We start from the raw sequence: 72,089 nt of genomic DNA on the forward strand, positions 1-72,089 counted from the left end.
TCTGTCTGTCTGTCTGTCTGTCTGTCTGTCTGTCTGTTTGTCTGCCTGTCACGTCACGTCACGTCACGTCACGTCACACTTTCCCCTAATCATATCTCCGCCACCTTTGCCCCGATCCATACCAAACTTTGCACACACACTCCTTGGCTGCCAAACCACAACCTTCATTTCTCGCATGGCCCTCTTCTAGCGCCACCATGAGGCAAATTCTTGCAAAACACATTTTGGACACTGCTCCTACAGATTTTGCCCTAAAATCACGCAAAGCGGTACATGCAGTTTCTCTACAGTCATGTCATCAACATGCATCTGTCCCATCTAGCGCCACCATCAGGCCGATTTTTACAAAACAAATTTTTGGACACTGCTGCTACAGATTTTGCCCTAAAATCATGCAAAGTGGTACACAGTATTTCTAAAGTCAGTTATCAACATGGATCTGTCCCATTTCCCATATTCCCTCCTGATTGCCTACCATTGCCTTCTAAAGTTTGTCTAGGCGACCTGACAGTTACTTATCTCCCGATTAGGGAGTCTTACTGGTATTACAATAGATTAACAAATTATACAATATCCTCTCGACAGACAACTAAAATAAGGAATAAACACATTTATTCCAGTGATAAAACTGGAGAAGATCACGAGTGGTTTCAGAGGACAAAAAACAATGTAAAAGATGTAGTTCCCTACCCAAACCCAAAACTAAGCTAAAAGAATATCTGGCCTCAAAATACAACTGTGCTCAGTAGACCATATCTTTGAACACCTCCGTTCAGTAGTAGCATTCTCTGTCCCTGTCCCCACCCCCTTCCTCTGTAAATAAATATACCCTTTGATACTAGTGAGATTTTACCAAAATGTATTGTATTGCATGTATTGCAGGCAAGGGCCATGCATCTTCACCATGCAATCTTGTGATGGACATTTTCATCTACATTTTATTTTTTCCCATGGATGTAAAAAACACAAGTGGTCAATAATTTGACCAGAAACACATACTGTAGGCTAGGGATGTCCCGATACCACTTTTTTGCTGACCGAGTACAAGTACAAGTACTTCATTTTGAGTACTCGCCGATACCGAGTACCGATACGAGTACAATTAATAATAAAAAATGTCTTTAAATTACGCTTTTCTTTTTTTTCCCCTTTTTTTCATTTATTGTTTATTTTTTTCATCAGATGTTCCTCACTTTCTGGCTGTATATAACACATTAAATTGAATTGCTTTCCCAGAACATGGCACAACTGCCACACATTTCAATTTCTTTTCAAGTTTAGCCCATGGAAATTCCTCTAATGAAAAAAGGCAAAAAAAACACACCATGTCACTCTCTTTCAATTATATTCAATAACATTTCTGCTTACTTGGTAAATAGCATATTTCTTTAAAAGCAGAATCAATAATAGGCCTATTTAATTTAGGCAAATTTATCTGGAGGAGAAAAGAGAGTCAAGAAATGTGTTAGTGGCTGCCAAAGATGTTTTGTATACCTGTTTGCTTGTTTCGCTCGCAAGAAAGGCAACACTTGTTCCTCCATCCACACACAGTGCAGGTCCCGTCCATGCTAATGCTAGGCTAGCTCCGGTGGAATAGGTCTTTTAAACTCTATAAAGGGAACTAGAAATGCTATTAGTGTGGTACGATGCGTCCAAAAAAGAGCTCCCGTAGGATTTTCGTGCCAAAATTGATTTTTTTGCAGAACTTGGTTCTATAGAGTCCAAACTATGAGAAAATGATGGGTGTATAATTTTCCGGACCCCCACCCCCTTTCTGGGGGTCATCTAGTTTGGGACCTCCCAGAACAGTACGCCAGTCAGTTAATGTCAAATTGTCTTAATATTAGAGTTGTTTTGTAGGTTTTAAAACATTCTGAGTTCATTTATTACACTTTTGAGGCAGCCAGAATAACCTTTCTGACTTTTGTTTGGGGTCTTTCCTCACCTGGGACCCCCGGAATGACCCCTGTGCCTATCTCAGTAATCATTATGCTCCTGCTCCAGAACAATGTCTTATTAGGACATAATTGAAGCATAAAAGTCTTTGTAGCTGGGCTCTGAAAACTAAAATGAGTAGTAGCAAATACCAGGGGTCTTCCACAGGGGGTTCGGGACCCCTAGGGGGTCCTCAGAGTTACTACAAAGTGTAATTCTAAGGATTCTTTTGCTAAAATGTATTCTTCTGCTGCTTTGGCCTTTATAGGGACCAAACTGTCAGAAAATGATGCATATCACACTTTTCCGACACCTGCCCCCTTTCTGGGGGGTCCTCTATTTTAGGGCCTCCCAGAACAGTACACCAGCCAGTTAATGTCCAGTTTTCATAATATTAGAGTTGTTTTGTAGGATTTAAAACATTCTAAGTTCATATATTGCACCTTTGAAGCAGCCAGAATAACCTTTCTGACTTTTGTTTATGGTCTCTCCTCACCTGGGACCCCCGGAATGACCCCTGTGCCTATCTCAGTACTCATTACAGTCCTTGCGCTGTTTCTGCTCCAGAACAGTGTCAAATTAGATCATAATTAAAGCATAAAAGCTTTTGTAGCTGGGTTCTGACAACAAAAAATTAGTAGCTAATACCAGGGGTCTTCCACAGGGGGTCCGGGACCCCCAGATGTCATCAGAGTTACTACAGGGGGGCAGCCAAATGGTTATTTCAGCAACCATTTCTGCAATGTGCTAACTATTTTTGAATATTATTTGGTTTATGAAGTGTACTTGATGGTTTATGGACAGATGGCCAATTCTTGGCTATCTGGCCAGTGATGTATATCGGACCAGTTATCTATATATGGAGACCCCTGGTACCCATGGAGATCCATGTACTGATGGTACATCCCTTTTATGCCCATACATGGAGATCCCTGTCTGAAGTTCTCTGAACCAGCCCTACATAATATGGGCTGTCTTCCTCCATATATGGGCATTCCCATATAAAGTCCTGTTAGATATGGGCTTACTATTGATGACATCAGGGATCTCCATATATGGGCATAAAAGGGATTATGTTAGAGTGGTTCCCATGACATCACAACATACAATCCCTTTTATGCCCATACATGGAGATCCCTATCTGAACCAGCCACACAGATATGGGCCATGTCTTGGCCATCTGGCCAGTGATGTGTATCGATGACATCAGGGATCTTCATGGGCATAAACAGGAATTCTGGGGAATGCCCCTATATATGTATTTTTACATTTAAATAGGTCACATGTGATATAACCTGTGATGTCACAGTGATGTGTCAGGGGAACCACAGTGTCAGGTGTGACCTTCAGACAGACAGATAGACAGACAGAGATACGCGGACAAGATGTGCCGGTTTTCGTAGTAAACTTGGGACCTATGGTCGCAATAACGGTTATGATTCACAGGTGTTACTGCAGGGATTACAAGAAAGTATTGCAACTGTCCATTACACAGTCATGTTGAATGTCCTGCCTAATAGAGTTGACAGTTTCCACCATATACTTTGCAGAGAGGAGTGCATGGCAGGTTATTGCTTGAGCACATTTGATGAGCTCAAGTATTGCCTTTGGAGTAGGGAGGGCAAGACACCTAACTGGAACATACCTTGGCAAGGGTTCCATTCCTCCTGAGACTGGGAGGTTGGGGTTCGATCCCCAGCTGGGTCATACTAAAGATTCTGAAAATGGGACCTCAGCATCAAAGGCTGGATTGGGCTATGTCCCTGTGACAAACTATTATCATGTCCAGGGGTACTTGTACATCAAGCTTCCTCACTCTACAGAAACAGGACATAGGCTCCTGCGCTATGAGCCTCAGGGCTGGGCAAGGCACTTACAACCATCAACATTGGAGTCATTGGAGCACTTTGGTCCAACAACCCTTCATCTGCGATAACTCATATGGGATGGGATTTCAGTCAAAGAACTTGGAGCTGCACTGCTACCACATATCCTCAATGCCAACTACATCACAATGCAGTATAAATGATACCTGACAAATTGCCCTGAGCTTCCACCAATTGAAGAAAATGGATGGAATTCAGAGAGTGGAGGGTATGTTCCAGTCAAATGTCTTGGCTGACTGGGAGGTTGGGGTGACCAGAGATTTGGCTGGCCCCCTGTAGTAACTCTGAGGATCCCTGGGGGTATCAGACCCCCTGTGGAAGACCCCTGGTATTAGCTACTAATTTTTGTTGTCAGAGCCCAGCTACAAAAGCTTTTATGCTTTAATTATGATCTAATTTGACACCGTTCTGGAGCAGAAACAGAGCAAGGACTGTAATGAGTACTGAGATAGGCACAGGGGTCATTCTGGGGTCCCAGGTGAGGAGAGAAAGGTTATTATGGCTGCTTCAAAAGTGCAATATATGAACTTAGAATGTTTTAAAACCTACAAAACAACTCTAATATTATGAAAATTGGACATTAACTGGCTGTTGTACTGTTCTGGGAGGTCCTAAAATAGATGACCCCCCAGAAAGGGGGCAGGGGTCGGAAAAATGTGATACGCATCATTTCCTGACAGTTTGGTCCCTATAAAAGCCAAAGCAGCAGAACAATACATTTTAGCAAAAAAAATCCTTAGAATTACACTTTATAGTAACTCTGAGGACCCCCTAGGGGTCCCGAACCCCCTGTGGAAGACCCCTGGTATTTGCTACTACTCATTTTAGTTTTCAGAGCCCAGCTACAAAGACTTTTATGCTTCAATTATGTCCTAATATGACATTGTTCTGGAGCAGGACCAGAACGATTACTGAGATAGGCACAGGGGTCATTCCGGGGGTCCCAGGTGAGGAAAGACCCCAACCAAAAGTCAGAAAGGTTATTCTGGCTGCTTCAAAAGTGTAATAAATGAACTCAGAATGTTTTAAAACTTACAAAACAACTCTAATATTAAGAAAATTGGACATTAACTGGCTGGCGTACTGTTCTGGGAGGTCCTAAAATAGATGACCCCCAGAAAGGGGGTGGGGGTCCGGAAAATTATACACCCATCATGTTATCATAGTTTGGACTCTATAGAACCAAGTTCTGCAAAAAAATCAATTTTGGCACAAAAATCCTACGGAAGTACACATCGTACCACACTATATCCTTAGATGGACAACAAGTGTTGTCCATATCTACGACTCCTATGGACTTTATTTGGAAATATCGTTTGTTGTTGTTTTATGGAACGACGTTCAGCAACGTGAGACGTGAGTTACACACACACACGCACACACGCACGCGCGCGCGCACACACACACACACACACACACACACACACACACACACACACACACACACACATTTTATTAGTGCATTGTTTACACTCTGCTTTGGTGTTATATGTCCAAATTGCAGACACTAGTGGCGTTTCCATAAACGTATTCGAATTAGGGAAGCGAATTATCAGAAATGCGCTTTAAGACAAAGCGAATTTAGCCTGTTTCCATTTAACTGGTGAAATGCGATTCTTGGGAGATCCTGCCTGGGTCCGTCTGACCGACCTGCTGTAAACATTTCCCGCAGGCTTGCACACAGTGCACAGAGCTGGGATGGGGCTGAATTCAGACCGAGAGACGTGAGTGCACTGCTGTGACTCGCTGCACACGCATCCCAATTCTCGACCCAGAGCCAGTCGCGGCGCACCGCCGCAAAGTGCGGCCGGCGGGAGCACAGAGCAAGCGACCCCGGGCTGGGGCTCCCCGAGGGGCGTCCCCGAGCTGAGTCGAGGCGGCCGGCCCACCCTAGTCAAAAAATCCTATAGGATCTTCGAAATTTCCAATATAATCCTATAGGATTTTGAAAATCCTATAGGATCTTATTGGTTTTTCACAAATTTCCAATACAGTCCTATAGGATTCTATCGGTACTTTAGAAAATCCAATAGGATTTTGCAAATTTCCAATAGGATCCTATTGGGTTATATCTAACTTTGGAAAGTCCAATAGGATCCTATTGGAACTTTGCAAAATCCTATTGGATTTTGCAAAGTTCCAATAGGATCCTATTGGGTTATATCTAACTCTGTAAAGTCCAATAGGATCCTATTGGAACTTTGCAAAATCCAATTGGATTTTGTAAAGTTCCAATAGGATCCTATTGGGTTATATCTAACTTTGGAAATCCAATAGGATTTTTCAAAGTTCCAATAGGATTTTATTGGAACTGTAGGATTTCTGATAGAAAAATCCTTTAGAAAATCCCATTAAGAATCCTATAAGAATCCTTTACAGTTTTGGAACAGATCCTATTGGATATTTTCTTATAGGATAATAATCCTATAAGAAAAAATCCAATAGGATTTGTGTAGGGGAAACCTATTGGATCCTATAAAATGTCAAATAGGACCAAAAACCAATCCTTACTAACAGGAGCTGTGGCGCAGAGGATCAGGGCAGGATTCAAGCACGGGAGGTCGTAAGTTCGAATCTCACTCAAGATGTCAATGATAATGTCAAATCTAATACTGTCTTAACACTGATAGCCTGATAAATCAGTCAGCACAACACCACCCCCTGTTGGTAGGTGGCAGCCAGGCAAGGCACCTATCCTATAAGAAAATATCCAATAGGATCTGTTCCAAAACTGTAAAGGATTCTTATAGGATTCTTAATGGGATTTTCTAAAGGATTATTATCCTATAAGAAAATATCCAATAGGATCTGTTCCAAAACTGTAAAGGATTCTTATAGGATTCTTAATGGGATTTTCTAAAGGATTTTATAATACTATAAGAAGATATCCTATAGGATTTTCTAAAGGATTTTTCTATCGGAATCCTAAAGGATTTTCTATAGGATTTTTCTATCGGAATCCTAAAGGATTTTTTGACTAGGGCACCGCCCGGTTGAGTCCTCCGGGCAGAATGCATCCTGCAGCGTCGCAGATGCGAGCTGCTCTGAGCTTGTACGGACACTTTCGGCACGCGCAACACGGTGTGATGACGAAGGGTCACTCCGTGTGAAAATAAAAGTCTGGGTTTCCGAGGCTACTCCGTGTGTAACAACCGGTTTGTTTTGTAGGCTAACGCTATACAATGGACGTTAATTAAGCGGTGGGGGAAAGTGTTATAGGAGGACGATATGGACCAGAACGTCATATTTTATTCGCATTTATTGTCTGACCCGTTTCCATTCACTTAAGCGCATTTAGTTTATTCGATTAAGCCTCAAAATCCTCCTCCTCCAAGCGGATAATCTTGTTTGCGGATAATGAAAGTTTATTCGCATTTTGAAGTGTTTCCATAAAAACATTTTGCGATTAAGCCGTTAATGCGCAAAAAGTAGCTTTATGGAAACGCCACTATTGCTTGCATATCTGCTATTTTTCAATAGCAAAAGTATAAGATAATTAAGGCCCTGGCTTCCACCTTGAGCCCTAGTAACTCAGTCCCACTTTTCGCCCCCTTGTGATGCCCCTGCTCGGTATCGGCCGCTGCCGTGAGAAGTATCTGGCGAGTACGAGTACAGCAAAATAGGGTTGTATCGGGGCGAGTACCGATACCGCGAGTACCGATACCGCATCCCTACTGTAGGCCTTGCCCTAAATGCACAATGGACTACTAATATGCCGTAGCGTCTATTCCACTGCGATAGTAATTATAGTATTTAATTATAGATCTTTTTTTGTTTTTTTATAACAGCATGCCAAAATTTGGATGACAGAGCTTTCTGAAGAAAGCCTGCATGGAGACTGGGAAGTCATCCACTCTATGCTATGCCATGTGGCATTACATACAGCTTGGTGTGTTTGCGATTGTGTTTCTTATTTTAATATAATCCCTATGACTAATATAGATTGATGTTTTGTTAAAGGACAGTGTTACTTGAGGATCGAGTTCTACAAGCTAAACTCTGTTTGTTTGGCAAGATACATTCAATAATTGGTTTCCAGGTGAACAGGTATTCTATGTTGATGAGAAAGTCTAAAGTATGCCACTGGAACACTGAAACGATAGGTGCAAGAGTGCTTAATGAAGGGCATGACAGGACTTTAATTGAATGCAGTGTCACAATATTGACATTGTACTCGCAAAGACATTATGTGTGAGATCATCATAGTCACACTACTAGGTTTAAACCAACCATTTGAAAACACAATGAAATATCTATAACATTTAACAGCTGCGTGTGTAGTGTACATACACACTGACACCTAGAGGCCGACCTGTGAACATTCAGATGATACCATCAGGTCTGTTTAATAAGTGATCAATTATGGTCGAGGTAGCCTAGAAACACCTAGTTTGTTTTGGCCTTTGTAAAGGGTTCACTTGCCTGTTAAATTCAACTCCTGTGATATTCACACTCAATGCCTTAATCTTTGAAAGAATCATTAGGCCTATATTGTAATTGTTTGTATATTACTTACACCAGTGGTTCCCAAACTCCTTAGCCTGTCACCCAAAAGAGAAATCAGATATTCGCCTGGGACCCAAACTAGTGAAAACAATCTACAAGCTCACATGTTATGATGTTCCAGCTCCCATTTTGTTTGGTATCATTGGTGTCATCGCTTACAATTTCACTTGTGTGTGTGATACAATTGGTATCCTGACCTGGAAATACATTTTATTTTTACCCTCATACAGCTCACTAAAATGTATTGTTTTTTTTTTTTTTTGTGTTTGAACAGTGACAAGGAAGACTTAAATTCCAATATATTCAGAAGTCTACTACTTTTTTTTTCAGTAACAGAAGTGTGTGTTCTCTCTCCTGAATGGATAACATCGATACCCTGACGTGAACATTAGTTTTTATTATTGTATTGCTATTACTATAAGATAGACCCGACCCGAGGTTTTCGGGCCGGGTAGGGCCTAAAATGTATGCTAACTAGTAGGGCCGGGTAGGGCCTCGGGCCTGCCCAGTTAGGGCCCAGTTAGGGCCGGCCCTAATTTTCAGGCCCGTTGAGAACTCTAGTATGATGGTCATTGAAATTAAAGAGTTTGAGAACCATTGTGCTACACTAAATGGAATAAAGTAAGGGAGAGGCCCAATGTTTTCCCAATAGCTGCTGTGCATAGATGCCATTATGAGCCATTATAGCAGGAAACACTAGCAATGAGTATCAGACTATTTAACCAAATAAACCCTCTTACCCTAGGTTGTTGTAGGGTAAGATAACCTGTACAGGTAAATGGGTGGTCTTCCCCTTTAAGGTAAGAAACTCAAAATGTAAAGGTTCGGGGGAAAATGAATGGAATCCTATGGAGAACATTCTGCTTTTGGTACCAGAACAGCACAACTAGCAGCCAAACATAGGAACTTTTAGTTCAGAGTTTGCTTCATGTTAAATCCGGACAACTGGACTCCTGAACAGGGCACTGTGGGGGGCGGGGCTGGAGGCCCTCTGAATCCATTTCACAGACACAGGCAGTGGCGTCAGTTAGCAAAAGCTAGGGTATGGCAAAGATGGGAGTCCTTATGTGAAAAAGGGTTTCTTGGGCGGGATATGGCAGCCTGGAACGGTTGTTCAAGTGCAGCTAAACTTGACATGTTAGTAAACGTACCACAATTAACAATAATGCATTGCACCTGTGCAGCTGACCTGTGGAACCTGGGAATATACCATTTTGTCAAGATGGGGAGAATACAAGTGTGGAGAATATAATTATAATACCTTGTTAAAGTGACCATTTTGTTAAATTTTGCATTTGTAGTTATTTTAGAGTTTAACAACATAACACTGATGTTTTTTTTTTCTTGTTTTTTTTTTTGCATAAGGATTATATTTATTAATTGTCCGTCATCATGAGGGTGTCATGTCGCAGAGCTAGGTGAGGTGCAGGCCATCTCTTTCCCTCTCTCTCTCTCAGCTTAGTTGGATTTCCAGTAGGCTAATTCATTCCTGTGGCTTGCTGGATATTTAATACTCATTATTTGGGAGTTTTGGTTTATTTTGTCACATGTAGGCAGTGAATCAAGTGTCGGGTTTGCGCACCTTGTGATGCGCTGCCAGTGCTTTTTTTCTCTTTTCTCTCTCTCTCTCTCACTTCACTTGCGTTTGATTACCTCTTCTCTGTCAAACATTGAATCATTAAAACATTGAAACATTTTAAATAGGCCTATAGCCTACGTTGAAAGTACAGAAGGCCTACTGTAATGTAAGTTATATAAATAAAATGTTCTGCAAGATTAACAAAAAGCAGCTGGTAATACAAAAAATACAGACACCATTACTCAAGCTATCCTAAACGTTCTGCCAGATAAACAAAAAGCAACTGGTAATACAAAAAATACAGACACCATTACTCACGCTATCCTAAACGTTCTGCCAGATAAACAAAAAGCAACTGGTAATACAAAACATACAGACACCATTACTCACGCTATCCTTGATTTAGACTTTTCATGTATACAAGACAAAATTATGATAATTATGGGAACAAAGACAATTACTGTCTGTCAATGTTTCTGTCGTCCAAAGGAATCCTCATTCCAATCTCAAATCACAAATGATGATGAATGCAGGACGACTGTAAACCCCGGTCACGGAAAAATAAATAAATAAATAGCCCAGTCAATGTATAGCCAATAGGCTACAGTAGCTTATAATATGTTTTAAGAGGCTTCTTCTTCTTCTGCTTCACTTCAACAATTATTCTTCTTCTTCGGTGGTTCTTCTCTTTTAACGACTATAAACCAAAATAGGAGGGGCTGCTTAAAAAGCAACTCGCGGGGAAAAAGCAGCAGGAGCACTCGAAAACTTAGACAGAAGGCGGAGCTAGGCTCGCAGCACTTTCGTTGGACGAGGTGCCGTCGGCGTGGCAAAGGATGTGAATTGAGCGCACCATGATCACGTGGCTTTCAGGGCAATTTCGGCAGCTCATATTGGGTTTTGCGTTTCACACAAAAACAAAAATAACATGTGAACAAAGAACACACATTTATTTGGTCATTGTAATCCCTGTTGCAGGCTATAGCCTACTGCCTCCAAATGTTGCATGGGAATAGATTTGCTTCTTTTTCTTTCTTGTTCAGACTTCGTTTTTTGGCCTTCAATCTTGTAGGAATCAGATGTAGGTTGATGATCAGACTGAGGGAGATGCAGAGAGATGTATCTGCTGCTTGGTTCAACAGGTCTTAAAGCTTTGAAAACAATCCACAATGCATTCTGTTCAGTACTTTTGTTCTTACGGTAAAAAACGAAATCTGTTTAGTTGTACATTTCTGTTTACCAATTAGCGAAAGCACTAACACATTGTTGTTGCGGCCAGTATAGGGACACATGTGGCCAGCAGAGGGACACATGTACTCTCAAGTAACAGGGGGATATTGTACAGTGTTTGGTATAACAATGGCTTTCATAAGTAGCTACACAGTAAAATCATCAGTGTTATTTCAACCATTTGGTTACGTATTGCACTCAGTTTAACACTGAGGGACGTACTGTGTACACTACAGTATGCTACTGTAAGAATGTGTCATTTGATATAACTATAATTCTGCCAGTTTCTTTTGCTAATAAAATGAAAGTGAGTGGCGTGTGAATGCCATTGTACTTACCACTCTCTAGTTAACACTTCTCTTTCCTCGGTAAATCACTGGAGGAAAACACATTTAAGTGACATTAGAGACAAAATTGTATTGAAAGATTTCAGTTGGTTATGAATAATTATGTTACTTTTCTATTCATAGCCTAGGCTGCATAATATGACTCCTAGTCATTATGGAACTGTTCCATCTCTTAATGTAAAGCAACACAAAAAAATACATATTGGACTTCCTATCAGGAAGCACACAGACAGTGTTGTCTGTCTCACTGCACTGGCTGCCAATATGATGTGATGCTATTTTTATATAATATTCAAAGTGCCAATAATATACAGTACTCACCCATTCCTACATTGCTCCCCGAGCAAGTTACTGAAAAAAGACACAAGAATGCAAAGTCAACCAAAAGCAATCATGATGTTAATTATGTATTTCAATATTCATTGGAAATACATTATACTGTAGCCATATCTCCACTTAATTTATTTTGTACTGTCTATGATTATAATAAATGTTATGTAAGCATTACTTTATATTACTTTTTTCATAATGTTTAGATCGAGTAACCAAACTCAATCAACACTCAACACTCAATCAATTCAGAACAACATTCCAGTGCAGTGTCCCTTACACTGGAAATTGAGAAGTGACCTGCTGCAGTACCTGAATACATCCTCTGGGGGCAGAAGTGGACCTTGTCGCCTGCTGGCATGACTGGAGCTACTGTTACATGGTAGACGTCTCCACACTGCACACTGCTGATGTCACAGCTGTTTTCCCCAGCAGGGGGGGTGCAGGTGTAGTTGGCACTGCCTGACATATCTACTGTGTAGTTGTAGTTGCCGCCAGGAGAAGAATGCCAGTACACCCGCAGTGCGCTGTTGGCCAGTCTGTATAGCTTTATGCCCGATGGACAGCAGGCACCTGTAAGGGACAACAATGTCTCTTAAGTCATACATCTAATAGTGATCTTATTAAAGCTGCAATTCACGGTTTATGTAGGGATTTCAATCTGGGTGTCCCGCGCAGAAAGCCTGTTTTTGGGCAGGTGTGATATTACACTTTGAGCTTCATGCAATACCTCTTGGCAACCAGTAGTGGCCCTCGACCTTAGGATTTGTATTTCTCAGTAGAAGAGCAGTCTAGTCATTTTGTATTACCATACACTACCATACAGATTGTAAAAAGAAAAACGATTTTAAGTTATGGATTGCTTATTTAAAACACACTCAGGAAGATTTCACTGTGGACCTTTGTGCACTGTACTATAGACAAAATAGTCGTAGGCTTTAAGGGACCTCTTTGATTTTGTCACAAGTTATTCCTTGTAAGCAAACTAATTAAATTGTTTGAGGGAAGTTCTATCTCCGTTAGCAGAGACGTCAGCCTGAACTATCTATTTATTGGGACCGGGCAATTAAAAGGTCTAATGTCTGATTAACCACTTAACCCTGTATTATACAGTACTTCATTGTACAATGGTAGTCTGCAAAACAGTGAAAATAAACGATTTTCAGTGACAGAAATGTCAACTCACTGGATGAGAAGCCCTTATAGGTGCACACAGACGTGTGGCCCGTGCGGCTGTAGGCCTCCATGCCCACGGTGTAGTTGGTGCCACAGGTGATGCATCCCATGAGACAGTGGTAGTCCAGGGTGTGACAGCGGGCATGGCCCCGCAACGACGTCAGAGAGGTGAGGAACGACGCTGCCCCTCTGGCGTAAGACCACGTGACGTTGCTCATCGCCATGGTCACCTGTTCCACGGTCAGGTTTACTGGGCAACATGGCGCTGGTAAGGGAAGAGAGTGGAACAGTCAGTCAGTACAGAGTGCAGTGTTTTTGTTGAAGCGGTGAAAGCCGCTTCCAAGGAGTGGCTTTGTGTGTCCCGTACATGTCCATATATGGTCATTCCAGTCCAGAATGAACAGGCTTTGTCTGTCCCGTACATGTCCCGTGCATGCAGAATTGAGGATTGGTCAAGCTTCACATGACAATTTGGCCCTCCAGCAGTAGCCTGATTTCAAGACTCTACGCTGGAGCTTAAGAGTCTGAGCCTGTCTGCATACTATTTGATTGAAAAGGGGAGGGGATTTCAAATTTGAAATTCCCAATCACAAGCGATCTGGTGGGAGGGGTTGTGTTTGACTTTTGCACACAAAACAATCCCTCCTCCCCCTCCCCTCAATGACATGCACCCAACAGGTCACTGTCTTTGATGTTTCACTGATTAGAGAGAATCACTAACGAGCTATTCGACACTTGTATGGCTCAATCAATGACTGCCCTTTTGAAGTTCAAAGGGAGCAATTAAGAACTCTGGTGAGCCACGCAGCCACCCCTCCCTCCACTGTTTCTGTTGATTTTCACCCCACCCCCCCTCTCTCTTGCTTTGAATTCATTGGTCGGTTTCGCTCGGTTTGAGAGGTTTTCGTTAGCAAGAGCCACGTCATATGACACATCCAGACCAAGAGATGCAGTTCACTCAGAGAGTGGGCGGGTCTATTGGCTGGAGCCAGGCTACTCCAGCAGGGACGTGCTGGCCATTGGGAAAAGCGGGACAACTCCCGAACGGCCGGTTCATTCCCGGATGGTCCAGGCCGGCCATTAGGAAAAAAATACAAATAAAATGTCGGCCTCCGTTCCATTTTGGGGGCTGGGCGGCCAACAAAGTAAATCGTCACTGTCGGGCAGAAACCTTGTATCTCCAAGTTTCAAATTTGTAATTCTTTTCCGCAAAGTAAAGCCCTGCTTCATCATACAAGGCCGTTGCACAAAAGTAGTGAAAAACAGCAGATCTACAAGCACACAACGCCTCACGGTGCGAGGCGTTGTGTGCTTGTAGATCGGCTGTTTTCACTAGTTTAAATACTTTTTTAAATGATAAATACAAAACAAATGGTTTTGGACATCCCACCCGACAACGAAAAAATATAACTCATTTAATTGGCCCACTGGCTTGTCACTTGTCATGATCTGAAATGGCAAATCTTTGAGTAGCAGCAGCGCTATAGAGAGAGATCTCTCTCTATAGCGCGCAATGAGGGCCTCTCCAACTCTTTTTCCCGGGCTCAGGGCCGTAGCGCGCCTAATCGGCGCTCTAGGCGAGCTCTCTCGAATGCGCCCCCCCATTCCCGCGCGCGCAAAGCGCGCGCGCGATTTTTGCGGGTTTTGCCGTGAATTTAGTCGGTTTTGGGCTGGTTTGGGTCCACTCCCTCCATTTCGGCGCCCCCTTGGCGCCCCCTCTAGGCTGGCGCTCTAGGCGACCGCCTTGTCCGCCTATAGCTAAAAACGGCCCTGCCCGGGCTGAACCAGGGGCCCAGCACGTCCCTGCCCTCCAGATAAAATCATTCATTCATTCAGAATTCATAAAAATATAGAACATAGAAAGTATAGATCTAGAACACAGAATGTATAGATCTAGAACACAGATTTCATAGCTCTAGAACACATAGAATAAAGATTCACCGCTTCACTTCGAACCGAGGTTTGATTTTTCTGTATACAGTATGATGCTTAGACACCCATCTCCATATTATAACCTTTTTTTTAACAGCCTTTTGATCATGGACATGAAACTCAGGAATTGATTAAATACAAAGGCATGATTTTACTGAAATATCCTGTGGCAACTGATATGAACACTGCAAAAGCATTCAGAGTCTGGGGTTTGATTTGCATTCAAACTTTTCATCTCTATCTTGAGCTGAACAGATTTGGATGTCTGGTCATTCATTTTTATGACTGGTGGGGATATGTTTTATTCCTGCTTCCAGTCAGACTGCATTTCTTTTAGGGAAATGTAGATTGTCTGATATGCTTGATAGTACTATCATTTAAATGTATGTTACCCACATTATCACTGATGTTAATATTCTGGGACGATGTCAAAATGTTTCAAACTGCCTACATACAATGTTAATTTCTTCAACATACGATGATTCCTGGGGAGCCCTTTTAGTGACAAATGAGATGATCATCATGCTATAGGAAGTCTCTCAGACTCTATAGTCATCTTCGACCGGTTACCTGTTTCCAGATCAATGCTGAAGCTGGGTAAACTGCTTGTAGATCGGCTGTTTTCACTAGTTTAAATACTTTTTTAAATGATAAATACAAAACAAACGGTTTTGGACATCCCACCCGACAACGAAAAAATATAACTCATTTAATTGGCCCACTGGCTTGTCACTTGTCATGATCTGAAATGGCAAATCTTTGAGTAGCAGCAGCGCTATAGAGAGAGATCTCTCTCTATAGCGCGCAATGAGGGCCTCTCCAACTCTTTTTCCCGGGCTCAGGGCCGTAGCGCGCCTAATCGGCGCTCTAGGCGAGCTCTCTCGAATGCGCCCCCCCACTCCCGCGCGCGCAAAGCGCAAAACTGTCGCCGGCACCGTTGCTTGCCATGGCGGTGATCTGAAATTGGGTGCCACATGGCAGGCTGGCGAAGCTGCAGCTGTCTGAGGCGGTTGTGCAGGTGATGGGGGTGGTGGTACCCTGCTGTGCTGCCACGGTGTAGTTGGCAGCACGGTTGTTCGCTGTCCAGCTTACGCTGACGTAGTCTCCTGTCTGGTTCACCTCCAGATCCTGTGGCATGCAGGGAGCTGGGTGGGGAGAGAGGCCAGGATGAGTTACAGCCTGATTTACACCTTGTCCTATTGCCGCGTCGCTCGTTGGAAATCAGCAAGCAGCGCGGTCAAACAATGAAGTGTACATTTGGCATTTGCCTTCATAGTCGACTTTTCAGTGTACATTTGGCATTTGCCTGCAGTGCCTACATAGTCGACTTCTCAGGGTTAATTTCATTCTGAGAGTGTACACAGGTAACCAAATGGACCCGTCTGTGTACACTCTCAGATGTAGCACTGAAGATTTTGTACTCTGTCTTCACACGAAAATGCATCTTAACCCTATATGATGTATGTTTGTGCAGTGTGTGTATGTATGTTATACATTGCTTTTTGGCAATGTGGATTTCTAGGAATTTGCATGCTTTGTTTCAATACATGTGTTTTTGTTATGCATGCGACATACGTAGGTTAGAGTTCTCAAATTCTGCCCGAAACTGACCATACCCGAACCCGACTGACATTTAGGGTAGGGTAGGGCCTAAAATGTATGCTAATTAGTCGGGCCTCGGGCTCAAAGAAAAAATAAAATATTTGTTTTTATTATTTTATTACTATTACTATATGATATATGAGACCCGACCATACCCGACCCGAAAATGTATGCTAACTAGTAGGGCCGGGTAGGGCCTCGGGCCTGCCCAGTTAGGGCCCAGTTAGGGCCAGGCCTTAATTTTCAGGCCCGTTGAGAACTGTAACGTAGGTACGTGTGTACGTGCGTGAATGCGTGCGTGCACATACCCGTGTCCCTGGTACGAGGCTGGCAGGTGCGGTTGCAGCCTCGGATTTCATTGCAGGGTATCACCCGCACATTGTAGGTGCTGTCACACGTCAGGTCAGAGAGGGCACACACGGGTGCTGTGTCGTTGCACACGACGGTCTCGTCACTGTCCACGGCCCTCGTCTCGTACAGCTGTGCCCCGCGCACAGGGCTCCACATGATCTCCAGGGTCTCTGTGCTCACCAGGCTGACGAGCACGTCCTCTGGGCAACAAGGCACTGTGGTACAGAGGAGATTGAACACATGATGAAGTGACGTGAGCTCATTTTATACAGCAGGGTTCCCCAATAGGTGGCCCACGGGCCATTTGCGGCCCGCAGGGTGCTACTGTCTGGCCCGCACCAACCCCAGTAATAATGGTGGTATAAGAGCAGCAACAACACTAGTATATCGTGGTTGTCGGGTGGAAATCTCGTATCTCCAAATTTGTTCGCAAATCATACAAGGCTGTCGCACAAAAGTAGTGAAAACAGCAGGCTGTTTTCACTCGTTTAAATCATTTTTAAAATGATAAATGCAAAACGAACGGTTTTGGACAAACAAGATTTTCTCCCGACAACGACGATATCTGAACTGTCGCTGGAGTAGCGGGAACGCCGGCGTCGCCCCCTGCAATGTTGTGGCCCTCGGCTCGGTACCGTATTCGGCCCTTGGGGACAACTAATTGGGGAACCCTGCCCTACACTCTGCCTGTCTGGTCTTTCGAGTCCAGTAACCTTGGACCCTTGGTTATGGTTGCACAGTACCTGTGGAAAGTGCTCTGCTCTGATCTGGACATTTCCTCACACACACATCCATGCATACATTTACAGACAGGCAAAAGTGTTCAGGAAATGGTCACAATAACATGTAATTATTACTTTTCATTGGTAATATTTATAAAACCCAAATACATACTTAAGCACTTCTACTTTCTACTTTCAATATTTCTGAAAATGAAAATGAAATATGGAGACACAATATTGTTAGACAAAGTAACAATATCTGCTCTAGATCAAAAGCGAATTGCTCAAAAAATAAATAAATAAATAAATAAATAAATATATATATATATATATATATATATATATATATATATGTTAACTCCCAAACTTTTTCCACTATGTTCACTCTTGTTCTCTCCAGAATAGGGTTGAATTGGCAGTGGTTAAACAGTTACTTACAGGTGGTGTAGTTGAGGGTCACTCCCTCGGGACTGCGGCCAGCATCGTTGTAGGCAAACACATTCAACAGGTAGGTGTAGCCACACATACAGGCGAAGTCGCAGCTGGTGCTGTTGGTGGTGCAGTTCACTTCATCTCCGTCATCTCTCTTGATGAAGGCCTTGCACTTGTCAGCATAGGGTGAGCTATTCCATGACAGCATACAGTTTCCTGCCTCTGTCTCCTCGACTGCCAAATTCTCTGGTGGGCAAGGGACTGGGAATACAGAGTAAAGTTTAGTGTTTAGTCAGGGCTGCCAAGTCAGGGCTGCCAAGTCTTGAGCGTGAGAGTCACGCAATTTAGCCTCTTCTCACGCCACACGCCACACATGTCATTTCTCACGCATTTTTACAGCCATCCCACAGACCTCTCCCAAAAGTTGCGGGGGTTTTCTCACTGGTCACCAGCACTTTCGCCTATAACATATTCGCCTACACGCATTTGGTCCTTTCGCCTGGCATTTTCGCCTTGGAGGAGAGTCTTTTCACCTACCTGTCTGAGCCATTTCGCCTACCCTCAATTCTGCTGTCAGACTGTCCATGTTTGCAAATTATCTCTTTGTCATTTAAATATTATAGTGACTGTGACAGTGGTGTCAAGTGAATCTAACAGTTTACTTGACATTTATTATTTACATCACATTTTATTCCTAAAAAATGGCAAAATAGTTTTTTATGCCTGTTGACAGGCAAGGTTGATTCTATAGGCTATTTAGGTGTAGCATATCTTATATAGACCTATATAAGCTAATAGCCTACATATATATTTTGTATAGCCTAATGTTAAAACAATATAGGCCTACAATACTGTTCATTTTACAATACTGTTCAATACTGCACCAAAGAATGTATAGTATCGGGACATGGATTAATTAATTATTTGGGCGCACCTGATTCCAATAGCTCTGTATTTATGTGATTACTATGGAGTGCATAGGATAGCCGTGTGTAGGTTTGACATGTAACACCACTGTCACAGTCACTATAATATTTAAATGACAAAAAGATAATATGAAAACATGGACAGTCTGACAGCAGAATTGAGGGTAGGCGAAATGGCTCAGACAGGTAGGTGAAAAGACTCTCCTCCACGGCAAAAGTGCCCCGCGAAAAGACCTGGCGAAAATGTTATAGGCGATTATGCCTGACACCTTCTCACTCGGTAAAAGTCGCACAGAGAATTCTAAGCGCAGTGAATGCAGCTGCTCTGCTGCTCCACTCTCTCTCCCCTCTACACACACACACATGCAGGCGACGGAGCGAGAGAGAGAGTATGGAAGGCCAAACGTGCAGAAACACCGACTCGGCGTCGCGCGGACAGGGCGTCCCGTCAACACGGCGTAAACAGCGTGCACACGACGTAAATAGCGTGCACACGACGTAAATAGCGTGCACACGCTACTACAAACAGCCCAAAATAAACTAATTAGGGTCCTGCTTAGACTTCCCTATCAGACTCACCTCACCGCTACTCACCAGTTAAGAGTGGGGTGGCTCAGAGTAGTTGACAGAGTACAGCAACTTGCAATGGGCCTGGTGTACAAGATACACTACACCACTATGATACCCAAGTACCTGTCAAAATACTTTATAAACATTAAGGATGTCCATAATTACAACACCAGAGGCAGCGCCACAGATCACTTTCAACCCAGAGTCAAAACCAACAAAGGGTCAAACTCTTTTTTCTGCTATACCACCAAAATGTGGAAAGCCTTACCGAAGGCCACAAAGGAGTGTGGATCACTAGCATCCTTTAAAATTGCCCTGAAAAACCACTTACAGGCAGCAGCCGTTCGCAACTGGTAAAAAAGAATCTAGCCCAACCCTACCCTCCCCTGCCCCTTTGTATATACTGTTTGTTTTGACTTACTGTCTTCTATTTTGTTTTTCTTTACATATCTACTGCATAGTACTGTGTTCTATTTGTCTGTCATTCAATGTTATATGAGATACTTCAATGGTTTCCAGTGGAAATAAGCTTAGTCTTTTCATGGATCTCCTTTTAGTAGACCTTGTACCAGTGAACTGTACCGTCATGAAACTGTACCTTTTCCTATGCAAACTTCTAATAAAGTCTTCAATCAATCAATCAAACGCCTTCAAGACGGATACAGGCCAAAATTGACCAATGATTAAACCAGGACAAAAGGACCACTTGGTGGCAGTGTTTCCCCATTTTGTTCAATGCTCTCAGTCGATACATATAGGCTAAATGAGCTACTATTTAATGTTTTCACCCTTGGAAAGTGGAATTGAGGTAAACAGTGCCAAGAGTCTGTGTTAGTTGAACTTGACCAAGGACCCCCAAACTGACACTTTTTAGCCTGTGGACCCCCATTTAATTTCAAGGACCCTGTCATTATAAGACCATGATGGACCCCCTTGGCATGTATATTTATACAGCCCCTCTGTGGGTGAAGTATAAGAAAGAGAGCTTACGGAAGCTGCAAGTAGCCTACAAGATAAAAACTGTTCTTGTCCTATCTTGTTTATGTAATGTATTGTTTTATACCCTGTGGGCCTTGAGCCTGTAATAAAGTTTATATATATATCTCTGGGACCCATTTTATCTGGGATAAAAATCTGGGACCCACATTTATATAGTAGCCTAAAAGTAATATTAATTTAACTGTTTTACACACCCATAAGGGTCCATTTGGTTCCATCTAGCAGGGGACCCCCTTGGAGATTGGTGATAGGTATATTTAGGTATATTTAAATGGCTTTCAGGCCTTTTTACCTGCTTGCATGCTACTGTAATTGTGGTCTGTAAGTGTAGATAGCATATACTATATATTATATTACACAAGAAAAAACGTTTTCATTGCCTATGGCTATGTATTCTCTTTTCCTTTTTTTTTTCTTTTTTTTTCACGTGACCTGCTGGCTATGAGTACATTGATTCCTGGTGTGACATGTGTGGTTTAGTTCAATTGGTTAGTGCTTTGCCTGCTAATCTGACGACCCGGGTTCGAATCCCGTCCGCTTCCTCCCCCTTTTTTTTTTTTTTTTTTTTCTTTTTAATGTCAATCAAAACCATTATTTATGAAGCAACAAATCGCACTTTAGTGTTAGTTTACAGTTGGTCATAATTATAGGTTAGGCTTAAGGCTTAATAACTTTTATTCTCAATTTATTATTGTTAAATGGTGCACAGTCTGATCTACTATGAGTGAGCTTGTAGATCGGCTATTTTTTGGCAAATAGATTTGGTAGAGAGTGAAAAAAGTATCAAGTAGGTATATTATTGCGACCGTCAAGTCATATACTAGTAATATATTATATTACACAAGAAAAAACGTTTTCATTGCCTATGGCTATGTATTCTCTTTTCCTTTTTTTTTCTTTTTTTTTCACGTGACCTGCTGGCTATGAGTACATTCATTCCACATGTGACACATGTGGTTTAGCTCAATTGGTTAGTGCTTTGCCTGTTAATCTGACGACCTGGGTTCGAATCCTGTCCGCTTCTAACTCCCTTTTTTTTTTTTTTTTTTTTTAATGTCAATCAAAACCATTATTTATGAAGCAACAAATCGCACTTTAGTGTTAGTTTACAGTTGGTCATAATTATAGGTTAGGCTTAAGGCTTAATAACTTTTATTCTCAATTTATTATTGTTAAATGGTGCACTGATCTACTATGAGTGAGCTTGTAGATCGGCTATTTTTTGGCAAATAGATTTGGTAGAGAGTGAAAAAAGTATCAAGTAGGTATATTATTGCGACCGTCAAGTCGCAGCTACTATCAAAACCTCCACCGGCTGTCTGTCCGTCCGTCAGTCAGTCCGTCCGTCCGTCAGTCTGTCTGTCACGTCACGTCACACTTTTGCCCTACTCATATCTCCGCCATCGTTGCCCCTATCCATGTGACATTTCCAAACCCAGAAGAGACCAGAGACGCACACGCGCACACACGCACGCACACGCGCACACAGGCATGCACGCACACACACACATACACACGTCCCCCCCCCACTAGTCCTTTAGAGAGGTGGATTCGATCATTTTAAGATATTTGTACTTGAGTATTTCCAATAGTTTTACTTCTACTACATATACCTCAACCCCTGCATTTACCTCAAGGTGCGCAGGCCTCCACCGCTCAGTTCACACAGGTGTGATTTTTTGCTATTGTTGGTAGTGTAATATTTGTAATATAGTTCAGTAGTGTAATAGCGCAATATGTGTCAATAGTGTAATAATGTAACAGGTTTAATGGTGTAATAGGTGTGATAGTGTAATAAGTCTAATATAGTGTAATAGCGCATTATGTGTAATATTGAAATAAATGTGATAGTGTAGCAGTGTAATAGTGCAATAAGTGTAATAGTGGAATAGTATAATAGTGTAATAGTGTAATAGTGTAAAAGTGTACTAAGTTTAATTGCGACCGTAGGTCGCACTTACTACAGAAAGCTGCTCAAGGTGTCCGTCTGTCCGTCCGTCCGTCCGTCCGTCCGTCCGTCCGTCACACACGTCACACGTCACACTTTTGCCCTGCTCATATCTCAGCAACCGTTGCCCCGATCCATGCCAGATTTTGCACACACACTCCTCACCTGCCAAACTACAACCTCCAAGGACCCCCGGAGCTCCAGGGACCCCCAGCTCCCTCGGGGACCCCCAAGTGTAAAAAATGAGCACATGTGCAAAAATTACCAAATGACCACCCCAACGGGGCTGCTCACGGGGCATTCCCGGGGACCACCCACTCCTGGTGCTCCAGAACGGATGCAAAAGTGGTGGCGCCCCCAGTGGAGGACCCCCTGCCACTGCAGCTCACATAAAATGCCGTAACTCGGGCTAGGAGCGACCGGGAGAGCCGGGGCCGGTACCTATTCGTCCGCCTTGGCGGCGCGGAGACCCCACCCCTCATTTCTCACATGGCCCTCTAGCGCCACCATTAGGCCGATTCAGATTTTGCCCTAAAATCACGAAAATCACTACACAGTATGTCTACACTCATTTCATCAACATGGATCAGGAAGATTTTGGAAAAACACATTTTTGCTCTATTTGTGGAGATAAGTGACCTACGGTCGCTTATCTCCCGATTAGGGAGTCTTACTGGTAGTGTAATAGCGCAATAATATGGTTTAATAGTGTAATAGGTGTGATAGTGTAATAGTGTAATAAGTATAATAGTGTAATAGCACATTACATGTAATAGTGTAATAGTGTAATAGATTTAATAGTATAACAGCACAGGCCAAGAGAGCCCAATACAGCCCAATAGAGTCCTGCACACTTAAGTCCAGCCCAGTCCTGCAGTTTACAGTTTAGGCATTTAGCAGACGCTTTTAATCCAAAGCGACTTACAATAAGCAGATAAAACATCACAATAATAAACAAGATAATATGTCAGTACATCAACAGCAATATAACAGATGCAAATGAATATCTATACAGCATCCCTGTGTTGGATGATCTAAGTGAACGGGTGGGGGTGTGTGGGGGTGTGTACCGGGAGCCAGTGGAGGCTGCGGAGAAGGGGAGAAACATGTGAGAACTTAGGCTGGTTGAAGACCAGTCATGCCGTTGAAGACCAGTCTCATGCCGCGGCATTTTGGAGGCCAGTCCAGCCAAGTGGGAGTATAGACCAGGTACTGAAATGAGGGTAAACACACAACTCCAGCATGAAATGAGTGTAACAAAATATATAGTATTAAGTGTATCTATCTATCTATCTATCTATCTATCTGTCTGTCTGTCTGTCTGTCTGTCTGTCTGTCTGTCTGTCTGTCTGTCTGTCTGTCTGTCTGTCTGTCTGTCTGTCTGTCTGTCTGTCTGTCTAGATATAGAGAGATATCTATTATTATCTAGATCTAGATCTAGATATCTATGTATGTATGTATGTATGTATGTATGTATGTGTGTGTGTGTGTGTGTGTGTGTGTGTGTGTGTGTGTGTGTGTGTGTGTGTGTGTGTGTGTGTGTGTGTGTGTGTGTGTGTGTGTGTGTGTGTGTGTGTGTGTGTGTGTGTGTGTCTGTCTGTCTGTCTGTCTGTCTGTCTGTCTGTCTAGATATAGAGAGATATCTATCTAGATCTAGATCTAGATATCTATGTGTGTGTGTGTGTGTGTGTGTGTGTGTGTGTGTGTGTGTGTGTGTGTGTGTGTGTGTGTGTGTGTGTGTGTGTGTGTCTGTCTGTCTGTCTGTCTGTCTGTCTGTCTGTCTGTCTGTCTGTCTGTCTGTCTGTCTGTCTGTCTGTCTGTCTGTCTGTCTGTCTGTCTGTCTGTCTGTCTGTCTGTCTGTCTATCTAGATATAGAGAGATATCTATATCTATCTATATCTATATCTAGATCTAGATCATCTAGATATCTATCTATGTATGTATGCATGTATGTATGTGTGTGTGTCTGTCTGTCTGTCTGTCTGTCTGTCTGTCTGTCTGTCTGTCTGTCTGTCTGTCTGTCTGTCTGTCTGTCTGTCTGTCTGTCTGTCTGTCTGTCTGTCTGTCTGTCTGTCTGTCTGTCTGTCTGTCTGTCTGTGTGTGCGTGCATGCATGCGTGTGTGGAGGTTATATTATATTATATTAAAGAGGTATTACACTTCTACAGTAGACTATGTCATGTTCTTCTTTCATAGCTTTGACTCAATTACACCCAAAAGCCTATTCCAAGGCACAAAGCTGGACCTCATCATTGCACATAGATTGCACACAAAGAACATTTTGTATATTCTTGATTCTTGATCAGGCGTGGAATTTCATCATTTTAGGGGCAAGGCCACTTGGCCTTTGGGGTTGTCCATTTTTTGAGGGCACAAAGGCCAAATGACAGGGCAGAAAGGCCATCAAATAAAACAAGATGTTATTCCATTTAAATAAGTAATTGAATTTAAGGGTTAAACGTAATATATAGAATATCTGCTATGAAATAAATAGATGGGTATTTATACAGTCTGATGCTCAGCCCTGCACAAATCAAAGATACTGGATTGGTTTAAAAATGGGGACTGAACACGACACTGGTGTCTACATGATGGCAAGACAGAGACAGAGGAGAAAGTGGTACAATCAGCTGGGGCATTAAGGCTACTGTGGCCTCAGGTCATGCCATTGGTTTGAGGGGCACAAGGCCAAACTGAGGGGCAACGGCGGCCATGGCCTTCATACCCTCCATGAAATTCCTGACCTGTTCTTGATAGTTACATTTTACAATTTAAGCTCTTGCAGACACTTTTAATCCTAAAACAGATCTCAACCTAGAGTAGTTTGTATTGTACTTTAACTACATTAACCCTAGCATCACCTATTCTGAGCATGCTGTCTCAATAGGAAAACATTCTGTGAAAATGGAAAGCTCACAAGCTTGTAGATCTGCAATTTTTTTGGCATACAGACTAGGTGTAGACTAGAGGTGCAAAACCCAACAAAAACTTTATTATAACAGTTCAGATAGCTACGTTTGTTTGTTTGTTTGTTTGTTTGTTTGTTTGTTTGTTTGTTTGTTTGATTGATTGATTGATTGATTGATTGATTGATTGATTGATTTTTCTTTATTAATGTGTCATGCTTCTAAGGAAGCCCAGCCCACATGGACTTACTTTTACATTTCATTTAGGCTAACAAAAACCAGTTCACCGACATCACACAAACAATGATCAAACAAATAACCAACTTTAACACTCAAGCTACTATTTGAAAAGCTGAGACTGTCTTCTACTCCAGGCTCTAGTCTAGAAACAAAATGTGCTGTCTTAAAGACTTCATAATTAAACAACTATTCCAACTTCTGTCCATCATCTTCCCAGAACAGCTCAGGTTTTTGTTTTTGCATTACATCAAACAAAGGGACCCTCAAATCATCATATAAGCCTAGGGTACAAAATGAAATTCATTTTCAACATCTTTCAGGTCACATACATTGCATATCCTATTATCTTATGGTACAGCTGAGAACCGCCCCACCTCAGTAGCAAGAGGTAGGATACCAGCTCTCATCTGAGCACACAGTTGCCATGATTATGAATAATTATAAACACCCATTGTGTTTTCTGGTGACTCAAAATGCCATCCTAATATGTGAGCAGGCCGTGTTTTTCGAAAACTTACAATGGGTGTGTATGGGGAGTGGCACTGGAGGAGGAGGGCCTCATAAGATTTACATCAAATATCTAAATATTGAATTAAGCGACTTAAAATCTGTTCAGGGTCTTCATAAAAGCCCGATTAGATTTGTTTTAAAGTGGAATACCCCTTTAAGCACCATGAAACTATAGAAAAGAATATATGGCAAAATAATATTCATATCCATATACCGTATGCAGTCCATGAAGTCTGTAGAGGTTTGACCAGCTATGGAGATCTAAGTGATGGCAGTCGTCTCCATGTATGGATGGGTTTGAGAGTCGTGATCTTGATATGGAGGTGATGATATAGTCAACAGTCTTGTTTGTTGTTGTTCGCACGCACGCACGCACACACACACGCACGCACGCACGCACGCACGCACGCACGCACGCACGCACACACACACACACACACACACACACACACACACACACACACACAGCAACGTATGTCAAAAATAGCAGATTTACAAGCTCACAGCTACTTCATGCTGCACTGCAATCTTGTCCATCTTCTATTTTTGATTTCTTTTTTGTTGAAAATAAAGGTCTTTGAAACATTTTGAATAAATTAGATTTGTTTATTGTACTTTATAACACAGTTATTGTCTGGTCTCTCATATGATAACACGTGAATGTTCACATAATGCCATAAATATGGCATATACAGTACCATGTACATGTATGCATATGGTAATGTACTGAACATTACCATATGTCCTTTTAACAATATATATATAATTCTTTTGAAATGAGACTTTTCTTCCAGTAGAACCTCTGAGTTTTTAACTCCTCAGTGCTTGTTATCAGAGCGTTTTTTTCTTTTTCTTTTCTGCAGTGTTTAACTGGGTTGGCAGCTTTGCAGCAGAAGATGGTAACAGGCTGAATAATAAGGTAATTAAAAAGGCTGTATCCCCCCAAAACTTCTTCTAAAAACATATTTTTCAGGATTCAATTTAAAAAATAGCAAAAAAAAAGAAAAAAAAAAGAGGGGAAAATTCTAATATGGAGATAAGAGGTTTCTGCTCGAGAGCAACCATATATTCTGGCCTTGTGTACAGAATGCTGCTTGTGCAAATGTAGCCTATATATATATATATATATATATATATATATATATATATATATATATATATATATATATATATATTCTACAATTAAAAATAAAGGAATACAATTCTTATAATCTTGTTTATACTTCTTTCCTTCCTCACTACAGCCCAGGATTTGTACCAAACAGTCCAGTGTATGTGCCATCTAGTCCATCTGTGGCCTCAGTGGACTCAGTAAGTATACTGGATGTTCTCATAATCTTTATCTCTGAAAAATAAACATAATGTGGAGTAATATACTCATGATGTAGTGATTTATTATTATAATAATTATTATTATTACCCTTATTATTTTCCTTTGTTAATTTCAGAATGCACATCTCTGACATCCTGCGCACCCTGCTGGATAATTGCATGAGGTCACAGGTCCGGGAAACCTGATCAATGTCACTCGTGACCAAATCTTTGGGTGTGCAACAACACGTGCATTTAAAAGACGTGTCTTTGAACCACTGAAGAGGTTGAGTGTGGTCTTCCTGGACAATGGAGGTGTCGGTGAGGGGGCCATCGATGAAGGAGGACCTACCAGGGAGTTGATGAAGGCTGGATAGGCCGAAACATGTGTTTTTGCCCGCTGTTAATAAAATTATTGGGAGCTGAGAGACTGTGTGGATTCATTCTCCTCTTCTTCAGTTTTTAAAGATAGGGTCATATTTTAGGGTCATAATGTGTCTTTTCCTGTGTTGCCATGAGTGTTTTGAATGAGTGTGATATATATATATATATATATGTATATATATATATATATATAGGACCCCTTAGTTGAGAGAGAGATGAAGCAGGGACCCCCTCGTCGTTTGACAGCACAATCATCAGTGTATTTTGGATTCATGTCCATTTGTTTTCAAATATTCAACCACTTGAACCGTCAGTACTTAATAAACCTGGCCTTTCACTCTGTACTTATTAGTCTGCTCTTTTTCCCCTCTACAAACCTTTGCTGAAAATAGCAGATCTCACAACACCTTGCAGCGTGAAGCGTTGTGAGCTTGTAGATCTGCTATTTTTGGCTAATATATGGAAGTGGTTATTCTGGTTAATATAAAAATTAATTAGGTGTCCGCAAGTTCCGCAACCCACAACCACTGCTTGGGAAACATTGGTTTTATATTATTATTAATAAATAAGTAAGTAACATTGTTTAATGAAGTATGTAAAGCGCTTTCTCACATAATGGAAAATATAAACAGGGGGGTTGGTTTATTATTTTCCCATTTGCAAAACGTGCAAAACATTTGATTGGCTACATCACATATTAATTGCCCTGCCACAGTGGTGCATTGAAAGCCATTTAAATGTACATAGGCCTACATCACCAATGTTTACAATACCTTATTCTTCAGGGAAATTCTACCCCAAGGGGGTCCCCCTGTTAGATGGGTTAGGAACCAAATGGACCCTTATGGGTGTGTAAAACAGAGTTGAATTAACGTTACTTTTTAGGCTTACTATGTGGGTCCCAGATATGTAAATGCCAAGGGGGTCCATGGTCTTATAATGATGGATGTACAACTGTGTGTCCTTGAAATTAAATGGGGGTCCACAGGCTAATAAGTGTCAGTTTGGGGGTCCTTGGTCAAGTGCAACTAACACAGACTCTTGGCACTGTTTACCTCAATTCCACTTTCCAAGGGTGAAAACATTAAATAGTAGCTCATTTAGCCTATATGTATCGACTGAGAGCATTGAACAAAATGGGGAAACACTGCCACCAAGTGGTCCTTTTGTCCTGGTTTAATCATTGGTCAATTTTGGCCTGTATCCGTCTTGACGGCGTGTGCACGCTATTTACGTCGTGTGCACGCTATTTACGTCGTGTGCACGCTGTTTACGCCGTGTTGACGGGACGCCCTGTCCGCGCGACGCCGAGTCGGTGTTTCTGCACGACTGCACGTTTGGCCTTCCATAAGAGAGAGCCCTACAGACGGCGGGTGCTGTGATGCTTTCTCACTTGCGGAGCCGGGGATCGTGCCGCCCCCGCGGTGGAGCAACACGCAGACTCGCTCCGGCTCCGCGAGTAAACGCCGGGCGATATTTCACAAAGATTTTCTTGCCTCCCGCGAGCGCATGCACGAAAGAGCCCACGCGCAATAATTTCATGGGTTACTATATCCACTTGTCTTGAACCCTAATATCCCCATATTCTTAGGAGGGCTTTAGAAGAGATAGGGCGGTTTGCACCAACACTACTACTCTACTAGAGGGAAGAATTCCAGTAGCCCAGTGGTTCTCAACTTGTGGGTCGGGACCCCCAGGGGGATCCCCAAATTATTTTGTGGGTGTTGCCATGATTAATAACTTAATGTGCAACATTGTTTTCTCACTCAACAGTAAACAAACCAACATAAAGTTTAAGTGTATAGAGCGTAGGCCTATCTGCACATTTCTAAAGTGACAATTTAAGGACTTTTTAATAGCTCTAAAATGACAAATTAAACATTGGCCAAATTGTCAAGTATTAGAGGCAGACATTGTGAAAATAGCAGATCTACATGCTCACATGTATCTGCTATTTTCACAGTAGAACCGTGTTATACAAAATGTTGCCTGAACTATTATAGAGTGGAGGGGTCCCCGGTCCCCAGTTAAAACATGATTATTTTGGGTGCAGTCTGAAAGGGTTGAGAACCACTGAAGTACCCTACTAATGAGACTTTTAAATGTTTGATAAATACGCCTACGCAGTGCTGTCAAACAAGTCTATGGAGCTATTTATGACATCTATTAAGATTTGATTTGCAACAGAATTTTTATACAATATGTAGTGGGGGTCCTGCTTCATCTCCCTTTAGCTAAGGGGTCCTTGAAAACATCTTCTTGCCTGCAGTGCCTGCCTGGCAAACAGCCAGTAGCCACAAATCACTATATAAAAATAGAAATGATTGCCCAGGATATATCAGCTGCTATAGTAACAACAACAACAATAATTATTATAATAATTATAATTAATAAGAAATATGTTTAAAATGGGACGTTGGTTTGTCTGGAGCCCTGCAGCAGTGTTCACTGTTCAGCCTGTAGGTTAGCTGCACTTGATCAACCATTCCAGCCCAAGGACCGCAGGTAAAAAAAATACAAAAATAAACCATAGAAACCTGGGGAAAAACATGGAAAACCCCGAAAAAACTCGATTTTTTTCGCCCACGCGCGTGGGCATGAGGGTACCCCCGAGCCCCCCCCCCCCCCCCCCAAGTCTCACTCCTAACTTTTTCTCAAACTTGGCAGCCCTGGTTTAGTGTCCTATAATTAGGGGCGGGCGATATGGTGATAATTATCGCTGAGACGATACAATGTCTCCACGATATGCCTTTTCAGAGGTATTGTATTATATCGTGATACAATTGAGGGAGCCTTGTAAAAAAATCCTGTTTAATAATTGTTAATACAGATATTCATTGCAGAATTCAATTCAGTAGTTCTCAAACTTTAAAATGTCAAGGTCTCCACTTAAATCTGATGAAACCAAATGGACCAGTTTTTGTCAAATAACTTGAAAAATAACACACAAAAAAAAAAACAACATGAAAAAGAATTGTGATAAAATCGTGTATCGTGATACAGCTTGGGAAAATATTGTGATATTGTATTTTTCCATAACGCCCACCCCTACCTATAATCCAAATGAACAGCAGTATATAAATCATCCTGAATCAAAGTAATTCAGGGATATGCTGATCCTCTGATGCAGGATATCGAGTTAATGTCAAGTGTCTTTTATGAAAAGTAAAATAATTTATTTCCTCATCTGTTTGAAATGGATCGGTTTTGAGGAAACTGGCATATTTGTTTTAGAGGGAGAAGGTGACACAGGTGACAATTGAAGCTCTTAAATGCAAATGGGCTGCCTTTTTTCTGCCAATAAAGATCATATGTCGATCATTGGAAAATAGCTCCTTAATCAATCTCTCAAAAATGTATTGTGATAAAGGGTACTAATAAATGCTAAGAATTGCTATAACGCATTGTCACCTAACATAAATCAGGAAGTCAGACCTCATTTTCCCCAAATAAAACTATTAAGTATCATACACGTGTTTAAACAAACAAAAAAGTGATATTTGTGAGTAATCATGTGAGTAATCAGTGAAATATCAATGTTTGTTATATGATATATTTGGTAAAAGTCTAACATCATCTCGGAGTGGATGGATAGCTGGGTCCAGCGTCGTTAGACGCAGTGACTTGGATGGAGTAGTTCTCTCCACAGACCACTGGTGTTAGGGTACAGGCACTGGATGTGGAGTTACACTGCAGGGCTCCAGCAGTGACATGGTATTCCACAGCTATGGATGGATGGATGTTCTGATCCTTGCTCCAGGACACATTCAGTCCTGCAGCATCACCGTCCCAGACCACAGACGCAACGACGGAATCTGGAGTGGGAGGTCCTGTGGCAATCCAAAGAAATATCATTAGTTTGGTCTGACAAATGAAACATTTGATCACATGCACTGTACGTGTTAAACAATGGTTCTCAAGAACGAAGCACCACCATGATTGTGTAAAAATGGACCCGGAAGGGTCCATTTGGTTCCATTTGTTGTACACTGTCAAGGATACTGTGTTAACACTGATGACGGCCTAGCCGAAACGCGTCTGTTTATTTGCTTGCTGCTGCTGCTAACTGCATTAAAAAAGACTCTTAAACCTGACATTGTGAGTGCGGATTATAACTTTTCACTTGATTATACTTTGAATCTGCACCCGGAACCCACTCAGACCGCTCACTATAATCGAGTAGAGCTGACCTGTCCCTGCATGGAGAAGGATACAGACCTGTAAGGGTCCTTTTGGAACCTGCTCAAGAAAACCTGAGGGTCCCTGGACCCTACTATTGAGAACCACTGCTTTAAAGAATCATGGACAGCTTAATACCTTTCCTTCTCCATAATCTCATGAACACAATACAAACAGTTTTCCCATCAATGTACTTGGTCCCTCTCCCATCTTACGTGTAGTCTGGTTGGCCGATGCAGCCTCTCCCTTCCTGCCCTCCGTGTCCCAGGCGTAGACAAAGACGATATAGAGCGAGCCCGCATCCAGGCCGGCAATGGTCTCCGTTAGGTTTGAGGTGTTCACTATCACGGTGTTGTTTATGCCGAACTTATGGACACCAACGGAGTAGTTCACTGCATGCTTCACATTGCTCCATGATGCTGTGATGGAGTCGTTGCTGGGAGATGAGGTGGTCAGCACAGGAGCAGGCAACACTGTGGGGTGGAGAATAGAGCAAGGAATGTTGTCAAATCAAATGATGTTTCTTGCATCCTGGACTGAATCCATTCTTAAAGGAGTAGTTCAACCCCAAAATGACTTTTTTTCTATTGATTAGTCACGCCATGGAGACTAGAGTTAGTTTTTTGTCGCATTCTTAAGATAAAAATGTGATAACAATAAATGTAGCCCCATTCGTTACTTGGAATTGTAGGTATTACATTTAATGTGACTCGGTTCTGCAGATAAACATTGTGAAAATAGCAGATCTACATGCTCACAACGCCTCGCAACCCCTGTCCATAAAATGTTTTTGAAACTACATGAGGCATAACAGTACCTGTCTTTCCTTCCACAGAGGTGGACGGCTGGCTGCGGCCATCAGCGTTCTTAGACATGATGCTGAGTGAGTATGCGGTGTACGGTTCAAGGGATCCCAGCTGTGCAGGCGAGGAGGTGTTGGAGGAGGTCACATGGTCTTCGCGGAAGAAGCCAGCGTTGTTCTCAATACGTATGATGAACCCAGTGGCCCCGGGGACCCTGGTGAACTCCACCATCAAGGTTGTGCTGTCTTTTGCCTTCACTACGTCAATAGGATCCATCACCTTGGGAGCTAAAGACAGTTAATGCACACAATTAGTTCTGATAAAAAAAAACATGTGAGAAGAAGAAAAACATTTAGTAAATGCCCATAATAGAAAACGTAATCAAACACAACCAGGCACCTTGCATTGCACCAGAGGTACAGTACTGTATGCAGAAAATAAGGGCAACGATATTTCATAATATACCTCTGGCTGAATTTGGACAAATCTCTGCGTGAACAGTAAAATGTTCCTGTCTATACAGTTGCCTGAAAGCTGAAGATAACTTAAATCCATTTTAAAGGCCTATACTGTACACAAAAGTGCCTTCCTTCTACATTTACAGCAATGGATATGAGCTGGGTATTCGAGGCATGTGAAGAGGTGAGAACTGTGCACATACAGTACATTAAATGTCTCTAAGTTTAGAGCACCTCTAAAACTGTAGTAGAAATACACAGACGATCCAAACCTACGTAAGCCCCAATGTTATGCTATTCTCTGCTATTCCTGTTTTCTACCCAAAACTCTCTAACTCTAAATTGTAAATCTACAGTAGTTAGTTGTCTATGTTTCTAATAACACTCTTTGTTATTAGACAAAGCCACCACTGTAACTCACCTGTGGAAGCATTAAAAGTGCTGACCTCCAAAGTCCTTCTGATTGGTGGACCTTGACTGCTGCGACGCCTGCGACCGCTGCCCGTAATGTCCCCCAGAGCTTCGATGCTAATGGTATACTGGCTGTTGGCGGTGAGGTTGTTCAGGGAGCCCATCACAACATTGGGAGCAAACGTTGCATTGGAAATAATGGTGAGTGGCGAGTTTGTTGGTGCAGCGGTGACGTTGTATTCGGTGACGTTGAATGCTCCCGAGTACTTTTTCCATGTCACACTCATGCTTTCTGATGCCGATTCCCATACTCCTGTTTCGAAAACTGAAAAATGACATAATTCATTTATGAGGAGATCAAAAGCAAATTTTGGCAAAATAAACAATTTGTCTGTTTTCATTCAGTTGCTTCGTTTGATGCCAACGCCTGCATAATTTTTGTTTCATAACTATGTTTGTAATTAGCCTATTATGTCAAGCAATATGATGTATGAGACCGATGATTCCGATCACAAATGTAGGATCATGTAGGCACAATCTTGATCAAGATCAAGATTGTGCCTTTGTGTCAGGGCCGGATCTAGCCTTTAGCACTAGGTGGGGCAGGAAGAAAGGATAGGGAGGGTCACCTCCAGCCCACGCCGTGGGCGGAAAAAGAATGGGCAGACAAACCCCCTAAAACACCCGAAATGCATAGAAAACTAAGCATTTTGGCACACTTGTACCTATAACACATTAAACACCTATCTCTCTCTCTCTCTCTCTCTCTTCTCTCTCTCTCTCTCTCTCTCTCTCTCTCTCTCTCTCTCTCTCTAATATCTTATCAGTTTATCTATCCAATGTATCCATCTACCTAGTTGTAGCATAACATTTCAAATAGTTTAATATTTTTGAGATTTTAGATGTTTGCATGCCATCATGTATGGTGGGGCAGACAGGGCATTTAGGGGGGCATTGCCCCCCCTTGTCTATGCCTAGATCCAGCCCTGCTGTGTGCACAGGTGTCAGGTATATTGTCTTCCATTGTAGTGTAGTTGATACACAAAAATGTGTTCATTACTGTGTTCATAACTATTAAACAATTATAATATTGAGAACGCAAAAACAATCTATGATACCATATCTGTCTCTATTATTTGACAATGATACAGTGGAATTTATGCAAAAAGGAACATACCTATAGCTGCTGTCTGAAAATGTAAACATAAAGAAAGATCACGTGTCAGTGAAATGTACATTTCCTTGTAGGCTACATAACGATATCAAAATGTGATATTAGTATTTTTTATATAAATTAAGACAAAAAGAAAGTTATTACTTTACCTGTGAGCCTATGCCCAATAGGGCAAAAATCATAAAGCACTTCATAACACCCATTCTCCACGTCTTGTCTCTCCTGTTTGAATTGTGCTGGTTCTTACATGTAATATTATGTTACTTCTTTTCTTCAGCAGCTCTGTTGTCTGTGCTGGCTAAAATACCTGCACCTGCCCCCTCCCTCTGGCAAACAACCAATCACCTACAGACAGAGCTGATTATTAGATTAGAGTTTATTTGTCATTGTAACAATACAGTACAGGTACAGGCACAGTTTCATTGTCAACGATCAACTCATTTCCAAAGTACAGTACACATACAAGCACCTTCGGGTGGGTGACGTGACGTAGCGTTTTCGCTGTCCTCGGTGTCAAACATGTATAAATAAAAAATATATTTGTCAAAAACCTTCTGAATATTGTGCAGGACATTAAGCTTTATGTGAACTTACTCAAGATTAAAACATTTCATTCCTCATTTCTTCAGAATCTTCAACCAAACATGGTAAATGTCATCTGGTGTGACTGTCCCGACCTTGTTTCTCAAAGTGGGAACTTGAATAAAACTAAGAAAAAGAATTGCTAAAATTCATTTAAAAATGAATTTAGGCAAAAAAAAATGTCTATTTGTGAGCCTATATCTTTTCAAAGTCCAAGCATAATGTTTTCAGTCATTTCTGATCAAAAAGATTTTGTCCCCCAAACCAAAATCATCTGGAGTGACACTAGTTTGGAAAAATTAAACAGGCAATAATTTGGACACCTACTGGGCTAGAGAGGTCCTTCTTCTGTAAGGCTATTCAGCACTCCCAGCACAACTGCAAGACAGGTGTCTGAGGTGAGTTATGATGTTAACATTTTCATGAAATGCCATCTTGTTGAAACTTTGACAAGTGTGGCACTTCTGGATGTCATCTGGTGTGACACCTTTTTCATTAATAAAGCAAAAGTTATTTGAAACTTTGGTCATAATTACATGTAAATCTAGGTTGTTTTGTTATAGCTAGCATGTTGTTAGCATGCTAATGTGTACCTGGTAGCCTCAAGGTAGTCCTAAATGCAGAAAACGTCATCTGGTGTGACACTTCGTCATCTGGTGTGACATATCTGCTTGTCACGCCAGATGACTTGATTGTCACACCAGATGATATATACTGTATTTTCCTACAGACATAACAATAAATAACAAGTCCCATGTTTCTTTTGTCCATTTAAAACATTTTAACATGTTTAAAACAACGCTTTAAACATGTTTACATAATTTAATTTAGCTTCATTCGGTGATACAGCAAATTCATCAGACAGAGCAGAAACCCCTTCACAGAAACCTAAACCTTATATTGTGGTAACACTTTATAATAACTATCCGTTATAAGCAGTTAATATAAGACACTTGACAACAGAAAATGGGTGGTACAGAAAATGTGATTTTATTATTTCCAAAATACACAAACATACTGTATAGTGATGAATGAATGGATATGGAGGAAGGGCATAAACAAAACCATAGCTGTTCTTATCCTTACTTGGATACAGCAAAACAAAAAAAAAGAAGGAAAAAAAGTAGGACTACTAGTTATAGATTTAGCACAATTCAAATAAATTGATTAATTTGGACAAATTGCACATTGCACATAGCTTGCTTGCAAACAGTCTAGGTCCTGCTAGCTCAACCACCACACTTTAGCATAGCAAATATAGACAACAAAATACATTTTTTTAAAGAACATATAAATTAATTCTGGCCAACTAAATTGATACAAGATTAATTAATTAAGAGCAGGAAGTTGTCTGTGGCATAGCAGAACCGCAACAGGGCAAACGGTTTGCTACCCTCACCAAATGTGACTGGCTGATGTACAATACAGTCTAAATGTCTATACCCTCACCAAATGTGACTGGCTGATGTACAATGCAGTCTAAATGTCTATTCTAATCTAATCTAATACTTTTGTACTTTCACTCACTGGACTGGACAATGAGGTTAAGTAGGACCCGAGACAAACATAGCGAAAATAGCTGATCTACAAGCTCTCAACGCATTGTGCTGCGAGAGCTTGTAGATCAGCTATTTTCGGAGTTGCACAACCCAGCACTCTTTAGCTAGTGGAGATGTGGTGTAACGACATGATTCGTAAATAAATTTGTTCAACTCAAAATGCTGTGTTCAAGTTCAGGAGGCTTCGGAAAAAAGTAATACACCTGAATGCTGAGTTGTTTCCAATAATTGGTGTTAATAAAATGTTGCCTTGGCTCCCAGTGTGGCTATGCACCTTATTGTCTCTTTAAGATCCTTCTGCCGTGGGCCGGCAGAAGACTTAGGTGTGCGTAGCATTCCTGTGCACATCCTCATCATCCATCTACTACTACAATTCTTTGTTATCCTATGTTAAGGCCCAACAATACTATCCTGTTCAGAAATATTAAGGCCATGTTATTTAATGTTAAAGCAATTTTACTGTTGCTGTTTTTCCTGGGTAATTGTTTAATCAATCAGTAAAGTTCAGTACTCACTAATAGGTAGGTTAAAACACAGTTTGCTTTGACACATGAAGATATGGTCATCTGGTGTGACACTAAGTCATCTGGTGTGACATTCCAAATAGTGAGAAATCATACCTTTATTAATGATGAAACCGAAAAAATGTGTATGGTTTACATAGAAAATAGTATCAGGAAGAGTCACAAATATTTGTGTAATTTTAAAGAAAGTTTTTGTCAGAATAAAATTAAAATATGTTGAAAGATCGACAACATGGGCCTCACACAGAGTGTTGATTATGAAAAAAATATACAGATTCAATTAATTTTCACAAAACTATAGTGGATCACAGGTTAGTTATGATAAAGGACTTTGATAAAGTGAGTAACTTAAGAAAGGTGTACTCCATTTTCATTTTATGAACAATTATTGTCATGTCACACCAGATGACGGTTTTAGGCACAAGTACAACAAACTGCTCAATAAAGTCTGATTCCAATAAAATATCTAAAAACAAAATGTGTTTCCATAAAGTTGAGAGTGAGTAGAACAAAAGTAAATAATTTTTATGCCTGCTATTTAAAGTTTTTTTAAAAACATGTTTTTTGGGGCGTCACGTCACTGACCCCTTCACAGTACAACGAAATGAATTGTCCCCAAAGCTGGAGCTTTGGGGACAAAAAACAAAAAAATATTATTGAACTCTACTCTCCATGGCATGACTAATCAATAGAAAACAAGTCATTCTGGGGGTGAAATACTCCTTTAAGGTCCAAAGGGATGGATGCATGATGATCAGTTAATCGTTTATCATTTAGTGACAGTGAGATTCATCACAGAGGAACATTCTCTGTGTTCATTTATCCATGTGTAACTGAGTTAAATGAACACTTGGGTTTTTACACTGCAGTCACAGGTAGGGCTTGAAATGCTTATGTTGTTCCATTTACTGTCACTGTATATAAAAATAACTTTGTTCAAATACTGGGCTTTCTTGTTTCTCTGAAATGAATTGAGAAAGACAACCAGGAGCTGTTGTAAACAGCATGCATTGTCAGGAGGAGGTCAGCTTTTTGTGTTTTGCATACTGAGGTCAGATAAAGTTACAACTAATACAGAAAAGGCCTAATATACTGTATATATAGGTCACATGTATATATGTCAGTTATATCATAAGTGGATCAAACCAATGTTGACCTTAGAGCAGGTTACTTGGGACCTATATTCTTTTGTGCTAATTTTAGACAATAAGGAAGATCAGATAACAAGGGAGGTGGAAGGCTAGGTGGCAATCTTTTTTCTTTTTTTTTTTCTCAGTGAACGCGTAACACATTTCTGCTTGAAACAAGCCCTCAGACAGTTATTTTCTTTTTTTAGGGGGCACGGTGGCGCAGTGGTTAGCGCTTCGCCTCACAGCTAGAAGGTCCTGTGTTCGATTCCCGCTGGCGGACGCTGTGGGTGCTGGGGGCGTGTTTCTCCCTCCACGTCATCAGCGCCCACACCCTAGGTGGGGTCGGCGATAGGGCCTTTCTGTGTGGAGTTTGCATGTTCTCCCCGTGTCTCCTAGGGTTGATACCCTCACAAAAACATGCAGTAATCCAGGTCTCAATAATGCCTCCCCCTGGCCAGCCGGGGCGCTTGATGGAGGGGAAAGGAACTGGTTGGAATAACGTGTTCCTTCCACGCGCTACGTCCATCCCGGGGAAAATCCCCCCTGTCAGGTGAAAAGAAACAACTTGGACTACTCATGCATTGAAGGAAGCATGATGTCAGTCCGTTGTCTCCCCAGGCGCGGCAGAGGGAGAGCAGAGCCCAGGATTACATAGGCAATTGGCACTGGGTGAAAAAATGGGTTGCAAAATCGTGGGATAAAAATTATAGAAAAAAAAAAGACAGTTATTTTCTACATTATGTCCTAGGGCATTCACCAAATATTCGAATATTCGAATATCAAAATCACTATTCGACGTTGTTCACCTAAGTCTTGTTTTTTTGTTTTGTTTTCTCTTAAAAAAAATATATATATTGTTTATAAAGCTTGGCTAGATAGGAAGTCATAAGAATGAGTTGTCAATGGCCCTGGTGGATGAATTTGTTAATGCTCTATACCAGGGTTTCTCAAACCTTTTTAGGCTGTGACCCCCAAAATAAACATATTTGAACTGGGGACCCCCACCCTGACAAGCACTTGGAATTGTAGGTATTACATTTAATGTGACTCGGTTCCGCAGATAAACATTGTGAAAATAGCAGATCTACATGCTCACAACGCCTCGCAACACGAGGCGTTGTGAGCATGTAGATCGTCTATTTCCACAATGTTCGCCTCTTGTTTACTTAATATTTGACAGTTTGGCCAGTCCTGTTGAAAATTCGACCATTCGAATACTTTGAAGTCGAATAATTCGAATACAAAAAAAAAACACTATTCGTGAATGCCCTATTTATTATATCCCCCCTGTCCATAAAATATGTTTTTAAAACTACATGAGGCATAACAGTACCTGTCTTTCCTTCCACAGAGGTGGACGGCTGGCTGCGGCCATCAGCGTTCTTAGACATGATGCTGAGTGAGTATGCGGTGTACGGTTCAAGGGATCCCAGCTGTGCAGGCGAGGAGGTCACATGGTCTTCGCGGAAGAAGCCAGCGTTGTTCTCAATGCGTATGATGAACCCAGTGGCCCCGGGGACCCTGGTGAACGCCACTATCAAGGTTGTGCTGTCTTTTGCCTTCACTACGTCAATGGGGCTTTTAAGCCGTGACATCATTTTGTAGGCAGAGGAGAATCTGCCCCCAGAGCATTTTCTGTCCCTCGCTATTTCAAAAAACAACGACTAAAAAATAACGACTAAAGTATAATTCTAACACTTTCCTTTCAACAACAAAGAGAAGAAAAATGTGTAAATAGTAAAAATAGTAAAAAGATTCACGGAAACTGGGGGCAGAAATTCTCCTCTGCCTACAAAATGATGTCATACTTAACAGCCCCATAGGATCCATCACCTTGGGAGCTAAAGACAGTTAATGCACACAATTAGTTCTGATGAAAAAAACATGTGGGAAGAAGAAAAACATTTAGTAAATGCCCATAATAGAAAACGTAACCAGGCACCTTGCATTGCACGAGAGGTACAGTACTGTATGCAGAAAATAAGGGCAACGATATTTCATAATATACCTCTGGCTGAATTTGGACAAATCTCTGCGTGAACAGTAAAATGTTCCTGTCTATACAGTTGCCTGAAAGCTGAAGACAACTTGAATCCATTTTAAAGGCCTCTACTGTACACAAAAGTGCCTTCCTTCTACATTTACAGCAATGGATATGAGCTGGGTATTCGAGGCATGTGAAGAGGTGAGAACTGTGCACATACAGTACATTAAATGTCTCTTAGAGCACCTCTAAAACTGTAGTAGAAATACACAGACGATCCAAACCTACGTAAGCCCCAATGTTGTGCTATTCTCTACTATTCCTGTTTTCTACCCAAAACTCTCTAACTCTAAATTGTAAAACTACAGTAGTTAGTTGTCTAACTTTCTAATAACACTCTTTGTTATAGACAAAGCCACCACTGTAACTCACCTGTGGAAGCCTCCAAAGTGCTGGCCTCCAAAGTGCTTCTGATTAGTGGATATTGACTTGGGCAGTAAGTGGGAGTGCAGCCCGTAATGTCACCCAGAGCTTCGACCGTAACGATATAGGTGCTGTCTGGGACGAGATCGTGCAGGGAGCCCATCACAACATTGGGACCATACGTTGCATAGGTAGTAGTGTTGTCTGGCGAGTTTGTTGGTGCAGCGGAGACGTTGTATGCGGTGGCTCCAGAGTACTCTGTCCATGACACAATCATGCTTTCTGATGACGATTCCCATAATTCTGATTGGAAAACTGTGAAATGACATGATTCATTAATGAGGAGATCAAAAGCAATTTTGGCAATATAAACAATTTGTCTGTTTTCATTCAATTGCTTCATTTGATGCCAACACCTGCATTATTTTGTTTTGTTTCATAACTGTTTGTAATTATTATGACAAGCATTATGATGTATGAGACCAATGATTCCGATCACAAATGTAGGCCATAACCTGACATGAACCAGTGCCTGCAGTATGTGTGTCAGGCTGTACAAGATTGTGCCTTTGTGTCAGGGCCGGATCTAGCCTTTAGCACTAGGTGGGGCAGGAAGAAATGATAGGGAGGTAAAAAAAATGGTCAGACAAACCCCCTAAAACACCCGAAATTCATAGAAAACTAAGCATTTTGGCACACGTTTAACACCTATCTCTCTCTCTCTCTCTCTCTCTCTCTCTCTCTCTCTCTCTCTCTCTCTCTCTCTCTCTCTCTCTCTCTCTCTCTCTAATATCTTATCAGTTTATCTATCCAATGTATCCATCTACCTAGTTGTAGCATAACATTTCAAATAGTTTAATATTTTTGAGATTTTAGATGTTTGCATGCCATCATGTATGGTGGGGCAGACAGGGCATTTAGGGGGGCATTGCCCCCCCTTGTCTATGCCTAGATCCAGCCCTGCTTTGTGTGCACAGGTGTCAGGTATATTGTCTTCCATTGTAGTGTAGTTGATACACAAAAATGTGTTCATTACTGTGTTCATAACTATTAAACAATTAGCACTTAATATTGAGAACGCAAAAACAATCTATGATATCATATCTGTCTCTATTATTTGACAATGATACAGTGGAATTTATGCAAAAAGGAACATACCGTGAGCTGCTGTCTGAAAATGTAAACATAAAGAAAGACCATGTGTCAGTGAAATGTACATTTTCCTTGTAGGCTACATAATGATATCAAAATGTGATATTAGTATTTAGTTTTTTTATAAGTTAAGACAAAAAGAAAGTTAGTACTTTACCTGTGAGCCTATGCCCAATAGGGCAACATAAAGCACTTCATAACACCCATTCTCCACGTCTTGTCTCTCCTACTTGAATTGTGCTGGTTCTTACACTTAATATATGTTACTTCTTTTCTTCAGCAGCTCTGTTGTCTGTGCTGGCTAAATACCTGCACCTGCTCCCTCGCACTGGCAAACAACCAATCACCTACAGACAGAGCTGGAGCTTTGGGGCATGTGCAAGGTAATACCTGTGTATATTATGTTCTGGGCATGATACCTATGAGGGGGCAGGAAAACCTCAATCTGTATTGGAGATGAGTGTGACTGGTTTATCCAGCCGTGAAATCCTCAAACAAAACAAAGGAATAAACAACATTATAATAAGAAAAAATATAATAATTAACACCTTCTAAGCCTGGCCGTACTCCCTCGGACTTCCTACTGGGTCTCATCAGCCACACGTCTATTCCCGGACTTTTGATATAAATTATAATAATAAAAAAAAAAAACATCGGAAATTCTTCTCTGTGTCTTTTTGGAGCGATCTGAAACGGTTAATATGCTCTGACAGTCATTTTCTGGTGCTGGGTGTGATACTCCTAATATCCAGCAGGCCACGCCGTTGACTCACATTCTGGATGGATGGCTGGCCAGGAGGAGCCTCATCCTCTCCCCAGTGTTGAAAATCAACAAGAAGCTCAAACAAGATGGCTGGTCTTTGTCTCTGTTCGTGGATCGCGGTTTCAATCACGTTCGGGCGCCGCTTCTCTATCGCTCCTTTCCCTGCTTCGCCGCACGTAAACGAATGGAATTGATCTCCCCTCCGCCTCGCCAAAGTAAGATCGCCGACCTCTGCAGGATGAATGTGTACGCTGTGTCGAGCACTCCATTACGTGTTGTTATCATGTGGGCTTTGTTTTTTTAAAACATGTTTGTAAATAAATGGCTTATTTCTTCGGCGCTACCTCTGTTCAGAGGGTTCTGCCGCGGCTTGCAACGTGTTAATAATTAACTCTCATTGTTTACAATTATTGCACTATGCTATAGCTTGTTTAAAGGAATAGTTCACCCCCCCAAATGACTTGTTTTTCCTGTACTTAAGGTCACATTTCAGCTATTTGTACTTGACTATTTCCAGTTTTCAGTACTTTTACTTCTACTCCACTACATCTCAGATCTAAATATTGTACTTTTACCCCACTAAATTTATTTGAAAACTGTAGTTACTAGTTACTTGGCAGATATAAATTATAATATTACAAAACATACATTAACCACTTTAGCCCTAGGCTATTTGAAAATCTCAGATCTACAAGCTCACAACGCATTGCATTGCATCGCAAGGTGTGTGTGTGTGTGTGTGTGTGTGTGTGTGTGTGTGTGTGTGTGTGTGTGTGTGTGTGTGTGTGTGTGTGTGTGTGTGTGTGTCATTGCTTTTAATTGAGGGGGAAGTAGCCACTTTTAATTGATTGATGTGCACACAATATTTAGGTGCCCACTCTTCGTGCAGGCAGCATGGTTGTTCTCAGTTTACAGAGACATTATTCTCTAACTAAATCATCCCTCGACGTGCGTGCACACACACACATACTGTACACACACACACACACACACACACACACACACACACACACACACACACACACACACACACACACACACACAGGTTTGTATTAGCGACCATAGGTCGCAGTTTAGTATGTGAACGGTCACAGCTTGACCGTATCTCTGTCTGTATGTCTGTCTATAACGCCTGACACTGTGGTTCCCCCGACACAAAGTTGTGCGTGCAAGACACCAGTCATGTTGCCATACCTTAGCAACAGGCATGATATATTTATTTACATTTAACATTTAAAGGGGAAGACCACCCATTTTCAATATTGAACTATGTCATTAATATAACTTAGAGTTGTGTGGAAATAGAAAAAAAGTTCCCCCCCCTTCTGCGTTGCCTAGAACTGGAGGATTGATTTTGGGGTTTGTATTGTAAAGTACAACAGTGTGATGTCATCAAGTTGTACTTTACAATACAAACCCCAAAATCTATCTTCAGAAGGGGGAGAACTTTTTTTCTATTTCCACACAACTCCTCTAAGGTATATTAATGACATAGTTCAATATTGAAAATGGGTGGTCTTCCCCTTTAAGTACATATAATATATAATTATATATACCTAAAATATAATTATAATACCTTGTTAAAGTGACCATTTCGTTACATTTTGCATTTGTGTAGTTATTTTACTGTAATTTACCAACATAATAACCCGCACAGATAGACAAAGAGACATTCATGGATTTATTTTTAAAAGTAACTTTTATCTTCCCCCTGGACCCAGGGTATGGCAGCTGCAACTGCATACCCCTGCCATACCCAATTGACGCACGCCGCTGCTGACATATCTGTTACATCACATGTGCCACTTTTAAATCAGGTTAGTTAGCTGTGACGAAAATGATTAAATTGGCCTACATCGCCCTGTTTCTAATGATGATAATAAGAGCCCATTGATAGGGCCAACAGTGGCATAGATATGAGTGGGGCAAAAGTGTGACATTTCCTCAACTTGATACATCTACAGTATGATACGATTATCACATAATATGACACATAGTGTTCAAAACGAGGACACTGTGTGTGTGTGTGTGTGTGTGTGTGTGTGTGTGTGTGTGTGTGTGTGTGTGTGTGTGTGTGTGTGTGTGTGTGTGTGTGTGTGTGTGTGTGTGTGTGTGTGTGTGTGTGTGTGTGTGTGTGTGTGTGTGTGTGTGTGTGTGTGTGTTTGTGGGTGTGTGTGTGTGTGTGTGTGTGTGTGTGTGTGTGTGTGTGTGTGTGTTTGTGGGTGTGTGTGTGTGTGTGTGTGTGTGTGTGTGTGTGTGTGTGTGTGTGTGTGTGTGTGTGTGTGTGTGTGTGTGTGTGTGTTTGTGGGTGTGTGTGTGTGTGTGTGTGTGTGTGTGTGTGTGTGTGTGTGTGTGTGTGGTGGCTGCATGTTTTTGATCACCAACATATAACGCAATCATTGGCCTCAGATTCTGGTATGCTTCAGTACGCTCTGGTAGAGACAGTCTGATGTTCCAGATCAAAACAAGAGCAAACATAATCCCTCCTCCACCAATGAATGAACACGTGCCATCACAGCACCACTGTTGAGCCAAAACATCTAGGCTTTTCATTGGTTCATGAAATTTAAAGTCAACGTGCAAACCTTTGCCCTTACAGACAGACAGACAGACAGACAGACAGACAGACAGACAGACAGACAGACAAATAGAAAAAGGTACATTTTCATGGTCAACTAAAAGGAATATAGCTGCAAGCAGCGATAATGGGGCCAAGCTATAAGGCACACAGGAAAAGAAATCTCCTCACCAAAACCCGATCAAGAGACCACATCACCCCAGTTCTCCACGACCTCCATTGGCTCCCAGTAAAATAGAGAATCGACCTCAAAATACTGATCACCACCTACAAGGCCCTCAACAAGCTGGCTCCCTGTTACCTCTCTGACCTTGTCAAACCCCATGTTCCCTCCCGCCCCCTTAGATATGGCAATGCCAACCTCCTGGAATTCACCATAAAGCAAAAGAACGCACCTGGAGTGACAGGGCTTTTACTGGAACCCACTCCCACCCAGGGGCGGAGCTCTAGGGGAAGAAGCAGCCGATGCAGTCGCATTAGGGCCCGGGCCGCCACCGCTCCGGGGAAGAAAAAAAAAACTTTTATTTTGAAATGCTTACCGGATTGAGAAGACACTCTATTGCCCCTCTTGACGAGTGCTACTGATTTCCCTATCTGATCAGTTGCTTGAGGCCAGCTGTTTACTTTTAGCAGTATATAGGCATGAAGAATTTTCTCTCTTCAGCTAGTGAGACCTGCCGTCTTTTTAGGGCTGTTATCGGTAGTTTTTTACAGCATGGCTCTGAAACAAATATCTGATTTCTTTGGTGGGCCCGCCACCCAATTAAAAAAGAAAAAGAGTTGTAGGCTACAGAAGCAAGTAGGATATTGTCCTGAGGTGAAAACCTCGCATTGGGGCAAAAATTGTAGGAGCCAAAAATGTGTTTTGCAAGAATCGGTCTCAGGGTGGCGCTAGAAGAGGGTCATGTGTGAATTGATGGGTGGAGGTTGTGATTTGGCAGGCAAGGAGTATGTGTGCAAAATTTGGCATGGATCGGGGCAACGGTTGCGGAGATATGAGCAGGGCAAAAGTGTGACGTGTGACGGACGGACTGACTGACTGACTGACTGACTGACTGACTGACTGACTGACTGACTGACGGACGGACGGACGGACAGCCGGTGGTGTTTTGGTAGTAAATGCGACCTGACGGTCGCAATAATAGAGTAAACACATAAAGTACAGTAAAGTTCACTGGCACTTGAGAACACAGGAGAACAGCCTCTCCCTCAATGTTAACTAGACCAGGGAGCCTATTGTGGACTTCAGGAGACTGAAGAGAAGAGAGGTCATGTGCCTTTCGTCATTGATGGAGTTGCTGTGGAAAGGGTCAGCGAGTGCAAGTTTAGTTTATACACATCGAGGGGGAGGTCAAAACCACAACACCCACAGCGGGTGGTGTGATTTTTGGTACCTTTTTGATACCTCTATGTTCTGATATAATAATTGCTACAGAGTGTTTGATCAGTAATACAATTTACTAAATTATTTATTTCAGCAAATTAGGAGAAAGTAGCCATTTCAGCTTTAATTTTATAGTTTTCCAGTTCCAATTTTGTTTGGTAATTTCTTTGTGTCATCACTTCCAATTTCACTTGTCCATTATGTGTGTTTGAGTTCTCTTGTCTGATTGGATAAAATTGGTATCACGACACGATACATTTTCTTTTTACTAAAGAACTGGAGAGACGGGGTGACTCCTGTTACTGAACAAATACTCTATGATTAGCATGGCAATATTAAGCTATTAAACACTTATTTAATAACAACATCAACAATAGCTTACCATACCTTTAATTCAACAAGTGTATGAATTCATTTTTAATATTTATTCCGATTATTATTTAAAACAAATCGGTTATTGTTTTTCGCATGGAATATCAAACCCACACTATGTGTGGGTTTACATCACATGTTTACATCATAAATACACAAAAATAAATAATTTGAAAGATTCTATGTATGTATACAACTAGTTGATAGTCAAATAGATTAAAGTTATAATATCTTCTCAAAACACAAATAAAATAAAGATTAAACAAATGTATTCCATTGATAAAACTAAAGGAGCTCACGAGTGGTTTCAGAGGACAAAAACATTAAATATCTCAACTCCCTACCAAGACCCCAAACCTAATAGCTCACCTCAAAATACAACTGTGCTCAATAGACCATCTTGAACACCTCATAGTAAAATCCTCTCAAAAGTATGCCACTGAAACACTGAAACGATAGGTGCATGATGAGTGATTAATGAAGGGCATGACAGGATTTTTATTGAATGTGCAGTCTAGTGCAGTGTCACAATAGCAACAATGCACTAGATTGTCTGTGCTCACAAATACATTATGTGTGAGATCATCATCATAGTTGGAGAGGGTAGGTAAGATAAGAAAATGTTATTGTCCATCAAATTTTACATAAAATGGATATTTGTCTTCGGCATACAGGCAGTCAGACAGTCAGGTAAACGAAACAACTTAATTATCAGTTCATTCGCATTATATTTGCACCCTGCAATGTACAGTACGACATAGCAAAATACAAATCACAACAACATTAACAACATTTACATATTTACAATAGATCCTTTAATCAGTCTCACACTTTTAGATCTTGATAATATAATATTATCTGTCTCTGGCATATTAAAACTCTAAGCTGCTTGAGAGGATATTTGAGACGGATGGAATCTTTTCGTGGATAACATGTACTGTAAGCTTATACCTCTGAGACAAACTCAGCGCTCAAATACCTGTGCTAGAGCAGATCACTGTCTTTGAGAGTTTAATGCAGGGGTTCCCAAACTTTTTTGTCTCAGGGCACCCCATAAATATTTTTTTTAATCCGAGGCACCCCTACATTATAATTTTCACTCCCAGCACCTTATATTTATAGCATATTGTCGTTGTCGGGTGGAAACCTTGTATGTCCAAAACCGTTAGTTTTGTATTTATCATCTATGAAATGTAAAAAACTAGTGAAAACAGCAGATCTACAAGCACACAACGCCTCGCATCGTGAGGCATTGTGTGCTTGTAGATTGGCTGTTTTCACTAGTTTTGTGCGACAGTCTTGTATGATGAAGCATGGCCTTATTGCTTTACCAAAAGACGCACACATTTGAAACTTGGAGATACGAGGTTTCTGCCCGTCAGTGACGATATTTTAGTGATTATGTTGCAAGGAAAACGTTGAGATAATAGCCATTTTGGTTAGAACTGACTGAAAATAACTTTGTACTTCAAGTTTAAAATGATACTAAATATTTTTTCAAGTGTCAAAATCAATTCCAAATATTATCAAATGATCTCGCGGCACCCCTGGACTGCCGTTACGGCACCCCAGGGTGCCCCGTCACCCACTTTGAAAACCCCTGGAATAGGGATACAGTAGGTCACATCCCACACACCAGCTACCATCCATTAATGTTTACGCAACACCATCACTCAAGGTGATGGTGTCGAGGTCGTGGTGCCAACTTGCTCCTTGTGAACTCGTGGCCATGTATGGCAGAGTGCGCAAGTACTGAGTTTGATGTATCTGTCGCACATCTGTTTTCCATAGCCAAGCAGGTACCAGCATTCTTGGTGACGTCATCATCAGCATGATATATATATATATATATATATATATATATATATATATATATATATATATACACATATATACCGAAGGAAGGATGTACAGACAGGATGTGCCGGTTTTCATAGTTAACTAGGACCTACGGTACAGTCGCAATCAAATTTTTTTTTTTTTTTTTTTACATTTTTGAAACATTTTAAATACACAAATCGTGGCAGAACATATCCTCAAATGGGATCAGTGGACAAATCCTAAATAGTAAACGACCGAATGTCTGTCTGTCCGATGTCAGTCTGATACACCTGCATGCTGACAGTGCCCAAATTTGGAGAAAGCTAATACCGCGACCTGTACTGCGCATGCGTCGCCGCCATAATAATAGATTGCATTTTTATAGCGCTTTTCTAAGAAAGTTGCGAACTCAAATCGCTTTAAATGGTCCATTCATTCATACATTGGGAAGTGAAGTGGCGAAACATTCGACGCCAGCGTCCTCACTTCTCACATTCACACACCAATGGTGGCAAGCTGACACCGACCGACTCATTGGAGGCAACGTGGGGTTCAGTGTCTTGCCCAAGGACACTTCGTCTCGTGGACGGGAGGAGCCGGGAAGTGGACCGCCGACTCACTGATCATTGGCCACCAGCTCTATCTTCTGAGTTACAACCACCGTGGTGGACCATCACATAGTCAAATGCTTTAAATGCATATTCAATAGATGCTGGCCCTGACTTATAACACACAATAAAAACTAAAAGTCCAATACAACCTGCTACAGTAAATGCTACTTTAGCGACGGGCTGATCGTCAGGCTCAAGGTCGAGCACATGCACAAGCCATAACAAACAAAAGATAAATGACAGCAATGCTAAAAAAGTAATAGCTGGATAATACAAAATAACAAACGTAAAATATATGACATTAAAACATGCTGTCAGGCCTTTATTAATCATCTCCAAAAACACGTCTCCAAAGTAGCTCAGAGGATGAACATTGCTGCTGACTGGCTGCATAGATTCACTGACGGCTGGCAGGGAGGTGAAACGCTGTAGAAAATGGATGTGATCCTCTGTGTGTGAGATCTGCTCCAGTTCAGCACGTCTCCTCCTCAGTTCAGTGACCTCTTGCTCCACGCGCCTCCTCGCGTCTTCAGCACGGCCCACTTCACGTTCCTGCTGATTCCTGATCAGATTTCTCACCTCAGACCTTGTTTCCTCGATGGAAGAGATGAGCTCAGTAAAGGTGGCGTCAATGTTCTCCACTGCTCTGTCAGCACGGTGGTTCATGGACTCCACCTCCTGGTGAAGCGTCTTCACGTCTTTCTCTTTCTCCTGGAGTCTCTGCTGGATGTTCTGATGGCTCATATCAAGCTCTTTCTGTCTCTCAGTCCTTTCTGTTGCGGCTGAGATCATATCGTGGCCTTTGTGTTCCTCCATGGAGCACAGATAACAGACACACTGCTGATCAGTGCGACAGAAAAGCTTCTTCACTTCATCGTGACGGGAGCAGATGTTCTGCAGAAGCTCGCCGGAAGCTTTGACCAACTCGTGTTTCTTAAAGGCAGGGAATCGATAGTGAGGCTGGAGGTGAAAGTCACAGTAAGAGACCCGACACTGAAGACAAGTCTTCAGAGCTTTTTTTCTCTGTTTTCTCCCGGTGCAGGGATCACAGGCCACATCTCCAGGTCCAGCATAGCAGTGATCAGGAGGAGCACCTTGGAGTCCTGTCTTCTTCAGGCTCTCCACCACCTCAGCCAACATGGTGTTTTTCTTCAGAACTGGTCTTGGCCTGAACGTCTCTCTGCACTGTGGACAGCTGAATCTCCCTCTTTGATCATTCCAGTAGCCCTCGATACACCTACTGCAGTAGTTGTGTCCACAGGGAAGACTCACTGGATCCCTCAGTAGATCCAGACAGATGAAACAGCACAACTGATCCTGACTCTGGTCCATTTTACAGCAGACTGTCTGACAAACAGACTGAGTTAAGTTTTAGTAGAATGTCCTCAGAGATCACATGACATGGGAGGTTCTTCTGGTTAAAGTACAGTCATAAAACACAAACATTGCAGGTTAAAAGGTTAAAGCTCTTTATTCAGATTAATCATTGCAAGAGTGTTTGTCCAGCAAAAGGGCTCTCCCCTTCTCTCCAGCTCAAAAAGCGGCCATACCACCCATGAGCAATAATTGTATTTTAAAATAAAATACCAGGGACAAAGAATTAGAGAAAACATCATAAAAACAAGACACTAAAAGCTATATGAATTTGAAAGTTCCTCCATGAAATAATAAATATGAGTAGTCGATATTCTCCATGAAATAAATTGTATGAATATGTGTAGTTGATTGCGACCGTCAGGTCGAAGTTACTCTCAAAACCTCTACCGGCTGTCTGTCGGTCGGTCGGTCGGTCGGTCGGTCGGTCGGTCTGTCTGTCTGTCTGTCTGTCTGTCTGTCTGTCTGTCTGTCTGTCTGTCTGTCTGTCTGTCTGTCTGTCTGTCTGTCTGTCTGTCTGTCTGTCTGTCTGTCTGTCTGTCTGTCTGTCTGTCTGTCTGTCATGTCACGTCACATTTTCCCCCTACTCATATCTCCGCCACCTTTGCCCCGATCCATACCAAACTTTGCACACATACTCCTTGGCTGCCAAACCACAACCTTCATTTCTCACATGGCCCTCTTCTAGCGCCACCATGGACACTGCTCCTACAGATTTTGCCCTAAAATCACGCAAAGCGGTACATGCAGTATCTCTACAGTCATGTCATCAACATGCATCTGTCCCATCTAGCACCACCATCAGGCCGATTTTTACAAAACACATTTTTGGACACTACTGCTACAGATTTTACCCTAAAATCATGCAAAGCGGTACACAGTATCTCTAAAGTCAGTTATCAACATGGATCTGTCCCATTTCCCATATTCCCTCCTGATTGCCTACCATTGCCTTCTAAAGTTTGTCTAGGCGACCTGACAGTTACTTATCTCCCGATTAGGGAGTCTTACTGGTATTACAATAGATTAACAAATTATACAATATCCTCTCGACAGACAAGTAAATTAAGGAATAAACACATTTATTCCAGTGATAAAACTGGAGAAGATCACAAGTGGTTTCAAAGGACAAAAAACTATGTAAAAGATGTAGTTCCCTTAGCTCTGGTCCATCGCGTCTCCTCCCGGTGACGCTCTGACAGACCCGTCGGGAAATGGCTAGACCTGAGTATCTCAGCCCCTCCGAGCGCTCAACATCAGTCAAAATAAACAAAACTGTTTCACTACTCACCAAACCAAAGGTAGTTTTGCGTTGTTGAAAGTCTATTCTCCGCGGTGGTGAACCCCTCAGCACCCCACCCTCTCTACAAAATACACAATTTTTGGCATGAAATAAGTGCATCCAACTCGACCGCCGCTTATTTCCGGGTTATGAACCATTGTATCTGCGGTGGCCGCTAGGTGGCTCGAGGTGGGTGCGTTTTATTTCATGACAAAAATAATGTATTTTACAGAGTAGGTGGGGTGCTGAGGGGTTCACCACCGCGGATAATAGACTTTCAACAGCGCAAAACTACCTTTGGTTTGGTGAGTAGTGAAACAGTTTTGTTTATTTTGACTGATGTTGAGCGCTCGGAGGGGCTGAGATACTCGGGTCTAGCCATTTGCCGACGGGTCTGTCAGAGCGTCTCCGGGAGGAGACGCGATGGACCAGAGATATAGTTCCCTACCCAAACCCAAAACTAAGCTAAAAGAATATCTGGCCTCAAAATACAACTGTGCTCAGTAGACCATATCTTTGAACACCTCCGTTCAGTAGTAGCATTCTCTGTCCCTGTCCTCAACCCCTTCCTCTGTAAATAAATATACTCTTTGATGCTAGTGAGATTTTACCAATATGTATTGTATTGCATGTATTGCAGGCAGGGGCCATGCATCTTCACCATGCAATCTTGTGATGGACATTTTCATCTACATTTAATTTTTTCCCATGGATGTAAAAAACACAAGTGGTCAATAATTTGACCAGAAACACATACTGTAGGCCTTGCCCTAAATGCATAATGGACTACTAATATGCTGTAGTGTCTATTCCACTGCGATAGTAATTATAGTATTTAATTATAGATCTTTTTTTTTTTTTTTTTTGCCTATAACAGCATGCCAAAAATTTGGATGACAGAACTTTCTGAAGAAAGCCTGCATGGAGACTGGGAAGTCATCCACTCTATGCTATATGGCATGTGGCATTACATTACATTTATTTATAAGGCCTTGTGTGGTAAACTTCCTCTGTACCTATCCTCACTTTTAGATCTAAAAGTCACTGGACAATCAACACGCGCACAGGCGCACATTAGATATACCTGTCCTCGTATGAACAGTGAGCCAGTAAAGACTGCCTTTATGCACTATGCTCCACACAAATGGGAAAAGCTTCAGGACTCATTCAAACTATCTCGATTGGTCTCACTAGAGGCATTTAAAGTGATGCTTGAGGACACTCTACATAATGAGCTTTATGTAAAAACTGTTTATGTGTATCTCTGATGTTGTATGTTGTTATATTTTGAATCAATTGTTTGCTGTTTTGTTCATTGCTGTATTGTTTTTATGCTGTAATCGGGGTGTCCTTGAAAAAGAGAGCTTGCTCTCAATGGGCTCCCCTGAATAAATAAAGGAAACAAACAAACAAACATACAGCTTGGTGTGTTTGGGATTTCAATCATGTATTCTTATCAGTACAGTCAGTGCTTCTATGGCAAAAGGGCCACTTAGCTGTAAAGGTGAGTGTGTTTCTTATTTTAATATACTCCCTATGACTAATATAGAGATTGATGTATTACTGTGTTACTGTTACTGTGTGACAGGAGAGGATCGAGTTCTACAGGCTATTTTTTTTTTTTTTTTTTTTTGCAAGATACATTCAATATTTGTGGTTTACAGTTGAACAGGTATTCTATGTTGATGAGAAAGTCTACTCTAAAGTATGCCACTGGAACACTGAAACGACAGGTGCATGATGAGTGCTTAATGAAGGGCATGACAGGACTTTAATTGAATGCAGTGTCACAATAGTGACACTGCAATAGATTGTCTGTATCGCAAAGACACTATATGTGTGAGATCATCATAGTCACACTACTAGGTTTAATTTAGGCCTAGAATTATTGAATGCTTTAACCAGTGAAACATAGCAGATATACAAGCTCACAGTTAGATCTGCTATTTTTGAGAAACTCGTGAAAATGTGTGCAAATCTTTGAATATATGTATTTTCAAAGCAAACGTTTGTCCGTGGCCAAATTAATATAATTTTGGGGGTCCTTCACATGAAAAGGTTTGAGAACCACTGACATAGTAGTCTCTCAAGAACAGACTAAGTTTCAGTTAAGTGAAAAGGACCTTTTCTTTGACGATTGCTGGCCAGATTGCTGACATAGAAACAGAGGTTTTTCAAAAAATCTTAGAAGGATTCGAAAGACACTTATAGAATCGGGTCAAAATTCAAATTTTCACGATTTTTCAAAAATAGCAGATCTACAAGCTCACAGCGCAGCACTCGGTGCCGCGCTGTGAGCTTGTATATCTGCTATTTTTCAATAGTTAAAGCATAAAATAACGATACACAATAATGTGTACCCGTTCTAAATGGGTTAAACCAACCATTTGAAAGCACAATAATGACATATCTATAACATTTAACAGCTGCATGTGTAGTGTACATACACACTGACACCTAGAGGCCAACCTGTGAACATTCAGATGATACCATCAGGTCTGTTTAATAAGTGATCAATTATGGTCGAGGTAGCCTAGAAACACCTAATTAGTTTTGGCCTTTGTAAAAGGTTCACTTGCCTGTTAAATTGGTGACAACTCAACTCCTGTGATATTCACACTCAATGCCTTAATCTTTGAAAGAATCATTAGGCCTACATTATAATTATTTGTATGTTACTTACACCAGTGGTTCCGAAACTCTTTAGCCTGTCACCCAAAAGAGAAATCAGATATTCGCCTGGGACCCAAACTAGTGAAAACAATCTACAATCTACAAGCTCACATGTTATAATGTTCCAGCTCCCATTTTGGTTGGTATCATTGGTGTCATCGCTTACAATTTCACTTGTGTGTGTGTGAGCTCTCTCTCCTGATTGGATACAATTGGTATCCTGACCTGCAAATACATTTTATTCTTTATCAAAGAGCTGGGAAGACTAACACGCAATGAACACTATCACAATAGAGCTATTTAAAACTTAAAAAAAATATAAAAAAAATACGTCACCCTCAAAATACTCCTTTAATTCCAACAAGTGTGTGATTTTTATTCAGACAATTATTAAACATGAGTAGAAATCATCGATATTGTTTTATTCACATGGAATATCAAACCCACGCAATAAATGATTAGCGTCAATATTTGTTTCCAGGAATTCTATGTTGATGAGAAAGTCTAAAAGTATGCCACTGGAACACTGAAACGATAGGTGCATGATGAGTGATTAATGAAGGGCATGACAGGATTTTAATTGAATGCAGTGTCACAATAGTGACACTGCACTAGATTGTCTGTACTCGCAAATACATTATGTGTGAGATCATCATAGTCACACTTAGTGCGGGGAGCAAATGCTAATTTCGTGCAAATCAGTCTAAAAGTGCCAAATTTTGCACAGATGTAGCCCAGGGCTTGTTCTAATGATTTAGCTAGGGCGCCCGAGTCGGCGACCTTCGGGGCCAAATCAAGTTGGGCTCCCATCGACTTTCTATACAGGAGGAAAATACCCAGAAAACTGTGGTTAGTGATGAAAAGTGTCATCACTTTTCATCACTAAACCATCGTTTTCTGGGGCCATTTGTTTTTTGTGCAAAACAAATGCTTGCAATGGATTCAGCATCATGACAAACCCCTAGTTAGACCCCTCACATCCTACTTAAATACCCAGAAAAAAAATATATTTTTCTGGGTATTTTCCTCCTGTATAGAAAGTCGATGGGAGCCCAACTTGATATGGCTGCTGTGGCGACCCCGAAGGTCTTCGGCTCGGGCGCCCTAGCTAAATCATTAGAACAAGCCCTGGGCTACATCTGTGCAAAATGTGGCGCTTTTAGACTGATTTGCACGAAATTAGCATCTGCTCCCCTTAAGGCCCACACTAACTAGGGTAGAGGGGGCAGGTAAAAGCAACAACTTTTATTATCAGTTCATTCACATTATATTTCCACCCTGGCTGTACAGTATGACATAGCAAATACAAAGACATGACAACATTAACAACATGAACAACATTAACATATTTACAATAGATCCTTTAATCAGTCACCTCACACATTTAGATCTTCATAATACATCTTGCTCTGGCACTCTATAATTGAGAGGATATTTGGGACGGATGGAATCTTTTTGTGGAGAGTGTTGTCTCCCAATTTAGCATGTAAATTTATAATCTGGAACCTCTGAGACAAAACTCTGTCTTTGAGAGTTTACTGGACTTAAAGGACAACTTTAGTTTTTTACAACAAGGGTTCATATTTTAGATTGTAATTAAAGAATATAAAAGATGAGTGTTAAAATTATTTCATTCACTTCTTTCTATTGTTTTAGAGATTCTTATTTCAGTGGCTGGGGGCATGCGTACAAGTGGCTAAATATGTCATTTCACACAGAATAAGCCCATTCCCAAGATACAACGCAACCTTTCATGGTTGGATGTAACTTATGGGGGCTAGAAGTGTTACTGTATAGCAATAAAGAAACTGCTGGCTTATTCTGTCTAAAACGACATATTTAGCCACTCGTACGCATGCCCCCATGCGTACGCATGCCCCGCATTTTAGCACGGTAAACGCAATAAAACAATAAGCCAATGAAAACATTTTAAGACTCACCTTTTCTTTTCTCTAATTACAATCTAAAATATGAACCCTCGTTCATATTTGTAAAAAAAACAAAGTTGTCCTTTAAGAGGACTGTTGGAGAATATGGATACAGTAGGTCACATATAGCTACCATCCAATAATGTTTACGCAACACCATCACTCCATAATATTAATTATAATAATTTGTAATAGCAGCCTTTCCAGGCTATATTCCTAAATGTGGTTGGGCAAGGAGCAATCTGTTGTCATATTCTGTGAGAGAAACAAGCAAACAGGTCTATGAAAATAAGGCCAAAAGAAGCGACTTGGCTACATGAGCACTTTAAACCTTATTTATACATCAGCTTTTTGAAAATCTACAAGCTCACAATGAGCTTGCAGAGCTGCTTTTTTTATTTTATTTTTTACAAATCTTGTATGGAGGTCCCTGGTATGGATGGGTATTGGCAAGAATCCCACAATACCATACATATCACGATACTTGGGTCACAATGCGATTGTATCACGATATATTGCGATACGATACATAGTGCGATATATAGCGATATTCAACAGAATTTGATTAGAAAATAGAGCTGAAAATAGATCACATTATTGATAACTTGAGCTTGTAGATCGTCTATTTCGAGCACTGATGCGTGACACGCTGCATGTAGAGAGGCGTGCCGTGCACTGGCAGACACTGTCTCTGGAGAGATTAATCACACAAGCGATTCACGATGTGCAGGAAGAAAGAGACTAATGTTTAGTGGTGACGCCAAAACCAGTATTTGGAATACGAGGTGTTTTTTTTTAAAGCATTGCGATTCTACAGCTTGAAGTATCAATACAGTATCGGAAAATTGCCTTATCAATTATATTGCCCATCCCTGATACAAAATATTTTCAAATGGGGGTCATAGGACAAAATAGATATTAATATATTAATTTGGGGGTCCTTGAGATGAGAACGTTTGACAACCACTCAACAAGCCCAAAAGCAAACAGCCCAAATAAGCAACTTTGAAACAAGCACAAATTACAAGCAAATGTAAAGAAAAACAAGCCCCAAATCGCTTAGATTAAAGAGACATGGCAACACTGGGGCGGAACTCCCTCATTTGGGAAAAGAGATTTTGCTAAACAGCAGCTTGCGTCTCCCGGAGGTCAAACTAAAGAAATGGTGGAGATTTTTTTTCTGTGATTGCATATTCTGTGATCGCCTATTCCACGCCGGCCCTGACTTATAACACATAATAAAAACTAAAACTCCAATACAACCTGCTGCCACTAATACTTGAACGTTGACCTCAGCGTCCATGTCAACGTCGAGCACCATCATCAGCCAAGCACAAGAGAAAAAAAATGATAGAAATGCTAAAAAGGAAATAGCTGAATAATAAAAAATAACAAACATAAAATATATAGCTTAAAAAAAGCCATCACACCGTTGATAATCATCTCCAAAAACACATCCTCACTGACTGCTGGCTGTATAGATTCACCGGCGGCTGGCAGGGAGGTGAAACTCTGTGGAAAATGGATGTGATCCTCTGCGTGTGACTCAGCACGTCTCCTCCTCAGTTCAGTGACCTCCTGCTCCACGCGCCTCCTCAAGTCTTCAGCCCGACTCAAGGTGGCGTCAATGTTCTCCACTGCTCCGTCAGCACGGTGGTTCATGGACTCCACCTCCTGGTGAAGCATCTTCGCGTCTTTCTCTCTCTCCTGGAGTCTCTGCTGGATGTTCTGATGGCTCATATCAAGCTCTTTCTGTTCAAGATTCAAGATTCAAGATTAATTTATTTGGTCCCGAGGGAAATTTGTCTTGGACATGCAGGCTGCTACATAACATACAACAGGACAAGACAGACAGAAAGAAAGTAAATTACAACGAATAGTGCACAACACACAGTGCTGACATACAGGTCAAGTGCATACATTACTAGAGTCATCACACCCTACTAACGGCCTGAGTTTAGCAGAGTAATGGATATGGGAATGAATGAGTATTTGTATCTGTTCAGATGTCTTTTCTTGTTTTTAACTGGGACTCTATAACGTCTACCCGAGGGTAGCAGTTCGTATTCTGAATGCAGAACATGAGAGGGGTCAGCAATTATTCTCTTAGCTTTCTTAACTACACTTTCCTCAAATATTGCTTAAAGGGTGGGGTGTTCCCTCACACCCATCACCTTCAATGCAATCCCAGCTAGTCTATTAATCTGTGCTTTTGACCTCACAGTCAAATTACCAAACCACACACAAATTGTATAACGGAAAATACTCTCGATCACAGCATGATAGAAAAGCAACGTCACTCTCTGCTGTCTCTCAGTCCTTTCTGTTGCAGCTGAGATCATATCGTGACCTTTGTGTTCCTCCATGGAGCACAGATAACAAATACACTGCTGATCAGTGCAGCAGAAAAGCTTCTTCACCTCATCGTGACGAGAGCAGATGTTCTCCTGAAGCTCTCCGGAGGCTTCGACCAACTCGTGTTTCTTAAAGGCAGGAGATAGATAGTGAGGCTGGAGGTGAACGTCGCAGTAAGAGACCCGACACTGAAGACAAGTCTTCACAGCTTTCTGTTGTCTCCTGGTGCAGGAATCACAGGCCACATCTCCAGGCCCAGCGTAGCAGTGGTCAGGAGGAACATCTTGGAGTCCTGACTTCTTCAGGTGCTCCAACATCTCAGCCAACATGGTGTTTTTCTTCAGAACGGGTCTCAGAATGAACGTCTCTCCGCACTGAGGACAGATGCTGAATCTCCCTCTTTGATCATTCCAGTATCCCTCAATACACCTAATGCAGTAGTTGTGTCCACAGGGAAGACTCACTGGTTCCTTCAGTAGGTTAGAGCCAGACAGATGGAGCAGCAGAACTGATCCTGATGGTCCATTTTACAGCAGACTGTCTGACAAACAGACTGAGTTAGGTTTTAGTAGAATTTACCCAGCGATCACATGACATGGGAGGTTCTGGAGGTCTGTGTGTGTGTGTGTGTGTGTGTGTGTGTGTGTGTGTGTGTGTGTGTGTGTGTGTGTGTGCGTGCGTGCGTGCGTGCGTGCGTGCGTGCGTGCGTGCGTGCGTGCGTGCGTGCGTGCGTGCGTGCGTGCGTGCGTGCGTGCGCGCATACACACGTACGTGCATGTATGCAAACATAGGCTATGTGCATGGGTGTGTACAGAATGAATAGGAGTGTGTTTAAGGTTCAAGGTTCAACATTTCTGTATTGTTATACGTCTTGTCCCCAAGGGAGTTGTGATTGAGAACGTTCAGAGGTGATAGTTGACACCTTTATGAACACATTTGTGAAGAAAGATATTGATTTTGATTTAGTTCCCAGATTGGTTTAACTTTCGGCTAACTTTACCTAATTAAAAGGTGGGCACTATAGGGGAATCTGGGCACCATCTTTTGGGGGAAATTGGGCCTGAGGAACCCACTCCCCAAAGTACCCAGTAGGCTACTTTGGGAGGAGAAGAGCGGGCACTAGAGACGAGTGGGCACTAGTGACTGCATCCCTTGCTGTCACAGTATTCTGCTGTAGTTTGGGTAAAGTTCGTTGTAGCCTACCAATAGGCCTATCTGTGTTTTACATTTCTATCATTTTATAGTGTAGGCCTAGGTTACTGTGTTTTCTCTATTCTAGCATTCAGCTCAGCTATTTGACTATTTACTAAAAATATATATATTTTTTTACACTATTTTGGCAAATACACTCTTATATTGTACTTTTGAAACTCTTATATTGTACCCTTGACCTCAGTAATACTTTGGTAAATAAACTCAAAGTGTTTGATGTGCGGGCGTGTGCTGAAACGGTGTCAAAATATAAAAGGAGTATAGCGTCCTTAACACATGCAAAACACTTTCTGTGGACACTAATCATAAGACTTCGAGTGTCCAATGGTGCCCACTATTCTGGGTGCCCACATTTCCCTAGTGCCCAGATGTTTGGTGCCAAACTATTGTCTTTAGCCGTGGTGTGAAATCAACACAATCTACTTGAGTACATTTTTAAAACGACATATTTATAGTTATAGCCTAGATGTATTTTTGTGTGCATGTCTGTATAGGTTTGTCAATACCATTATATGTAGTGTATTATGCAATATGTCATAATCTAAGGTTGCAGGGTTTATGTAATCATTCAAGAACAACAATTGATACTTTATATATTTTTATTTTGCAGAAATGGCGTCTGCCAGCATTCTCCATTCTGAAGAGGAGTTCCTGTGTTCCATCTGTCTGGATGTGTTCACTGATCCAATCACCACTCCATGTGGACACAACTACTGCAACACCTGCATCACTCAATACTGGGACGGTACTGATGTGTGTCAGTGTCCTCTATGTAAAGAAACCTTCGATAAGAGACCACCATTCTCTGTTATTAAAGTTCTCTCAGAGATGGCTGATCAGTTCAGGAAGTCAAAGCAGCTGAAACAAACTTCCAGCACAAACCAAGAACCTGCTAAACCACATGAAATCTACTGTGACATCTGTACTGAGAACAAGCACAAAGCCCTGAAGTCCTGCCTGGTGTGTCTGATCTCCTACTGTGAGACTCACTTGGAGCCTCATCAGAGACTCACAGTGTTAAAACGACACAAACTCATCGACCCTGTAAAGAACCTGGAAGACTATATGTGTAAGAAACATGACAAACCTCTGGAGCTGTTCTGTAAGACTGATCATGTGTGTGTTTGTCAGTTCTGCACTTTGTTAGAACACAAGTCACATCAGATTGTATCTTTGAAAGAAGAATATGAAGGAAAGAAGGTTGAACTGGGAAAGACCGTTCAGAAGATGATCCAGGAGAGACAAGACAAAATTCAGGAGGTCCAACACTCAGCAGAGCTCAGCAAGAAAGATGCAGACAGAGAGATGGCATACAGTGTGCAGGTCTTCACTGCTATGATCAGCTGTATTGAGAGAAGCCAGGCTGAGCTCATTGATGTGATTGAAAAGAAGCAGAAAACAACAGTGAAGCGGGCTGAATACCTCATTAAAGAGCTGGAACAGGAGATCACTGAGTTAAAGAAGAGAAGCTCTGAGCTTAAGCAGCTCTCCCACACTGAAGACCACCTCCACTTCCTCCAGAACATCACATCCATCAACACCCCTCCACCCACCAAGGACTGGACAAAGGTCAATGTCCACCAGTCTTCATATGGGGAGACACTGAGGACAGCTGTGTCTCAGCTGGAGAAGACACTGGAGAAGACACTCGGTCAAGAGATGAAGCTGTGTAATGATGCTGAGCTGAGGAGGATCCAGCAATATGCAGTGGATGTGACTCTGGACCCAGATACAGCAAATCCCTACCTCGTCCTGTCTGAGGATGGAAAACAAGTGTGTTTTAGAGAGTTAAAAAATAATATCCCACCAATCCCAGACAACACAGAGAAATTCACCCCTTGGCTTTCAGTCTTAGGAAAACAACGTTTCTCCTCAGGAAGGTTTTACTATGAGGTTCAGGTTAAAGATAAGACTGCGTGGTATTTAGGAGTGGCCAGAGAGTCAGTCAACAGGAAGGAAGGCATCACACCGAAAGGTTACTGGTCTCTATGGCTGGAAAATGGAAAGTGTCAAGCTATTGCTGACCCTGTTGTCTTCATTCCTGTCAGAGAGAAGCTCCAGACAGTGGGAGTGTTTGTGGATTATGAGCAGGGTGTTGTCTCCTTTTATGACGTGGAGGCCAGAGCTCATATCTACTCTTTCACAGCATGCTCCTTCACTGAGAAACTCTGTCCATTCTTCAATCCTCATTGTTATGATGAAGGTAAAAACTCAGCTCCTCTGATCATCTCTCCTGTCAATCTCATAGATTAAACTAATTTTATCCGGTACCCTGGTATCAGGTTAAGTGTTGCATATTGAAGGGTTAATTTAACTGTAATTTGAGTTTGGAGACTTCAACAGATTTGCTGTTTTTCTTTTTCCCTTTTTTTTCCTAAGGAAAAGAAAATGTTTGAAAAAGATTTGAAAATGTTTGCGTAATGACATAGCCAGTTAATAACCAGTTAATGATGATATTTGAAAATGTGATTCTTTAATAGAAATCAATAATTGTTAATTATGTGCAAATGCCTGTAAACTGCAAAAACTTGATTTGTAATGCAAAAATAAACTTAGTTAATAAAGAATGATACTAATTGGTTTTATTGTCAGTGTAGTATGTAAATATATAACCTTTACTATATATATCTCCTTTAAGTATGACATGTGGTGTAAACAGTGGTAAATATGTGTTAAGATGACAATATTCAGTCATGAAACTGTTTCAGGGTTAAAAGGTGCACAGGATCATACTCTATACCTCAGGTTCATTCATTATATCAATGAGTCCTGTGAAGAGTTTAAAGTATCAGGTAAACAGCTACAGCTGAGAGTCATGTTATTAACTGATCCTAGATCAGTAATGTTACAAATAGACCAATAAGTGAGGAGAACAAGGATCAGATCCTAGATCTTTAGGTCACATACTGCCACTGTGTGTCAGTATGGTGTAACTACAGTCATCTCAGCAGTCCTCAACCTCCATAGATCTTCAGGTGTCAATGCCACTGGTTTCTCATAGGTGGGTCCAGGCACCAATTGGACCCATGACACACACACACACACACACACACACACACACACACACACACACACACACACACACACACACACACACACACACACACACACACACACACACACACACACACAGAGAGTACATGCAAGATTTGTTCTCCCCATTTGACACATCTCTTGGAGTGGTGAGCCGCAGCCGGGAAATCAGTAGTGGTGATCTAACCCCCCAATCCAACCCTTGATGCTGAGGGTCTCCCCACCTCCCACCCAGTCTCAGGACGGACACTCTAACCCAGGGGCAGGCAACCTTATAGGCACGGGTGCCAACATTGGCACAGGGGAGGGTGAACACTGGCACACTGGCAGAAGTGTGAGATGGAGGATTTTTATTTTAAGATCAATATTGTTTTAAACGTGGTCAATTAAATGAAAGTCGCCTAATTTACAGCAAATTACATCATGTACATAATTGTCTCCACCAGCCGAAGGCAGTTCAAATATGATTATTTTGGGGGGTCCTCCTGACTTGAAAAGGTTGAGAATCACTGGTTTAGACCACTGTTTGAAAACATTCACATTTTTCCAAAGTTTATGGCCATATACTGAGTACTCTATATATCCAGAACCAGTTAATAACTTTTATTTACGTCTGTAACAGAAAGAAGCAGACTTCTGACTTATTTGGGATTTTTATTAGAAATGAAAGGGGCATCAGACCTTTAAATGCATGTAACAAACATTCATCATTTATTATACCTAGTCCAATTTAGATTGATCCAAATCTTTAACATATTTTATGTATTCTAATTAATGTAATAATTTAATATTAATAGTAGAAACATGTACAGATTATATTTGTACTTGGGCTTTTACAATACAACCAACCCAACTTAAACACACATTTGATAGCAGGAGAATAGCATTACAGTATTTACATCACAGGAAAATCAAATAATGATTGTGTGTGTGAGTGTGCAGGTTTGTATGTACAGTATGCATACATGTCTTCATGTTGATGTCATATGTGTGTTACTGTGTGTGTGTGTGTGTGTGTGTGTGTGTGTGTGTGTGTGTGTGTGTGTGTGTGTGTGTGTATACATACACAATGTGCTTGAGTGCTGTGTGTGTGTGTGTGTGTGTGTGTGTGTGTGTGTGTGTGTGTGTGTGTGTGTGTGTGTGTGTGTGTGTGTGCGTGCGTGCGTGCGTGCGTGCGTGCGTGCGTGCGTGCGTGTGTGTGTGAGCGCGTGCGCGTAATAACAATATCACCAGAAGATCCAAACGTAATGGTAGAAATTAAAACAGTTGTAAATGTATAAATGTCCACGTCTACAGTGTTATTTACTGTACATATTCAGAAGCAATAAGTGCTGGATGATGTGTTTGTTTTGTTCAAAATATTGTGCATCCACGCTGATAGCTTTAGATGTTCTTCAGAATGATTACTGACTGACATAACGTGTGACATATGACATATCATAAAGACAAATAATCAATTATCACATCTATCCTTTGCTTTAAGAATATAATGAGCATTGTGTAAGTAAAGGTGTAAGGTGGACATTTATAAATATTCATAAGAAAGTATTATACACATGCCATGAAAAAAAAGGAAGAAAAAAAAACTACCAAACGTTTGTATTACTAGTCCAACTCAATAAACCAGATGATTTTGCCATCCTGGACATGATGCTACCATCTGATGACTGACTTTGTTTGCATGGGTTAGATCACTGGTTCCCAAACACTGGGTCGGGACCTATTTGTGGGTTACAGACAGATTTTTATGGGTCCCTTTTTCGCTAGTTTGGGTGCTGGGCAAACATCTAATTTCTCTTTCGGATCTCAAGCTAAAATGTTTGGGAACCACTGGGTTAGATGACATGAAATGGACAGTTTATTCTATTGTTCTACTGTGTGTGGAACAGAGCACCAACTTCCACTGATAAATGCCCGAGGTCGCCTCCTGTGGGCACAACAGCAAAGACAGCGGCAGCACTGGACTCAGTTGAGACTGCAAGGGATGACTGCTTGTCTCCCTGCTGCGGACCATTCTGTCTCTCACTCTGTGTTCAAAAATGTTGCCATAGATGAGTGCATTGTTGTCTTTACTTTGAAAGCAAGATTACAGGTTTTGCCAACTAAACTTAATCTCTCCATCTGGTTTCCAGGCAATCATGCCCCTCACTGTATTCATCATGGCAATGAGCAAATAGCTGAAACCATGTCCCACATCTTAAATGGTTGTCATGTATACAGGGGCCTCTACATATGTAGGCATGACAGAATTGTAGATTTGATATCAAAAGATATCTCTTCTATTTTTGGGTCCTCCATCATGCTGTATAAGCACTCTTCTGTGAGGCCGAGCATGTTTAACCTGTGTAATGATGATTCTGTGTTCTCTAACATTTCAGCTAACACCCCTGATGTCTTTGTTGTAAATGAAACCCTTAGGGAGGTGTCTATTCTCGAGGTTGGCTGCACTTTTGATTACAGTTTGGAAGAAGCCTTTCTAACCAAAGTGCTGAAATATCAACAGCTAGTGCAGACCATCTCACAGCTAGGCTACAGATGTACACTTTTGGTTTTTATCTTTGGGAGCCTAGGGCACGTACACAAGTTGGTTGTGAGGGGCTTACAAATGGCAGGCCTCTCCAAAAGGAGGGCCAAACAGTTAGCAAAATATTGCTCAGTGTCAGCCATTATAGGAAGCCACTCAATCTGGAGGAGGCGTTGTTTCCTTTATCCATGACTTATGTCCGCTGTGTCTGACAAGTATGTCATCTATACTGTATGTAGAGTATCAATGTTCTGCCGTTTAGGCTCTTTGTAACTGGCTGTTCTTTCATATTTTCTGACTGCACTGTCATTGTTTATGACCTTTGTATGAGGCATCCTTGTACTTCTCTTTATGTGGTCATAAATAAACATTTCAAATGTGTGTGTGTGTGTGTGTGTGTGTGTGTGTGTGTGTGTATACATACACAATGTACTGTACTGTATGTGCTTGAGTGCTGTGTGTGTGTGTGTGTGTGTGTGTGTGTGTGTGTGTGTGTGTGTGTGTGTGTGTGTGTGTGCGTGCGTGCGTGCGTGCGTGCGTGCGTGCGTGTGTGTGTGTGAGCGCGTGCGCGTAATAACAATATCACCAGAAGATCCAAACGTAATGGTAGAAATTAAAACAGTTGTAAATGTATAAATGTCCACGTCTACAGTGTTATTTACTGTACATATTCAGAAGCAATAAGTGCTGGATGATGTGTTTGTTTTGTTCAAAATATTGTGCATCCACGCTGATAGCTTTAGATGTTCTTCAGAATGATTACTGACTGACATAACGTGTGACATATGACATATCATAAAGACAAATAATCAATTATCACATCTATCCTTTGCTTTAAGAATATAATGAGCATTGTGTAAGTAAAGGTGTAAGGTGGACATTTATAAATATTCATAAGAAAGTATTATACACATGCCATGAAAAAAAAGGAAGAAAAAAAAACTACCAAACGTTTGTATTACTAGTCCAACTCAATAAACCAGATGATTTTGCCATCCTGGACATGATGCTACCATCTGATGACTGACTTTGTTTGCATGGGTTAGATCACTGGTTCCCAAACACTGGGTCGGGACCTATTTGTGGGTTACAGACAGATTTTTATGGGTCCCTTTTTCGCTAGTTTGGGTGCTGGGCAAACATCTAATTTCTCTTTCGGATCTCAAGCTAAAATGTTTGGGAACCACTGGGTTAGATGACATGAAATGGACAGTTTATTCTAATTCACTTCTACATTGAATCACATCACTGATGTCTAAAGGTTTTTAATTCTCTTTTAAACAGTGCTTTTCTAAGAAAAAAAAAAAAGAAAAAAAAACATCTGGCCCATCATTTGAAAGTCTGCCTAGTCTGATTAGGTTTTTATAACTGTTATGGATTAGTGACTGACCCTTGTTTGCACTGATTTATGAAGGGTTAATAACACACTTCCCACAGCATTTGAAGAGAGAAAGGGTGAGAATGTCTCCACTCTGGCCATGTGCAAACCTAAAATAACACACATTAAAACATAAGAGAACACAAAACAAGATACTAACTCATCATTCAATAAGTCATTTTACAAAATGATATACATTAGTTTGGGAAGGTAAATAATTACATAATGTCATCTCATTAAATTATATGTATATATTTATATTCTGGAAAAGACACCGTTTGCTTTGTTTCCTGACTATCCCTTACATCTCCCTCTGGTCAAAGCTACATTACTTTTAACTATAGAGGTCACCTGGGAACCCAATTTCAATCAGTGGTCAGATTAAACTGTTTCAATCAATAAAATGACAACACATGGGAGCTGGGTGATCATTATGTCTAAACAATGTTATGTTTAACTTCAGAAAAAGTAAGTGTTGCCAAAGGTGTAAATAGTTTCTTTGATAGCAAACCTACTCCACTGTATATAACATATACCATTTCTAAGCTTTTGTGCTGGGGTCCCATAGGACAGTTGGCTTTCATAGTAAATGTCTATAATTAGGGTCAGATCTGGACATGGGTCACCAAATGCATGAAATTAACTAAGTATAACAGAAAGAAACAGCCTGGGCCTCCAAGACCAGAGAGAATCACTAATATCAACATGACTTACTGTGTGCAACAAGGTGTCTCTGGACATTATGCATCTGGATTCAGCATCTCCACCTCAGGAGCTGCAGCCTAATGTTAAAATAAATCATAGTTAGTTATGATACGTCATCACCTACCACTGACCACCTCCTGTTATATACAGGAAACCTCTGAATAACTCCTGACTCCTTTGTACAATTGTTTCAGTCAATGATGTTGAATGTACTGTTGATCAGTGAATTATGAGACCAGAGGTAAAAATAAAGTATACTACTTACGACAGAGGTCATCAACAGGGGGTCCACAACCCCTAGGGGGTCCGCAGAGGTACTGCAGGGGGTCCCCAAAATTGTTGCTTGATTAAACAATAAAAAAGAGAAAATAAATAATAACAATAAAATGTATATATATCTTTTTTTTTCTTCTTCAAAAATGTCTGTTTGTCTTTCAATATTTTATTTTTAACCATTTATTTTAAAAATAAATAATGATTCTGTCCATTTTTAATAGCTTTTTGCATAACATGATTACTGTAACATTGGTTCTCAGTTAATAAATGTGTTTAGAAATGGCAGTGGTACTCTAGTGCAGGGGTTTTCAAAGTGGGTGATGGGGCACAGTGATGCCAGTCCATATATAATATCACTACATCACTATCACTTCACTATGCTTAGTAAAACAGACCTGATTTGCACTGTTATTTTTCCATCTACGACAACTCTCTTCACCAAAAATAGCAGATCTACAAGCTCGTTGTGAGCTTGTAGATCGGCTATTTTTGGTGAACCTTCCCACCAGAATAGGGATGCTGGGGTTCAAGTTGTTAAACGTCAAGTATTACGTTATTTTCAGTCAGTTCTGATGTAAACGTATATTACTCCAATATGAAGTAAGATTCTAAAAATGAACAGTGTAACTCAGGGGTGCCGTGGATACAAAAAGTTATTTACAGGCCCTGAGTCAAAAAGGTTTGAAAACCCCTGTTCTAGTGTACCTTGTATATGTATGTTTAACATAAAAGCATGAATATGTTTATGCATACGAAACACAATTTTATACATAAATATGCTGTAACCTTCCCCACCCCCCACCCCACGTAGTGGCAGGTGCAGGTGGTCCCTGCTCCATCTCCCCATCAGTTTGGGGGTCCCTGGTCTGTACACGTTGAAGACCCCTTACTTACCAGATGGAGGGCGTGGAGCTGGAAGAAATGTGTAAAGAGATGTGACTGTAGTCAGCACCATATTAATGCAATGATATGGCATGAGAACCAATATGTACGTCATTCTACTGTCTCACCTTTCTTCCTCCTGTACATGAAGACTCCGGTGACAACGGCAGCAACAACAGCAAGAAGCGCCACAGCGATGATGATGATGATGGTCTTGTTGGATTCTGGTTCAACTGGAACAATAAAATACAAAGAAACAGAGATGAAAAAGCGGAATTATCTTAACTCTCAAATACCTGGAACGTGCCCGAGTCGCGTTAGATTTTAACCACTTTAACCATTATTTTATGCTTTAACTTTAGAAAAATAGCAGATATACAAGCAAGCTCACAGCGTGAGTGCCGCGCTGCGAGCATGTAGATCTGCTATTTTTGAAAAATCTTGAAAATGTGTCTTTGAATATCTTTGACCCGATCTTTGACCCGACTTCTAAATCAGTGATTCTCAAACTTTTTCATGTCAAGGACCCCCAAAATTACATGTATTTGGCCTGCGGACCCCCTTCTCAAAATATGTTGTTCCAGGGACCCCCCAGAAGCAAATATTTGAGTTACAAATGTTCGCTTTCAAATAGATATATTCAAAGACTATCACTCGGTGCCGCGCTGTGAGCTTGTAGATCTGCTATTTTTCAATAGTTAAAGCAGTCAATAATCCTAGGCCTAAATGGGTTAAAACCCGACATTCATCCATAAACTGACTTTGTATGTCTGTCTGTCTGTCTGTCTGTCTGTCTGTCTGTCTGTCTGTCTGTCTGTCTGTATGTATGTATGTCTTTGTCTTACTGTCTGTCCATCTATCCATCTTTCTGTATGTACCGTTATGTCTGTCTGTTTAACTACCTATCTATGTGTAGTTATTATGGACCAAATCACTATTTTCAGTACAGGGGACTCACTCTGATCTAGTCTATATTACATCTGTGATTGGGTTTTAAGATTGCGGTCATGTGATCAGGCCAGTGACCTCTTTGACCAGCTGTAGAATGTGTCTTTGTGTTTCACTTTACCCACAATTCAGAGCACATACTGTATGCTCATCTAAATCAGTCTCAGGTTTATAACCATTTAAATTAGTTTTGATCTAACTTCTATGGTAGTACATCCATACCTCCTTTAGTCTGAATCCAGTTGGTCTTGATCTTCTCTCTGTCCAGAGTGTACTTTAAGTCCTCTTTGATCCCAGCCAGCTGAAACACACACTCGTACCGCTTGAAGTCTTCATGTTGGACTGAGGTCAGGTCCAGGTCAACGCTCATCTGGAAGGTTCCATCCTCAGGGTTGGGGAGGGTCTCTCCATGGTCCACGTTGTCCTGGAGCTCCTCTCCATCTTTAGTCCAGAACATGATGACTCTGTCTGGGTAGAAACCTGTAGCGTGACACCTCACTGGAGAGGATGGAGTCTTCTGGAGGAAAGATACAGAGGGACGCTCTGAGAGAGAGAGAGAGAGAGAGAGAGAGAGAGAGAGAGAGAGAGAGAGAGAGAGAGAGAGAGGTGGAGACAGACAGATGGAGAGAAAAAGACAGAGGGGGAGAGAATAGAGGTGAGAGAGAAATATTTTGTTAGTGTTTTTTGTTTGAATTTCAATGTGATTTAAGAGCTGTTTTATTTCATGTGCTTCCGCCACTATCAGTGGTGGAAGAAGTACTCAGATTATTTTGCTATACCACAATGCGGAAATAATAAGTGAAGTCAAATGAATATAACCCAGTGTAAAAGTATTCATTATGCAGAATGTCCCATTTCACAAAAGGTGTAAAACGTTCGATAACAAATACCTCTGAAGAAATGAAATGAAAGCGATGGAGAGATAGAAAATATAGTAAGAGAATAATAGAGAACAGTGAGACAAAATGGAGAAAGAAAAGCATGGATGAGCAAACAGAAAAAGAATCAGAGAGTAGGGGATAGAAACAAAGACAGAGACAGAGATACGAGAACAAACTGATTATGGAAGGGTAACATATTTATCCAAGTGCACAGTTGTACTTGTAACTGTTCTATGTTCTACTCATAGTAATGTTACTACATCTGAATATATTTATCTAAGTACAGATCATCACATCATGTTGTTGTACCTGTTCTCTGCAGAATGTTCTTCCCGTTGTTCAGATGCTTCTTCAGGTATTCAATGCACTCAGTGTTGTAGTAGTACTTCTTCCGTGCCATGTACATTTTGTTTTGATCCCATCTCAGTTTAGTGATGAAACCCTGTGGTGTTGGAGAGACCCATGTCTCTCTCTTCTGGTCCAATGAGATGAAGTCCTCTCCATCATAACCAATCTGTTCAAAACCATCAGTGTCTCCAGTCTCATCATCCCACTCACAACCATACATCACCTGGACGATGTGGACACCTGAGACAGACAGACAGACAGACAGACAGACAGACAGACAGACAGACAGACAGACAGACAGACAGACAGATAGACAGACAGTGTAGTAAACAACAGACACATTCTTCTTGGTGTCAGTGATTGATATTCAATTTGTACCACAGAGAACAGACCACACACACACACACACACGCACACACACACACACACACACACTACTCTGTCTGTACTTTTTCTGTCACGATTTATACTTGGCGTATGACGGTGTCATGCACTGACAATAGCAGATCTACAAGCTATAGATCTAGATATAGGTTAAGTCACTGTCATTGTATAAAGGAG

The 72,089-nt window shown here is 41.3% G+C and overlaps 4 protein-coding genes across 5 annotated transcripts in view; 1 reads left to right on the top strand and 3 right to left on the bottom strand.

The window, feature by feature from the left end:
* Window positions 1–11,480: 11,480 nt before the first annotated feature.
* LOC308283144 (fibronectin type III domain-containing protein 7-like) lies at window positions 11,481–40,236 on the bottom strand (the record flags this gene model as incomplete). Its single annotated transcript, XM_080723525.1, has 11 exons — window positions 11,481–11,512; window positions 12,126–12,386; window positions 13,000–13,254; window positions 15,857–16,066; window positions 16,832–17,089; window positions 18,035–18,289; window positions 31,490–31,651; window positions 32,216–32,473; window positions 32,818–33,090; window positions 33,683–33,997; window positions 39,975–40,236. The coding sequence occupies 11 exons, from the start codon at window positions 40,234–40,236 to the stop codon at window positions 11,481–11,483; spliced, it is 2,541 nt and encodes an 846-aa protein (XP_080579651.1).
* A 9,097-nt stretch (window positions 40,237–49,333) lies between these two features.
* On the bottom strand, window positions 49,334–51,061 carry LOC308283145 (E3 ubiquitin/ISG15 ligase TRIM25-like; the record flags this gene model as incomplete). Its single annotated transcript, XM_080723526.1, has 1 exon — window positions 49,334–51,061. One exon carries the CDS (start codon window positions 51,059–51,061, stop codon window positions 49,742–49,744), a length of 1,320 nt encoding a protein of 439 aa, XP_080579652.1. The 3' UTR covers window positions 49,334–49,741.
* A 10,104-nt stretch (window positions 51,062–61,165) lies between these two features.
* On the top strand, window positions 61,166–62,806 carry LOC308283328 (E3 ubiquitin-protein ligase TRIM39-like; the record flags this gene model as incomplete). Its single annotated transcript, XM_080723745.1, has 1 exon — window positions 61,166–62,806. The coding sequence occupies one exon, from the start codon at window positions 61,166–61,168 to the stop codon at window positions 62,804–62,806; it is 1,641 nt and encodes a 546-aa protein (XP_080579871.1).
* A 1,474-nt stretch (window positions 62,807–64,280) lies between these two features.
* LOC308283835 (class I histocompatibility antigen, F10 alpha chain-like) overlaps window positions 64,281–72,089 on the bottom strand; it is a 10,522-nt gene continuing 2,713 nt past the window's right edge. The window contains exons 3-9 of one of the 2 annotated variants that reach the window (XM_080724336.1): window positions 71,490–71,768; window positions 70,522–70,842; window positions 69,480–69,584; window positions 69,364–69,381; window positions 68,459–68,535; window positions 68,203–68,270; window positions 64,281–67,598 (exon numbers count right to left, since the gene is read on the bottom strand). In XM_080724336.1, coding sequence (XP_080580462.1) covers window positions 68,229–68,270; window positions 68,459–68,535; window positions 69,364–69,381; window positions 69,480–69,584; window positions 70,522–70,842; window positions 71,490–71,768 — 842 coding nt within the window. In that variant the 3' untranslated portion in view covers window positions 64,281–67,598; window positions 68,203–68,228. The remainder of the gene's footprint in view (window positions 67,599–68,202; window positions 68,271–68,458; window positions 68,536–69,363; window positions 69,382–69,479; window positions 69,585–70,521; window positions 70,843–71,489; window positions 71,769–72,089) is intronic. The other variant, XM_080724337.1, reaches the window with a different exon arrangement.

This window comes from Nannobrachium achirus, assembly GCF_963921795.1.
Source record: "Nannobrachium achirus genome assembly, chromosome: 4".
NCBI lineage: Eukaryota > Metazoa > Chordata > Actinopteri > Myctophiformes > Myctophidae > Nannobrachium > Nannobrachium achirus.